A 71,274-nucleotide genomic window follows, 5' to 3' on the forward strand; every position below is an offset into this window, starting at 1 on the left:
TCTTCCAGAGCAGCACTTGGCTCCAAGGCAAGAGCCCTGGGAGCCCTGTCCATGATGCTGGTTCTCAGCCCCTCTGGGCTGTCTGTGAAAGCAGGGACGAGGGAGAGCAACATGTGTTATGCAGATTAACTTTGTGCCAGAGCAGAAAGGCCACCAAAGCAGCTGCTGTGCCACAGCTGGAGCAGAGAGCCTGCCCTGAGCGAGGCGGACCTTGCTGCCAGGCAGCAGATATCATTTGACCCTCAGAAGCTGGGTATTGCATCTCCCCCCATCATTTCAGAGAGACAAAGAGAGGAGACTGTCTCTTCCTCCTGAAAGATAAATGCCTCCAGATTGTAGCCACTCGACAGGTCCACTGAAATTCATCAGTTCTGACTTGAAATGAAAGCTGTAATAAATCTCCCCGTTGAATAGGAGATCAAAGGCAGATCATTAGAGCTCTTGGATTACCCAGTGAGAGTGCACTTCCATCAGCTGCTGTGCTGCAGGTTCCCCTGTGTCCAGAACGACCCCTTCGACAGTTGAGTTTTGACTCTAAAGAAAAGGACAATTTCCCTTGGAAGACATCTGGGCTGTGCCACTCCCTTCTGCCCACCTCTCCCCTGACTGCTCTCAGACAGCTCTGCATGGCTTGCGGCCATGTCCTTGGCAGCCACACTGGTACAAGCTGCTGCACAGCATGGAGGGGGACATTGCTCCACTACAGAAGACAGAGCAGAAGAGCTCGGCGTTGGCCCATCCCTCAGGGGAAGGTCTTCCCCACATTAGAAACCTCCTGCACCTTCTTCCAAGGGAAGAAAAATCCTCCCCAAGCTCTGAGAACTATCGCAACTCAGTTGCCCTCCTCAAGCTGCAAGGTAGAGCCCTGCAACACTTCAGTGGCACCAAGCGTCCGTATCACCCCTGGCTCTAGAAAGATGTATAAGGATGTGCTGCTTTTCCACTCCACTCTGTGCTGAGTCTCAGTGAACAGTTTGCTGACCTGTGCCCACCAGGGATAAGGAGCAATCCCTATCTGAGCCTTTCCAAACCCGTTTGTTGTTAGCAGCCTACTGTATGGGCATGGTCTTCATGGGCTGCGCAGGGAAAGCTGTCCCCCTTTCCCACATTTGTGTGGGCTAACCCCTTCTCTCTGCTTGGACCATGAGATCCCAGACTCAGCCAGTCCCCTGGGCTTCCTCCTTCCCTCATTTCAACCTCAGTAGCCATCTTCTCAGTGACACATCCAAGTTGGTATCTACTTGCGGGTACAGGGGAAGATTGTGTAGTAGGAGCAGAAGGTAAAGGGAGCTTCAGACTGCAGGTGGTGACATACATACAGCTGCTTGTCCATCCTTCCTGGCTCCTTGGTCCTGCCAGGGGTAATCTTCTCCCAGCCTAATGCTGAGCTGGTGAGATGCTGGAGGGATGCTGGAGAGCAGATACATCAGGGTCAACCCTGATTCTCTAAATGGTTTTATTCCTCTAACAGTGTTAGGCAAGTTGGTCTTTCCCAATGCCTTGGCCTGTGGACTGACTGATTTTCACCAGAACAAGCTGGCAACCATCATCTGATGTCTCTTACTCAGCACAGGTGGCACCCACCACTTTGCTGCCAGGCTCGTGGACTGCCTGCCCAGCAGTGCCTGGAGAGCTGAGAAGGACAGCTGAGGCACATGCAGAAGTGGACACAGAGGAGCAAGGTTTACCTCTGTGCAAAACATGTCGCACACGACAGAGTGAATTTCATTCCTGGAGAGATATTTTTCTTTTTCCACTGAGACCAGGTTTGCTGAGCTTAGCTCTGGAATGAGGGACCATAATAAGTCCATTAGCTTCAGAGGAGTTATCCTGAGCACACAGTTCGACCTGTGATCCCTCATTTTACAAAGGGCGAAACGCAGAGAGGATGTAGCGGTGGAAGTGAGAGATCCTTTGCCATTTTGCACACAGGAGGACTTGGCTGTGATGTGAAGATCAGTACTGAGGGTGAAAGGCGGGTTACGTGGGACTTGTTTCACTGTCTGAAACGTGCAGTCCTGGCAATTGAGCTTCTCACGTTATAGCTGCCCTTCTGTACTGCAGGATGGGGCATAGGGGGTAACTAAAGGGTGTCCAGGGACACGGGGTACCTGTGTCGGGGGTGTCCCATGATGTGGGGAGTCCTGCAGGTGGGTGCCCTGTCATATACCAAACAACACAAAGTGTCATCAGATACAGGGTACCCCTCAGCATGGGATGTCCTGAGCATGTGGGTGTTGATACAAGACACCCAGCACCCTGAAAAGAGGCACTTTGGCTTGATTTTCCCAAGGTACCAGCCTGGCTGGCTGCAGGGGAAAACCTACGACTGGGAAGGAGACAACAGCAAGGGTCCCAGCGCTGGGGCTCCGATGATGAAGAAACAACCCTGCAATTTGTAGCCGAGCTCGCAGTTTTGGAAGACCACCTCATGGCTTTTGAAGTGCAAACCAGCACAACACCCCACCCATTGACCAGCTCTACTGCCGAGAAAAGCCTACAGCTCTTTGTGCCACCTCCATCGCAGGAGGTTTCCCAGACCCCTGAGCAAAGCCCCCGCCGGACACTCATGCCGATGAAACTGCTGGGCAAGATCAAATGTGAACCATTCCCCAGGCTCCCCCCCACCTCCTCCAGCTGCCCGGATAATCCCCCAGACTGAAAGGGAACCTGAACCCTGAGTGGTTTCGTGCAACGGGAAATGGAGCTGAGCCCCTGAAACCCTCTTTGTGCCGGGATAATGGTCACGGTGCCTCACATCCCTATGCTGTCCCACTCGCCGCCAGCAGCGACTGGGAAGATGAGCTCTGGAGCTGTCACCGCTCAGAGCTCCAATCCGGCATAAACCAAACTTTTTGTTTAAGGTAGTAGTTTAAAAAAAAAAAAAAAAAAAAAAAGCAGCATATGTCTTTGATCTTGAATAAAGCTTTTATCACAGAGCCTTCAGTCCCGGTGAGCAAAGGGGATTATCTTTCTCTTGCACAAAAGTTCACCTCCTGGTGCAGGTCACGGGAGGAAGATTTCACCGGAGTGGGAGGCGTTTTCTCTGGGGCATTCACCCCAAGTCCGGCAGGCAGACGCTCCCAGGGAAAGCTTTTTATGAGCTAACCTACTGCCTCAAATCCTTTCAGATGGAAAGGGAAGGAAAAAAATCCCACCCCCGAAAGAAAGAAGCGGGTGCAAACTCCCTGACAATCGCTGCCAGCCTCATTTAGCAGGAGACACCTCAGCCCAGCAACCCGCCAGCTATCCTCACACCCAGCAAACAGCCAGGACTCAAAGAAGCCACCGGGGTCTGTGTCCTGACCCGGACCCCAGCCCGCATGCAGCCAGAGCACGGGCTGAATTTAGCCTTGTGCAGGTTATGGTCTGGATCTGGCCACCGGCTGTCTCCATGAAGCCACTCGCCATGCAGGGCAGGCTGGAGCCACAGGAGTCATCTCTTTCCCCATCCATAGGCCAATGGAAAAGGTGCTTGCTGCCCGCACCACGGCTAATTGCTCTCATTACCGACGCGCTGGGCAGCCTCCCTGCCTTCCCCTCCCCTGCCCGTACATCAGGCGGGCAGAGCCGTACAACGGGATTTATCGCCAGTGCCTGGAAGCTTCTGCCTGCTCCCAGCATCCGGCAAGAGTTGGGGGCAAGCAGCAGCACCGCCAGCATACCGCGGAGTGCCCCAGGAGGGTACGCATGCATGGCAGCGCTGCCCGAGGCGCAGCACCCACCACCGCTCTCCTGCAACGGCCGGGAGCCGCAGGGAGCCGGCCGCCTCCGTGGCCGCAGACGGGAAGGAAGGGTGTTGGGGAGGGGGGGGAGTGCCAGGTTCCCCGCTCCCGGGACATTAATCGAAGTGACAAATACGCCTTGACATCAATTATGTTGCTTTCTTGTTCAGCCAAGAAGTAATTAACTTAAGTGAAGCAATTAGGTAAACTTATCAAGTGAGGTTTGCAGTACCTTAAGCAAACAGCTAATTGGGCTGTGAAGGGAGTTGGGGATAAAAGGGGATGGGGATGACACACACCCAAAGGGGACAGGGAGGTCCCCAGGGGCTGAGGGTGCCACAGACATCGTTTCAAGGGGCAGATCCTGCAGCGGGAGCGTCTGGAGTGAAACATCCCTCCTCTCCTACATGCCTGTCGAACACCCTGCATCCAGAGCAGGTCACACTCCCCCCTCGCTGTCCCTCCTGCTTGTCTCGGGACACAGGCAAGAAGAAAAGACACAGCCCCAGGGGTCTCCTAAGAGCAGAGGTAAGAAATAAAGCGATCGATGGGGAACCCCACCGTGTACAAGAGATTCAGACACACAGGTCTCAAAAGCATTTGCTCATCATAGCAGGTCAGGCAGAAGACGGAGATGGACGTTCAGTGATGCTGGACTCCCTGCCAGAACAGCAAAGACACATCTGTGTCTCACTCCCAGCCTCCTACACCAGAGGAGCAAGAGCAAGGGTTGGGATGGTGTGCTGGGACAGATGGTCACCGCGCAGTGTCCCATGGGGAGGTGGGACAGCGGTGTGGAGAGAGGTGCTGGGCTAGGAGCCCCCCAGGCCCAGAAATGCTCCCGGAAGACCCCTGCTCCCAGGACCCATCACATTAGAAGAGACTTAAAACTCTGCAAAAGCTGCCTCAAAAAGAATGACAGAGGGTCAGAGCAGCCAAGCCATGCTCCAGCCTCCTGTCATGTGTGGAGATGGATGCCGTCCCCCCCAGGGCCAGCGCCGCCTCCTCGGGCAGCGAGTGCATCCACGCGCCGGTCTGGGTTACGGTCACTTTTCAAAGACTCTTTAAGATTTTTTACTCCATGGTGCACCTAGCCCATTTTCCTATCTTTTAAGCCAATGAACTACTAAATTTTCAGATTTAATTTCCAGATTTCAGCAGAATCCACGGCACGAGCCGCTTTTAAAGTTTGCTAAGGTGTTGAATCAAAATGCAAAACTATAAATCATTAATGCACCCCTGTGTCGCAATGAAGCTGGAATATTTTAATCACTGAATAATGAAGTCAATACTCACAAATCTCAGCTGTCATTAAAAGATCTGCATGCCTCTGTGCGCCCAGCAGGAGAGGAAATCTTGCAAGTGGACTGGATTTGCCCACCAGAGGTGCAGGCAGGAGCACTGCAGCGGCGCTGGGACACGAGGAGCTGGTTTTTGCATCCCTGTTTTGTGATGGACAGCGAGTCAGCATCCCTTGTGGTACGCGCTCCTTAAGCAGAGTGATTGATACAAGAAATAAAGTCAAGCTAACCCACTGCACGGCTCCCGGGCAGGAGTAACGGCGACCTGAGCGCATCACAGTCTGGACGAGCAAGGGCTTTTCAAAGTGAACACTACCAGGCTGCTTGCCTTGGTGCCACGAGAGTTTTCTCCAGCCCTACTGAGGACAGACTGGAGCTCACCCAGAGCAGGAATGTCCTGCATACGAGGCCAGATACCATCCTGCAGCTGGAGGGGCACTGGAGACAGCAGCATGGAGAAAATGAGAAAGGGCAGCTCTGGAAGATGGTGAGCAGAAGGCTAAAGGGCAAATTAAACCAACTCCGCAAATGCTGGGAGGTGCCTGCAGGCAGCAAGAGACGCAGTGTCCCCAGCACAGATGGAGCATGTGGCGTGGAGCCGCAGCAACAGCACGGAGGAGAGGATGGTTGGCCCTGCCGGGGGAAAGGGGGACAGGCGTCAAGCATCACCGAGTAAGACCAGCTTCCTCGAAGAAAGGAAACCCCTGGAAGGATAGCATCAGGCTGGCAAACAGCCATGGCCAGCACGGAGGCTGGGCAAAAGAGAGGTGCTGATACTTCTGCCCACCCCCAGTGAGAGCGTTCACCATGATGTGGCGGTCCCACTGCTTGTAGGACCCACCTTGTGGTGCCTTGCACTGTGACAACAAGCCTGAGGCTCAAAAACTGCACTACTGGCAGGATGGGGCTACATCCAGTCAGATGTCTGGGTACTCATGGAAACTGCAAGGTCAGGTTAACATCACAAGGACAAGAGAGCACTGTGGTCCAGGATGAAAAGACCCAAAATTTTGGTACCTCCATAGCCGGGTCAAAATCACATTCACAGTATGATATAGCTGATGGGACCTGCAGGAAGCAGAAGAGGTCAGAAATTGCCCCTTCATTTCTTTACAAAGGTAGGAGCAGTTGTAACACTGCTGCCACAGGGCCATTGCAGTGGGCACAGAGCTGCCAAATGGCCACCAACCACAGGAAACCTCCATGGCTCTGGAACGAGCAGGTCCAAGTACCATGCACCAGTCTTTCTGGATACATAGCATAACTGGGAGTCAGATATTCTTCTCTCAGGAGCCGGGTGAGACAAATTTTCCACCCTGAGTTGTCCTACTTCATCCCATCTTGGCATTAGGATTGCACTGAAGCCCATACCAAAGGTCTCTTGCCTTTAGTCTATTTTTTCTCTAGCAGGAAAATGGATGCAGTGCTCCTGAGTTTAGGGTTTGCTTGACACTGCTCTGTGCCCAGCCAAAGCCATGGACTCAATCTTTGGGGGAGAAATTGGAGAGATCTGCAAAAAAATTGCAACCACAGAATCGCAGGGTAGTTGAGGTTGGACAGGACCTCTGGAGATCACCTAGTTCATGCTCCATCCTCCCTCAAATCCTTTCCTCCCAACATCACAAAGCACTTGGAGATGCCACACTGGTGTAGATGGTTCAAGCTGTGGGGTCTAACAGCACGCAGAGGCACAGCAGGACATGCTGCCAGTGTCCTCCTATGGGTGACCATCAACAGTGCCCATCAGACATGACTTCTGCTTTAGCATGTTTGAAGCCATGACTTCACAGGTGGAGCATCTTGGAGAATACATGTCCAGAATTGTTCCACTGGACACGAGGGGCCTGGAGCAAGTCCTGCCAACCAACCCCTAAATTTCAACCTGGACGACACTCATGGGCTTTGCAGCAGTGTAACAGGGTTTGGCACTCCAACAAGGATGTCCAAAACATTTCCTTAAAAGCTGAGGAGGCTGCAGTGCTCCGAAAGGATTTCTTTCCCCATCAGGCCTCTGCAGAAGCGTTCGTGCAGGTGGCAGAGGATTTTCACCTTTGGAGCATGAGACCGGTCTCTTCTGAAGACAGGACCCTGAGAGAGCTGGACCAGCGTGGCAAATCCCGTTTACTCATCGATTTTCTTGAAGGATGCTCTGGCGGAAGCTGGGTGTATGTATTCGTGTGAGCAAGGGATATTAGAGACTCGTGCAGTGAGATTATAACCGACACCGAAGGTCGTTCTCTCCTAAACCCCTCTTTTCAGGCGTTAACAACTTAAAAAAAAAAAAAAAAAAGAATTCTTTGTGCTGGAGATGTCTCAGGCTTCATCACAGACGAAAGGGTTTTTTTGGGGAAAACTGAGACGAAATCTCCGTGGATGTGTTCTGCATTATCTGAGCTTGGGAGAAAAAAAAAAAAAAAAAAAAAAAAAAGCAAAAAAGCAGGGGGAAAGCACTCCCTGGTAATACTGTTTGTCATAATCCTCTTCTTCCATCATCCTGCCCAGCAACAGCCGCTCCGCTCTGCTACTGCTCCTCCTACGAGACCGGGTGGTGATGCAGCCTTGTGTGAGCACCCCCCTGCTCCCCCCCATCCCTGCTGGAGCCTTCTAGAGCAGAGCAGGTGGGTGGACCAGGGCACCCATGCGTGCCTGCGAGATGCCCTTCTAGATCATCCCCTGGGCAAGCAGCTGGGAAACTCTGCCCCCCCCCCCCACCACTATCTCACTGTTGCCCCCAGGGGAGAGTTTCCAGGCTGGTTACCCCATGCTCAGCACCAACGGGGCTGGTGGCAATGCCAGGGCAAGGCAGGAGGCACTCGGTCTCAGCAGACAATTCTTCTGGCCATGCTTGCGCAGGCTTGGGAGGGGAAACCCGGTCCAGGTCTGCCCAGCCCACGCAGCGCCGCATTCAGAGCACAGAGGAAGACACGCAAAAAGAGCTCACTGAAGGCAGGGAGGGAGACAGCCCAGCAGGCAGGGCCAGAAGATAATGGAGCAACCCACCACTGAGCAGAGACCTGCCCCAAACAAAGAAGACCAGAGGATGGGGATGGCTCCCCGCAGCTCAGGGAGGGAGACTCTCCTCAGCCCTCGTCACAGGGACCCCAACCCAAAAAGCTGCCGCAAGTTAAACCGCCAGGCTCCAGCCCCCAAAGGCTTGTTTGGGGTCTCCAGAGCACCAGCAGTTCAGTTTTCCCCCAAGACACCACCCGTCAGCCCCACAGCACGGTGCGGTGGGCTCAGGGCCAAGACAGCAGAGGTGCTCTGGGAGATCAGGGAGCTCTGGAGATGCCAATATCCAAAGCTTACGGGCCCAGCCAGTGCCCCCAAGGGTCAGGCATGTCCTACAGCCCCTCCTGGAGCCCACCACCAGCAAGGAGCTGCATTCATCCCCCTGACTGATCCCAGCTGCTTTCAGACTCTTTCTGCTTCCCATCGCAGGAGACAGCCCGGCTGCTTTCACGTTTAAACCAACTCCGATTAGCCCCCCCCTGAAAATTACAGGTCTGCGTAATCCCCCCTCCAGCCCAGGGGAAGCGATTGTTCCCAACCGACCTCTCCCTGCGAGCAGCCGGCGCGAGCACAGCCCCGGGAACGGGCTCGTGACACAGAAAAAGGAAATTGCGTTCGATCGTTTTGGCGAGGTGAGCCGCCAGCTCCCGGGAGGGGAGACTGGAGCTGGGGGTCCCAGCCGGGGCTGCAGAGCTTTGGCGGGGGGAGAGCCGCGGGGTAGGCTGCAGCGGCAGGAGCGCAGCAGCGGGCAGCGCGCCAGGCTGGCCCAGGGCTGCGTCCCACATCTGCACGGGGACGCGACTGACACAGGGAGGAGCGCAGGGACCCCCGTCACCCCGTGGCTTCCCAGAGCCGCTCCGAGATGCTCAAAATAATCTCTCCGGCGTTTAGCGATTCTCCGCTGAGTGCTGAATCATCCTTCTGCAACGTTTGCATTAGGCATGCAGGAGCGGTAGAGCCTTTTGCAGTGAGAAAGAGGAAGGAGGGGCCAGGTCCCGACACACAGGCGATGAGAAGCATCAGCAGTAAGGCGCACTCTGGGCTTCCTGCTCTGCCGGCGCTCCCAAGGCTAAATGGAGGAGGGGACAGAGCCTGCCAAAACTTGGCAGTCGCCTGTGCATATCCCAGAGGTACACATGCAAGGAGAGTTTGGGGACACAGCAGGGCTGATGGTTTGGTTTCTTCAGCGCAGAAGTAAGTCACTGTGAACCCCTGAAACAAGTGCTACCTGTCCTCATCCTCCACTAGAGCTGTAGGCAGACCCAACCCCAGCTGTGCAAAGCTCCTGCGATCCCACATCCAATCCCCCACCACAGCGTCCCATCAGCCCCACCAACTCCCGCTCAGCTGTATCACCCGCCACAGGGTCCCATCAGCCCCACCAACTCCCGCTCAGCTGTATCACCCGCCACAGGGTCCCATCAGCCCCACCAACTCCCGCTCAGCTGTATCACCCGCCACAGGGTCCCATCAGCCCCACCAACTCCCGCTCAGCTGTATCACCCGCCACAGGGTCCCATCAGCCCCACCAACTCCCGCTCAGCTGTATCACCCGCCACAGGGTCCCATCAGCCCCACCAACTCCCGCTCAGCTGTATCACCCGCCACAGGGTCCCATCAGCCCCACCAACTCCCGCTCAGCTGTATCACCCGCCACAGGGTCCCATCAGCCCCACCAACTCCCGCTCAGCTTTATCACCCGCCACAGGGTCCCATCAGCCCCACCAACTCCCGCTCAGCTGTATCACCCACCACAGGGTCCCATCAGCCCCACCAACTCCCGCTCAGCTGTATCACCGATAATCTGAACCAGCCCACCAAGTGAACAGCAACGCCGCCCCTCTAAAAAAGAAAAGCCCTTTCGAACCACTGAGTTAAAGTGGTTTATTTATTTAGACTTTCAGTAAAACTTTGACAGTATACTGCACTGGGGGATTTAAAATCTTGCAACCTACCCTGGTTACGCACAAGGACACCAGAACTTTTGTGTGTTTAATAGATCTACCGAGATGTGGCAGATAGCAGAGGATTATCTGGGTTAGTCGATGGGAGAGGCCGTAGGGAGCTGCAGAGGGAATTCACTGCTAACAGAGACCAGTTTCGCTGCAAAGGAAACATAGTGTTGATAAATGGAAGTTCACGCGCACCATAGGGATCATCTGACCTACTCCTGCGTATCACCAAATTCACTATCATCTATAACCACACTGGAAAAAGCCCTCTGTGTCACTGGATGGCTCAATAACAACAGCTATTAAATACTCAGAGATAAAAGAAACAACTTAAGGCTTGAGGTGCAGCGGGCTAAACAAATGTAATATTATTATGGCATTACGCATCAACTGACAGGGCGGCCCCGCTCTGACCCTCTCAACTGGAGCCTCTGGGCTGGAAAAACTAAAAGCAACACAAGGCGGATAAAGGGAACCACCCACATGTTTGTAATTGCCAAGGGCTCCTTCCAGCCACCCACCCACCTTCCAGCACAGAGCCCTCCCCGCCACTCCCGCAGAAGGCCAGAATGGGAGTTATTTACCAGCAACTGGAGACTTTCCAGATGTGCATCCACGTGCAGTCTCTCCAGACAGCAAAGCCCTGCACGGGGCTCAGCTCATCCTCACAGGCAAACTTAGGAAGTGCGGGTTAAATGAATGGACAGTGGGGCGGATTGGGAACTGGCTGACAGATAGAGCTCAGAGGGTTGTGGTTAGTGGTGCAGTCTAGTTGGAGGTCAGTAACGAGTGGTGTTCCCCATGGGCCAGTACTGGGTCCAGTCCTGTTCAATATATTCACCAATGACCTGGATGAAGAGATGGAGTGTACCCTCAGCAAGTTTGCTGATGACACAAAACTGGGAGGGGTGGCTGACACGCCGGAAGGCTGTGCCACCATACAGCGTGACCTGGACAGGCTGGAGAGTTGGGTGGAGAGAAACCTTATGAAATTCAACAAGGGCAAGTGTAGGGTACTGCACCTGGGGAGGAATAACCCCATGCATCAGTACAGGTTGGGGGCTGACCTCCTGGAGAGCAGCTCTGTGGAAAGACCTGGGAGTCCTGGTGGACAACAGGATGACCATGAGCCAGCAATGTGCCCTTGTGGCCAAGAAGGCCAATGGCATCCTGGGGTGCATCAAGAACAGTGTGGCCAGCAGGTCAGGGGAGGTCATCCTCCCCTTCTGCTCTGCCCTGGTGAGGCTGCATCTGGAGTATCGTGTCCAGTTCTGGGCTCTCTGGTTCAAGGACAGAGAACTGCTGGAGAGGTTCCAGCAAAGGGCTACAAAGTTGATAGGGGATTGGAGCATCTTTCTTATGAGGAAAGGCTAAGGTAATTGGGTCTGGAGAAGACTGAGGGGGGGATCTTATCAATGCTTATAAATACATGAAAGGACAGTGCCAGGGGGATGGGAACAGTCTTTTTTTAGTGGTGCTCAGTGATAGGACAAGAGGTAACGCACACCAACTTGAACATAGCAAGTTCCACCTAAACATGAGGAGGAACTTCTTTACTTTGTGGGTGGCAGACCACTGGTACAGGCTGCCCAGAGAGGTGGGGGAGTCTCCCACTCTGGAAGCATTCCAAACCCACCTGGACACCGTCCTGTGCAACTGCTGTAGGTGAACCTGCTCTGGAAGGGGGGTGGACTAGATGATCTCGAGGTCCCTTCCAACCCTGACCATTTTGTGATTCGGTGATACATGGCAAGCGTATGTTGAGATGCATCATCTCTGTGGGATGAGCCTTGGGGAAGATGCTCTGGGTGATGACAAAGCCCAGGTGCAGGTGAGTGAAGGGTGAACCTGAAGGGAAACCTTGTCCAGGTGAAGTACAGCGGAGCGGAGGGATGAGGGTGGGCAAGGACCGGAGCTCAACCCTTCCCTACCAAAGTGCTGGCCAAGAAAGCCAATGCCATGGAGTAAGTGGCATATGGCCTCGGCCTCCTCAGGCAGAGAAAGCCAGATTTGCATGTCAGGGAAAGCCATCATCACGCCCGTTAGCAGGTTCAGCGCAGCTGGAGGGGCACGGATTATCTCCACAGGCAGTTTGAAACCTGAGGCAGGGCTCTGCTCACCTTATTACAGCCAAGAGGAGGAGAGCAAACTCCACCTCTGTCAGGAAGCCCCCAGTGGCTGACAGACCTATGGGCTGAGATGATTTTGCATGGCACCAAGCTAAATCTAATCTATCTGGACAGACCTATTTCTTGGCAGCTACTTCATGCTCCGAGTGAACAAAAGACCCATCCCGGCCAGCCCTCCCCATCTGCAAGAGGCTCTGGGGCAGTGGGAGAAGGTCTGGGAAGCACAGAGAAGAACGCAAGCAGACAGCCTGCCCAGACCAGGCTTCCCATATGCTGCAGGGCTGTAAGGATCCCTGATCCAGGGGATGAAGGAAATATCGGACAGCAAGCTTGGCCCTGAGCTCCCTCGGAACAAGACAGGCATCGACTGTTCCCATCAGAAGTGAAAATGTCGCTGTCTGGACTGCCCTCAATGCTGGGCATCTCAAGGGTGTCCAAGAGGGGAAGGGAAATAAGGCAAATCCAAGCATTTGTGCTCCGTACAGATGGACTCTTGCTAGCACTGATGCCCTTCAGCACTTTGCCTTTGCTGGAGTACAGAGACGGGAGCGAACGCAGTCCCCTGGCACAGCGGGGCGAAGGCTGCCACCAGGTCACTCCTCAGCCACGCAGAGCAATTAGAGCTCCTGCACTCTCCTGCCATAAGGCAGATTTTCCAGCCCTTGACTTGCGCTGGTAGTTGTTGGCCGCACAGCCTCCAGTTTGTCATTTACCTGTCACACGCTGCTGCGGGTGAGCAGCTGTATGGGAAAGACATCTAGCCGCAGCAACGCTCAGAGCAGGGGGCAGCAGTAAACACCTCCCGACTGCTGCCAAAAGCAGCTACTAAAGCCCCCAAACATCACTCATGGCTCCGCGCGCCTCCAGTTACAACCAGCAGACCTCAGGATGCTTTCAGACATCCTGACCGCAGTCCTCTCCTCTCTCCGCAGGGCCAGCATCACCTCTTCCCAGACAGGCAGCCTGACATTTAGCGATGCTAAGATGCACACAGCTCGACTGCGCCCGCCTGCCAAGCAATTTGGATCCCCACCGCTCCTTATTGCTCCTCCAGCCCCTGTCTCGCCCGCACACTTTCCCGGCAAGGACTTTCTGTTTCCTTGCAGGTCACAGAAAACGTGTGCCATGATCCAGCTCATGGGTGCTTCCTGGCCCCAGTCCTGTTTGTAGAGGAGAGCTATATAGAGCGGTTGCTACACAGCACCCACGTGTCTTGTATTAAGTGGATTAAGAGCTAGCTCACTTTATCAGGTTTGCTTAAATATGATTAGAAACCTGGGCAGATTCCCTGCTTTAAGCGATCATAAATGGTGCAGGGAAGGCGAAGTGAGAGCTTCTGCTTGCGGCTTTCACGATGTGCGAAAGGCTGGCTGGAGACCCGATAAAAGGAATTACTGTTTTAACACAGGAAATTAGGAATCGTGGCGACTTACTCCAACGAGGCACCGTACCGCTGACTGCGCTGGGGGATTAGACGTATTAACCGATGCTGGAGAGGCAGCCGAGCCCCCTCCTTTAACCAGTCTACTCCTCCCCATTACAAAAGGTTCCTGAGCCCATCTCCCGGGGAAGCGCCTCTGCTCTCGCTGTCTGCAGCAAACCACCCATATTCGGGAGAGGGAATTCCCTCTGGCTGCTGAAGCGTCTTGTCTCTGGCCTACGGAACACCGCTCGGCTTTGGTTGAGCTGGAGGCCGTTGAAAACATTGCTCCCCCTTTTCCGGTGCTCGACTTCGCCGGGGGCGCGCTGGCAGCCTGCCAGACCGATAATGAAATCTGCCAAGCCATCAGCATCAGCCGGGGCGCGGGGGCTGCCAGGGCTTGCCCAGCTCACCCGGAGGGTTTTCGGACCACTGGTACCTGCTCTCCTCCTCCTCTCCCCCAGGAGAGGCTTCAAGCAACGTCAGAGCTCTCTCTGTGCTCCCGCACCTCTATCCCTCACTCCTGGGCACGGCAGCAGCATCATTGTGCCTAATCGTAGATGGGGTGGATTTAAAAAAAAAACAACAAACAAACTAAAACCAAAAACAAAGCCCGGAGCACAGAATTTGCATATAGTGTGTTAAAATAACACCTTGGGGCTGCAAAATTACCAAGCAAGGGCTGCTCACAGCCGTTGCCGTACCCAGTGGCACCCTGCCTTTTTCCAAAGTATCCTTCCGTGAACAGGGCAGACACCGGGTCAGAACGAAAGTTGTGCAGAAAACAGACATTTCCTAACAGTCACAAGCTTAATCCTGCACCCTTAATGGCACCAATTAATTCATGGAGATAGATAAATCATTAACTGATCTAACGTCCTGGGGATGTTACTCCCCAGGCTTCTGTTACAGGTGCTCTGTGCTTTTTCCAAAAGCATCTGGCCCCTGCAACAGGAGGACACAGCGAAGGGCAGGGCAGTCCCGTGCTCCAGCCTGACCTGGCAATAGCTTCTTTGCTTCCTTACAGACGATGCCACCAAGGTCAAGAGGGGCACAGGACCCCACATCACCCAAAGGGTCACTCAGCACCTGGAAGACCACCTGCAAAAATGACATTTTCAGAAACAAGGATTTTTCCTTCCGATCAATTGCTTCACATGACACTGTGCAACCACATCTTTCATTCTCCACGTTTTATTTTTACAAAGAAAAAAAATAAAAGAATATGCAGCATAACAAGAAATCACTAGTGATCAGCATCTTCAGCGTTGAGCACGCCGGACCTGGATGTGCTCTGGGAAACACATCTTCCTTACGGGTAGGACATAGGTGTTGCTAACGCTGCAATTTGTTCTGGCGTGATACTTCATTCATCAAGAGGGAACTGGAACAGGGGGATCTGAGTTATTATCTCCTCATAATGATACAGGAGATGCTTAATAGTCTCTGTACAGCTGCAGAGCTCTCACTGGGTGTATACTGCTGGCAGGACTCTGCTGAGGATATATCCACACGGGTTCTTGCCGGACACAAAGGCAGGAGAGATGGCCCTAAACAGGAGACGTGAGCTTGAACCGCACCTGATGTGTGATTTACACCATCCCCCTTCAACTGTGACAACACTCAGTCAACAGGTACCAAACCAATCAAAGTCAAAATGCATCACTGGTATGCTTTTCCCTAGCTAAGCCTTATGAGAGGGCTATAAACAAGGCAACTTCTCCCCAGACCCTGCTAAACCTTTAGTCTTCCTCCAGACTTTTTCAGGAACACAGGGAGATCAGCTTCACCTAGCCTGTGCAGGCTTTCCACAGCTCCCAGCCCCCATGGAGCCATAAAAGGGGGAACAGCTTCCATCTCCACCAGCCTGTGGGACAAAATCCACCGCTTACCTCCCAACACCTCTGCTCTCAGACCACCAGGACGTACTTGCTTGTTCTGTCATTATCCCCGTGCTCATCCTAAGCACCACGCACAGCTCTTCTGTTTCCAGGCAGGCATGAAATGGTCTCCAGCAATTCTCCCCTCTGCTCTCCTGGCCGAGGAGCGTCCCCAGCTTTTTCACCGCTTCACCTCAGTAACAGATGTATTGTACCCTCTCCACAGGTGGCCACAGACCAGTTTCAGGCTCTTCTTTAAGCAGCGATATCCAGGGATTGGAGGTGTCCTGTCCGGGGCTTGGAGTTGTCTTCCAGCTTGGCAATGACTCAAGGTCTCTCCACGCTTGCCAGCCCAGGAGCTGAGTAAGGCCTGGGAAGGCTAAGAGGAGCTTCAGCAAAGGTGCAGAGGCACCTGGCCATTAGCACTAATCCTCAAGACCTTGAGCACCATCTCCTGGTCATTCCTGAATTCAGTGGCAACTTAACCTCACGCTTCCTCCATTTCATCATCACAGCAAAGCCTGGAGGACGAGCCCCGCATGCAACCGAGGAAGAGAAAGGTGGGAGCACTTCACGAGATGTGCGACACCTCAACAGGGTCATATGCTTGCTGCCACACACTCAAAAAAAAAAATGCCATAGAGAACATTAGCTCATCAAGCCCCTCCCCTGGGGTCACCCCTTGCTGTTCACATGTTTTCTCCAAGCTCTAACAGGAACAACAAACTATCTCACTGGCATAACCACCTTGGCACTCTCCCTTGTGACCCATCTCTGCCAGGTGGCTGTGCCCAGCCAGCACAAGATGCTGCTGGAAAACTCCAATCTGTTCATCCCCTGCGCTCCCGTGGCTCTGGGCAGCGTGATAAAACGAGCACTGCTCACTGCGGGGTCTCGGGCTGCAGGATGCGGCGGGGATCACCGCTCAGTATGTAAATATCGCAGTGGCAGAGTTCAACCTTTTGGCATGAGGGAAAGGAAGATAAATGCTACCAGTCCCCTTAGAGCCACAGGAACCCTGCATCTATCTAATTGCACTTCATAATGGATTCAGCAAACCATTAATTATCAGATTATATTTTAGGAAACTGCAGATAAAAAAGCTTTATGAAATTTAGCCTTAAAGGGGCCAGTGTGCTGCAATGAAGCTGTTGCGTCGTGCTGGCACCAGAAAAGCAAGCTTTACAGTAGGTATCTGAATGCATTTTGCAAAGCAATGCCCGGTGTGCCATGGGGAACGTCTATGTGCAGTCACAGCAGCCACTGCACGCTCAGGCAGAAATACCTTCATTAGAGCCAATCCACAGCTACCAGTCACGGGGGGCCCTGGCACGCAGGCACAGCTCTTTCTCAGATGCGGCAGCTTCAGCACGTCCTCGGTGAATTAGAGGAGACGTGGGAGATCTCAGGGCTGCTTGCTCGCAAAGAGTATGCAGACACCCAGACAGACCTGCCTATGAACCTTCTTCGTAATGGACAGTCGCAGCAAAAACATGGATGGGATCAGACCTGTGCTACATAAGGCGTTACCTAAACAGCTCTGAAGCCATTTAGCACAACTCCTAAGAAGTCTCTGCTTAAGCAGAGAGGCCCAAATGTCAGCTCTGCACTGGAGGACTTTTGTAGCTGGCACAACAGGCAGCACGACGATACAGGGGAGAGCAACAGAAGAACAAAGCAGCCCTTACTCACCCTGCAGAGTAGCAGATACCTGCGAGCACATCACTGATTCAGCCATAAAAATCACCACCCCGAATTCTCGGGACAGCTGCTTCTTTGGTTTCACATACCCATACCAGCCCAGCTTTGTCCTGTGCTAGTCTCCTCCTCTCCCCTCTGTTCACAGCAGCGGGGGAACACACATGAACACAACCAATTCCCATCTTTTCCTCTGCTTCTTTATTTCTCTTGAGCCAGGAGGGATGAGTGGTCCAGCTCACCTGAGCTGGCAGCTGCTAACTGCAGGGAGACTTCCCAGGCCCTTGTGAATGTCTTCAAACCTCTTCCGTCCTTGGGCACGCTGTACTTGCTGCACACCATTTCTTTTGCAGTGTCACATACCCGGGGCTGCTTTCCCAAAGAAACCCTGAATCTCCAAGCTGGAGCAGCACGTACAGCTCCTGAATGAGTCTGGTGGATACCAGGTGCCATGCATGGGCACCCGCCACTCACCCTCACTTGGTTTCTTCACAAATTAGAGTGACTTTGTCATCAAACAAGTCCTCCATGGTCACTGCCACCAGCTCGGAGCCAGCTTGGCTCATCTGGGATTCAGGCAATGTCACAAAGACTTGAGAGCCAGCGAGGTGGGCCTCATCAAAAGAGATAATGTGCTCTGCTGCTCCTTGCTCCGATGTCTGAATGACCTGTGTGGAAGATGACCTGAGAGTCAGACACTTACAGCACCACTTTCCCCACGATCGCTTTGCTACCCACGTCTTTCTTGGCCCCGGCTCTGGTAATAACATTTAGCTTCACACCAGAGGCCTGCAATTACAACAGGCGTGAGACTAATGGGAAACACCAAACCACACACACTGATGAGGCAAAAGAAAAGACAGGAGAGTAATTTAAATATTTCTCTCCAAAAAATTGATATAATTTAGCTCCAAAAGCAGTTGTAGACAATAAATGCTCTGTGATTATGCACTGGAGGAATGCCGGCCCAGGGAATCTTGCACACTTGGCTCCCTCATCCAAGGAGCTGTTCTCCAGTGATGGCTGAGATACTGAAGAGAAAGAGTCTGGGTTCAAGCCCAGCATTTGGCTTCCAACAAAACAGCTATAGTCTCATGGGGTATGTCATCTGGGTTTTAATAGCCGCTGAGTAACCAGGCACCTCTGCACACGCTGTCAGTCCCTCCTCCTCAGCTTCTAAAAACCAGGACTGAGCTGCTTCCCCTCCAGCGAGCCTGCCTCACACTAGCACAGAAATCCCAGAGCACTGTGGGCTGGGGGGACTTCCATCCTGGACCCCTCTAAGAAGCGGGAATCAGGGAGCAGAAGGGGTCACAGGAGCCGCAGGGTGGATTTGGGAAGAATAAGAGGGTTGGAGGGGGAGGATGGATGAACAACCACGATGGCTGTGGCACAGAGCAGTTATTACCTGCACAATCTGGGCTGTGGTGGCTTGGGAGAAGACCACCTTGGGATGCTCAGCGCTGTAGTGCCCCTCCAGCTCACCCTGGGAGGGGAAGAGCTCCCCACAGAGCTCACAGGTGAAGGTACTCTCCGTCCGCTTGAAGTGCTCGGTGGTGACGTGGCTCTGCAGGGCCCCTGGGAAGCGGAAGGATGCTGAGCAGTACAAGCAGCAAAATGGCTGGGAGCCTGCGGGGAGAAGCACTGCCGTGAGCCTGGGATGCGATGGCCGTGGCAGCCCAAGGGCACAGGGAGCTGCAAATGGCCAGGAGACACAGCGCTGAAACCCACCAGGGACTCAGGACACGGCATGTGCCAGCGTCCCTTCTTCTGGCTACACCGCTGTCTGTCAAACAGTCTGTGGCTGTTCAGGAACGTTTTAGCTCTAGCGCCCCTCAGCACTGGCATTCAGAAACCAGGTTGGTGTACCTGATTGTAACTGCGGCTGTCCATTCTCCCAAACATCTCTTCTACCTGTTCCTTGGCACCATCCAACATTTGCTCCTTGCTTGCGCTTCCTCATTCAGCTACTGCAAACCCATTACCCACCCAGGGGCTCTCTCCTCTCAGACGGAGCTCTGTTTAGGTTTTCTCCTTCCTCACTCTGCAGGCTGCTGTTGGCTGCCCGCTCCAACATCTCCTGATCCATCTCCTCTCCTGCCATCCCATGCACAGCCCCAGTGACCCACCTTTCATAGTAGTCTGGTCTGCTAGTTCACGCTGCCTCACAGCCTTGCTTCAGCTTGCCCACTTGTCAAAGGGCCCTTGACATGGTCTGCGTGAGTACAAGTCCCTCTCTGATCTGTCTGGTGATAAACTCCCTTTTTCTCCAGTCTCCCACTAGCTCTGTCCTCCACAGAACCCCATGCTCAGGGTCAAGTTCCTCATTTCTCTGTGCTGATGTCTCCTCACCTGCACTAAGCTCTCTTCTCTGCTGTAACAAGCAAATCCAGATCCATCCTTGACTCCAGTGGCTCCAGAAACTTAACAAACACCCCAGTCTCACCAAAACCAGTGCTTTTCCAGTTCATCCATTCATTCTGTTTCCTCACACTCTGCTTCCTTACCACGTCCACCTCCAGTCTCCCACTTACACCTTAGACATCACTCACTGAGAGCAGCAGTCATTGCTCACAAGGTTAACATGAACAACAGCAAACGTAACAGACCTGAGTGCCTGCACTTCACATGGACCTGCAGGAGAGCCAGCGTGGGGAAGAGCTCCTTGCACATCTCGCACTCATGGAACTTCACATCTGCAAACAAGGCCAAGAACAGAAAAGCGTGTACCCAAGGTCTTCTACAAGACATCTGCACCAGAGCTCTGTTAATGTTTCAGCAACACCACATATGCATATAGACATGAGGAGCATCTTTGGAGATAAGGCAGGAAAAGGAGAGGCCAAGAGCAAATGAGCTGCAAGACACTGAGGTGGGACTTGCCAGAAAAGACTGCTACAGGATACAAAGAATCTACTGTGATTTGCAGCTAAATGAGACGTGCAGCCTTGTCCTATCAGAGTTATTACTACACCTGTCTCAGCAGTCGCCACGTGTTTTCGTTCGCTCGTGAATAAGCCGTTACCTGTGTGCTCTGCCTTGACGTGTTTTCGGTGAGCAGCAGTGCTGGAGAAGGTTTTGTCACAGGAGCTGCACTGCAGGGAGGAGAACTTGGAGGAGCGGTGATTCTGAGCTGCAAAGACATCAGGGTGGTGGGTCCGATTGTGGTACCATAACCCTGACAATTGCTGCAATGATAAGGATCAAAGCATGGTTACAATACAAAGCTGTTCCAGGGACATAATGACAGCAAGAAACCGCATGGAAACCAACAGGGTTGTGCTCAGCAGGTACAAGACCTGCTTATCCTCCCCCAGGTCAACAGCTAACGCCTCACTTCTGTTTATCCCTTGCCCCTGAAGAGCTGAACCCTGCTGAATCCTCATCCTCATCTCACTCGCTGCAGGTCTCCTTTCGGTGTGAATTTTTGTTCCCTCGTAGGAATGTACTCCCACACATAATCCCACTGAGGCATGCCATTTGCAACATGAGTATTTTTATTCCTACACTTCCTGGCAGCTAGAAACTTGGGTGAAAGCGATTCCTGAGGGTCCAGACAGGCAGGTATGTAGCCCTTTGCGGTTATGGCCCATCTCTGTCCATGGACCTGCCTTTTCCCTACAGACTCAGCCTCCTCTCTGCAATTTTTCCTCCTGCTGATCACAAACTGCTGCACTCAGTGTGAATGACCAGGAGAGACATCCTGGTGCAGGAGCCGGTAACGGCAACCACCGGCACGTGAGACCAAATCCCTGCTGCCCCAGCTCACCTGATAAGCTTTGTCACAGATCTCACAGCTAAAGGGTTTTCCTCCAACGTGGGTCACCATGTGGCGCTCCAGGAGCGATGGGGCACTGAAGACTTTAGAACAGGTAGGGCAGGGGTGGTACTCCCGGGAGTGGGCTTCATGGACGTGCTTGCGGTGCTCCTGCAGGGTGGCAAAGCTCATCCGGCACTTCTTGCAGTCATAGGGATCTTCGATGTCTGCCACCCAGAAACCAACAAACAGGTGGCAAAGAAATCAAGAAAAAAAAAAAGGAAAGAATTAAGAGGAGAATTCACAGAAGGAGGAAAGAAAAGGGAAATAAAAGTTTATTACTTCCCAGATGAAAACTAGCACGAGAGTTTTGGCTTTGCATACAGATGTTGCTGCTTCTGCTCATATACAGCTTCCCATGGTAGGTTCCCAGCAGCTCGCAGTCTGCTGGAAGACAGCCCTGCCATTTTTTGGGGGCGATAATCCTACCCACAGCATCAAATCACTAAAGAGACTTGCTTTTTCTGGGAGGGAAAAACCCCACCACGAGACATTCAGCCTGCTTGCAGGCATTAGCAACACCTGCATAAGCCTTTGCTGCCATAGATGGGTGTGCCATAACCCTGCAGAAGCCACCTTGCAGGCTGGGCTGCCCAAGCCAGGGAGGCAGTTGGCCACACTCACTGTGGAAGGTCCGGAGGTGGATGGAGAGCCCGTTGGCCTGGCGAAAGCCTTTCCCACACTCCCGGCAGACATACGGTTTGTCCCCCGTGTGGGTCCGGACGTGGCGCGACAGCTCGATGGACTGGGCGAACACAGCATCGCAGTATTGGCAGGCGTACATCTTCCCTGCAGTGACACCCAGGGTGAGAGCCTGCACCTAATGGGACAGGAGCTCCACCTGGACTACGTCTAATTTCAGAGGGAGAGGGGAGAGATCGTAAACTGGACAGGCTTCCCTTGGGTAGTCAGAGCATGTCAGTGAGAGGTCAAAAAGGTCCTAGAGGTGCTGAAGAAAACCACACAAGCCCAGGGAGTATTAAATTACTATAGATCTTAAGTATCTGGAGGTATGACACGCTTCAGGAAGTACTACACGCTGGCACGTCTCATGTTCAGAATTAACTGCCCAGCTACAACATGCTCATGCCCCAGTAGTGGAAGGGGCTGGGTGCAGGGGCGGGAGAAGCACTGGCATGAAAACCCACGTGAAATTAAGTTCGAGGGAGGGACGGGCAAAAGCAGGTTAACCAGAGGGAGGAGGACACATCACAAGAGTTATGTGAGGGGACAGAGAGGAGCTCAGGAACCCAGGAGCAAACCAAGGAAGGCAGAGAGAGATCCCTTTAACAGAGAGCAAGGCTAAAGGGAGGAGCTGCAGAAAAGGATGGGGGAGGGGCAGAGAGAGGAACCACGCAGGTGAAGAAGATCTGGGAGCAGCCTCCCAACGGATGGGGAGGTTGGGGAAGCAACCGGGAGGCAAATGGAGAAGCAGGGCAGGAAGGAGTGGATGGAGCAAGCCAAGCCAAGGGCCGGGCTCCCACAGGGAAGGCTTACCTTCAGCGTGCTTCTTCTTGGTGTGGTAGGCGAGGGCCGAGGCCTGCATGAAGGTCATCAGGCAATGCTTGCACATGAAGGGCCGGTCCCCCGTGTGCAGCCGCAGGTGGTTCTTCAGCGTGGAGTTGGCTGCAAACTTGGCCCCACACTCCTCGCAGGAGAAGGGCTTCTCGTCAAAGTGCTCCGTCAGCTTGTGGTACTGCATCCCTGGGGAGGCGAGCAGGACACCGGGGTGGCACTGGTGGGACCCAGTGCCAGCCCTGCCCAACCCTGCTGCAGAGGCACCACTCCACCCAGCCCAGAGGTCCACCAGCCTATACACAACACCAGGGGTCCACCTGTGTCCTCCAGCCACAATATCGTGAGCTGCCACAGGGAGGGCAAAGAGACTCAACTCCTCTTATTCGTCCTGCTAAACCAGCCACAGAACTGGAACAGCTTGATTATTTTTGGAGGCTTTTAAGTTTGCCAGTAGCCCCACTTTTCCTTGATGAGCCATGTGGAAAACCAATTAGGGAAGAACTAATCAGAAAACGGTTGTGCTCAGTGGGGCAGGAGAAATGAGCTGAGCTGCATTTCTCACACACAGCGCTCACAGAGCTGCAGGGAGGAGGAGGAGATTTCAGACTATCACTTTATTATATTGTCCAAACTTCTATCCAAACAACCCTGCTTCCACCCTGCTCCCACCAATCCTACCTGAGGCATGAGCAAACTCTCGGCCACAGATGTCGCACGCCACGGGGAGCCGCTTCTTCTTCTTCTTCTTGGCTGTCCCCACCACCCCGTGGACCTCTAGCTGATGCTTCTCCAGCTCCTTCTTTGTTGATTTGATTTCACTGCACTCCTTACACTGGATTTGCTTTCCTCTGGCCACTCGACAACGTTTCATGTGCACCTTCAGGCGGCAGTAGAAGTGAAAGGTCTTATCACAAGCTTTGCAGACAAAACTCTTCTTGGAAGATGCTTTTTCTTGGTGTTCCTTCAGCTCCTTGGCACTGGCTCCTCCCACCTTGTCCTCATCTTTGTCCAGAGCTTCAACTTGGGATTCACTGTTCACCTTCCACTTCCTGATCCCAGGTTTCTCCCCAGTTCCCTCAGTCAAGAGACCTACAGAAATAGCAATTCCTGTTTTGGTGGCGACCAGTAGGACTGCGCACCAGCCTCTGCCTCCCATCTCCTGAATGCTCCCACACAAACAGTTGTCCCTGCACAGCAAGAACAGACACACATCAGACACAGTGTCCCATCACAACGGTGGCACATGGTTCTGCCCAAAAGTGGTCGTGGCCATGTGTGGTACAATGCATGAAAGTGTGGTCCTTGAGTTTATCCACCCACACATAGCAGGGGCTGGATTAGATTGGCAAGAGTCAGGGCCAGATTTTCCAAAGAGCTTGTTCCTCAAACAGGAACATCAATTGCTTCCAAGCATCTGCCTCCTGCTCAGACACGTGAAGTTACGGCCGTGATTAAATGTTTGAAAATCTGAGCCTCAGGTATGATACTGTCTAAGTCTGCCATTGAGAGTGGATATCCAGCCATTAATTACAAGAAATCTCAGGAACACTTCCCAAACGCAAACTCTTTGAAAGGGAACAGATAATCTTGCTACGACCCTTTTGAGTCTTCTGGTTAAGGCCCTGAGGTATTTTAATTCGCTCATTACATTCACTTCCTGCAAAGTATAATGCTTTTCTGAGGCCCTGTAACACCATCATCTCAAAAAGCACAAGCTGTAAAATTCACCTAGGAATCTCAATCTACAGAAAAGACCCACAGGGAATGCACGTATGGAAGAAATCAAAATACAAACAGATATATTTGGCTTCTTTGCTATAATGAGAACCATGCAACTGTGTGGCCATGGAAACCAGTGCAGACTTCTTTTGCCAATGCACAGGAAATTCAGCCTGTGCTTGCAAAACTTCATTTCTGCCTTCCTCGCTATGGGGAGAGCTCAGCAAAGTGTCCTCCCTGCACAGCACTACTGCCCTGGATTTCCAATGGACTAGAAACTAGGTGACATATTCTAACAAACTTGGAAATCTTAAGATGTCAAGTTGGTGACCCATCGACCTCTGAATACATCAAGGGAGAAAAACAGACTGGAAGACTGGTTTCCCGTTTGTCCTCCTCTGTCAAGATAGAAATACACGCCTTTCACCTCTAAGGTCTCTTCCCATGTCTCTACAACTAACACCGTCAGTTCTTCTGACTCAACTGAAGAAGTACCTTTAAATGTCCCAGAAATGTTGAATGTCAAAGAGAGTCACCTTGCTGGGCAGGATGAATGTTGGCGAAAGCCAACCACATCCTGGGCTGCATCCCCAGCAGCATGCCCATCAGGGCGAGGGAGGGGATTCTTCCCCTCTGCTCCACTCTGGGGAGACCCCCCTGAAGTGCTGCTTCCAGCTCAGGGGCCCTCAACACAGGAGAGACATGGACCTGTTGGAGTGAGTCCAGAGGAGGCCACAAAGATGCTGCGAGGGCTGGAGCCCCCCTGCTGTGAGGACAGGCTGAGAGTTAGGGGTGTTCAGCCTGGAGAAGAGAAGGCTCCAGGGAGACTTTAGAGCCCCTTCCAGTGCCTAAAAGGGCTACAGGAAAGCTGGGGAGGGACTCTGGATCAGGGATGGGAGCGATGGGATGAGGGGGAACGGTTTTACACTGAAAGAGGGGAGATTTAGACGACGTATCAGGAAGAAATTCTTGCCTGTGAGGGTGGTGAGCCCCTGGCCCAGGTTGCCCAGAGAGGCTGTGGCTGCCCCATCCCTGGAGGTGTTCAAGGCCAGGTTGGACGGGGCTTGGAGCAACCTGGGCTGGTGGGAGGTGTCCCTGCCCAGGGCAGGGGGTGGAACTGGGTGGTCTTTAAGGTCCCTTCCAACCTAAACCATTCTATGATTCTATGAAAATATGAGCACTAAGGCAACTAAGGACTGGAAATGTCTAGAAGAATTGCCATGGCAGCAGGGGTGTAACAGAGGAAGTGGAGTTTGCCACAGACTCCAGTGGGCCAAGAGCTGGCTCATGGTCCTCCTGCTCCTATGCCTGTGAAAATGTTGTTCAATTACAAGGATTATAAACCTTTAGCCTAGACAACAGCACAAGACTGTAATGGTATAAAGGCAGGGCAAGCTCTCAACTTCAGTCCACCTTCATGGGGAAACGCATAAAGGGGCTCCAAGAACAGCTCTCTGTTTTCAGGGGGATGCTACTGCTCCCAGAGAACAGTTTTGAAAGAAAGCTGAAGCAGATCATGTGAAATCAACGGCTAGGTACCTGCAACCTGTAGTCCTGTAGAGTAATATACACATCCTGGATGGCAGGAGGAACCTTGCCTGATGGTGGAATACACCCTCAAAAGGCTTTCAAAGGCTACCATGAGACGGGAGAATGGGAGACACGCTAAACTGTATGACACAAAGCTGATGTGACAGTAAGGTCAGGTGTCAGGTTGCTGAACTTGCAGGTTTCTTTAATGGCAGCAAGTACCACAGGCTGGCTGCTGCCTGAACAGAAGAGGGGACACACGGCACTGCTACATCAGGGCAGCGACTCCTTTCCACTTGGCAGCCAGGATGTCTCCCAGAACCCCTCCTATGGCTGAAGACAACGTTTCATACCTCGTTAGAGCAGCATTGAGCAACAGATGTTACTCAGTCAGCTTCCATCCTTGGAGATGCAGGAAGCTGGGAAGTGAACCCAAGTGCTCTCGTGCGAAATAACACCAGACCGATGAAATGCTTGCACATCAAGTTTGAGGGGCAGGAACTTAGCATGCCTTAGCCATGCCCCTGGCTGAGCCTCCTGGCAGCAGACAGAGCCCGAGGGCAAACATACACCAGAAAGGTCCCAGACATGAATTCACGACTGGGGGGGTCCTCTGGGACTCTGGACTTTGCATCACTTTCCATTCTCTGGTGGCAAAGACATTCAGCACTGGAAGAAAAACCCTGCTGTTAATTATGGCATATTTCATACTAAGTTCTCTTTCTTTTTTGTAAGTGGCCTGCTGAGTCTGTAATCCTGGTGGCTGCTCAACTCTCCCTGCAATTCATGATAGATATTAGACTCCAGAAACAGAAGCTCTCTCGGTGTGTTACCATCCCATCTTCCACTTCTTCAGCTTAAGCCGGAAGAAAATTCCACCTATCCCTTTGCATTCTGAAGGTCATTCTGATGGTTGCTGACACCCACGGTGGCTTCTAACACAGTCTTTATAGGGGAGAATGGCGTTTTGCTCACAAACCCTAGAATTTAACAGTTCCAGGGGCTGACTCAAGCCTAAGTTAGATGCTGTTTTAAACACCAGACTACACAGAGGAAAAGCCTTTTGCTGGAGTTCTTGACACATTTCTGAGATCTGAAAGCAAGGCATACCTTGACAAACACGATCTCTCAAGAAGTGACTGTACAGAGACCTGAAAAGCAGCTGGCAAGAGAAGAGGTTATGGAGTTGGCTGGAAGAGCCAAACTTCACCCTTGCAAGCACCAGCTGCCAAGAGTGACAGTGCTCCAACTATAGAAGGGACTCAAGGAGAAGCCAACAGATTTCATATTGTACCTCCACCAAAGAAACCAACCCATTACTTTGATGATGCTGAGTTTGATTGGGGATGGAGGCAGTTTCCTCCACAAGGGATGCCTGGTGCTTTCCAAGTGCTTCAGCTTACTTAAATTAAGCATCAGATATTTTTTTTTTTTTTCAGTAGAGATGTAAGAACTGTTGCTTTCAAGTGGAAATGAAAACTGTATGCATCTCCATGCGGCACATATGTTCTTCAAAAATGTAATATCTCCTCTGTTTCAAGTGGAAGCTCCCATCCCTCAAACATGAAGCCCACAGTTATCATTCATATCTCATGCCAAGAGCCACATGGCTATTGATCCATAAAACCACCTGCAACATTTAGGGCTGGTAAGCAGTGATATCAGAGCTGAGGAGACTGGCCTAGAAATTAAGATATGGACATTCAGTGTAAAGATCTGTAGGATGCCAAAGAGGGGCTGGTAACTGGCAATCCTCCTCTGGACACTTCATACAGAATATATATTTTTGCCAAATAAATACCATTTTTCCAGGGCTCTGGTTTTTGATGTTGCTTCTTACTTGATTTAATCTCAACCTTGGCTTGAAGCCCTGCAAAGACACTTAGTAACAGCAGTCTGCTCTCTTTGATATTGGTGCCAGAGAAGCAGGCATCTGCCAGAGCAATCTAGCTGACTCCCCAAGTCCCTCGCTGGTAAGCACTGCAAGGTGTCCGGGAGCTAAGGTGAGCTGCACATTCACAGGCACGTGCAATTCTTCTTGGCTTATCTCCTCTGGAGTCAGCAAGGCATCAGCCCTGTCACATCCCGTGGTCAGAAAGGGTGAAGGGGAGCGGGGCAGGTGCCTGCAGCATTGGCAGGAGACAGAGGAGGAATGCCAGATAAGAAGGAAATGCCTTTTCTCTGGAAATTCTCATCAGAGTCACAACCGGTAAAAAAGCTGACTGGATTGGTGGTAGCTCTTGGTGGAGTTAGAAGAGAGGACCTAGACCTGAGCTGGGCATGAACACTGGATCTACAGTGTAGGACATCTCTCACGAGACCACTAAGGCCTCTGAGTCAAGAAAGGGGAGCAGAGCGTGTGCTGTCACCCTCCTAGCCCTACGGCTAGAGCAGTAATGCAGGTCCCCAGTTTCTTCTACACATGCACTGCTCCCAGTCACCCAGTCCCACCTGCCACCTCAACAACATCTCCCCATTGCTCAAGAACGCAGGCAAGTTAACGAACAGCAGCTCACCCTCTGCTCCTTCCCCGTATGCGGGGAACATTGGCTTCGCCTGTCACCATCAAACACAAAATGATGGTGAGTGTCAAAGCCAGGAGGCTTGTGTTCATTCATAAAGACCAATCGTGGTCCTGATCCAAGTTTTCAGACAAACCTTCTACCCCTAAAAAGAAGATGAGACATTAATAACAAGCTGTTTACTCTAACTACCTAGCAATCTGCTAGTATTTCCACACTGCGACATAAGATAAGCAGCTCTGGCACCAGGTCGGATTGAGCTAAACCAGCACCTGTGCTTGGATAAAAATCACACTGTGTACATCCCAGTGGACTCTGCAGCCCAAAGAATCTGGATGCACTGGGAAGCACAATGCCACAAAAATGTATGGTAAGCAAGTTACATTTGCATCCTTTTCAAGAGAACGCAAACCTGCAGTTAGCTTCCCAGCCCTCTGTTATCTTTTTCGTTAAAGCAACAAATTCTGTTAAGCATTCTTCCTTCAAATGACGGATGCAGAGACACAATTCGGCTCAGCTGGAGAGCATCCCACAGCTCAGGGCAGGGTCTCACACATGGTTATTGCTATGCATTTGTTTCTGGAGCTCACCAAACTGCTATCTGCATATGTTTCGTTCTACCTTTGCCAAACTAGTACAGTATGTAACATTCCCCTACTGCTGTGGGACCCTCCCAGGGGATCACTTGCTCTGTAAAGTGTATACATAGCAAGACCAAATGAAGACACTCTAAGAAAATTAGCTCGGAAAATGTCTGGGACTACAAACTGCACCATCACAGTCATCTTTGCACAAGACAAGTGCATTCTGACATGACCTTTTCGCAATCAGCCTGTGAAGTACCCACGCATACACAGAAAAAGTCAGGGATTTCAATACAAGTCCAAACTCATACAGATCCAACAGTACCAGGAGAGCCAAAGAAACCCCACAGGTTAAGGATAAAAAAATCTGAAAAATAACCAAATATTGATACAGATTACATAACGAAGCTGCTTAAGTGCCTACTGAGCAAGGGCTTTTGTGGAGACATGCAAACACAGTTAAGGAATACCAGTATGGGGTCAGTTACAATCTCTACAACCCTCATAACATACAAAACTCTAATCTGGTGCATTTTACCAGCAGGAGAATGCTTGGATCCAGAGGTCACCCCTGTGAATCCTCCTGCAAGTACAACACTGACATCTGGCCAGGGGTGAAATGACCTCAGGCCACCTTGACACTGAGGACCACTACCAAACCGCCCAAGACTCCCATAACTGTGTAAAAGATCACAGAAGGATGAAAGTTTGTGCTTTTCTTACCCACATGCCCCAGCTCCTGCATCACTGGCTGCAGGTCTGGAAAGGACTCATGGACACTGCACAGCAGCTGACAGATCTTGATGGCCGGGACAGACTTCTCTTGGGCTGTGCTCAGAGCCGCCTTCAAGGATGCCTCTGAACTTTCCTTCTGAGCAGAAATACTCAGTAGCTGGAGAAGTAAGAAGAAGAAAACACCACATGACAGAGATTTTGGGCTGTGAAAGGTCAGGATGGTCTGGGAATGAGGGCCCATCCGCACTATTTCATCTCTACTGCTGGGAACCTGCTTTGAGAAACCAGAAAAGAAATCCCTCTCCGTACAGGTCTTTGCCCTGCCACTGATGTATGTGCGTAAGCTGAGAGAATTTCAGGATTAAAAAAAAAAAGTTACAACAAATTAAATTCTCAGACTTTCTGGTTTTGGTATTAGCTCACTTAAAACCACTTTTCCATGGAAAAAGCAGCTCCTCTATGCCTTACAGCATTACAAGTTTACCCAACTCATAAACCTGTCTTTCATACACAACTCTCTCTGGGCTTTTCTCTCCCTTCCAAATCCAAACCTGCTTCAGACAGCCACTGCAAGGAGAATCAAGGTGAGGATCTGTGCATACCCATATGTACCTCACCCTTCCAGATCTCCAACAGCAGCTAACCAGAGCAGGAATGAACAACTGCAGACTGCTTGGTGGAAAAGGCCAGCTCATTACTAACACAGCCCATTTTCCTTGTCAAAGGGAAAACAGGCAAGGCACTCTGGACGCTACGCAATCATGGCATCCTCAGCGCATTTTCTAGGAGCGTTTCATTCTCATATGTCCAGGAACAGTCATCTCAAATGGAAACCCACTCTCCGGCAGTTCCACTTTCTCTAGAACATCAGCACCCTTGCAGAGCTGAAACAGTTCTGCTGTGTTTGAATACACACATTTTCACCAACTGAGAATCTCACTGGCAAATTCTTTTACCTAAGAAATCCTGTGGAATTTAAATAAAACACCCAACACACTCTTACTTCAGCAGAGGGGCACCTCTCTGTGGATGGCTTCCCCCACTTAAGTAATGTTCCTTGATTTCAGTGCGCACTAGGGCCTGTCCACCCTTCGAGCCCCAAACCACGCCGGCTCCAAGAGCATCCCCTCATACCTCTTTTATTGCTTCTGTGAGTCCCTCTTCCCCTGCAGCCAAGCCCTCCAGGTCCGCTCTCTGCTGGATGGCCTCTGAGATCAGCTTGCTGTGCCGCAGGATGATCTCAATGGCTGTGCTCTCGCTGGTGGCCACTGAAGAGGAAAAGAAAAAGTAAAGGTATTTAAAAAAACAAAACTCAAAGAGAACCTGAAGGCCTTAGCTTCACTTAGCTTTGTCCAGCCCACACCTGAAGCTGAGCTGTTAACAATAGGAATGACTACTTTCGGGCATAGGAAACAGTGAGCAATTACAGGCAAGCTTTGTTTATACTAATTGCAGCACTGACATCCAGCATAAAACCCTACCAGACCTTACTTCTCACTGCTTGTCCAACTTTGGATGAGAAGATCAGGTTTTCCAAAGCACACTGCTGAAAGAGACACTGACAACCTCAGAAGGCAGGCATGACTCTCCCAAGACTCAGGATTTCTTCTCTCCCCCAATTACAGACATCCCATATTGACTTTTGCAGAGAAACAGGAATTTCTAGGCACAATTTGCCTCATCTGAGGACACAGATCGGAGACATGTAAAAAGCAGCCAGATGCACTGTGTGCCAGAAGTGCTGGTTTCTCCAGGCTGAGCACGGAGGGGATGCAGGAGAGGAGTTTGGACACAGGCAGCTACCCCACAGTCATCTTACTGCAGGCAGGTGAACCCCAGCTTTGTGTCCACCGGGCCAGCACACACAGCCAGGCTCTGCACAGCCTCCCAAGACCACCAACCTGAGTACTCCTTACACCTGCATGAGATCTTGACAACTATTTTTGGGGGAAAAGCACAGTTTAAGCTTTTAAAGTAGAAAAACTCAAAGCCAGAGGCTGAGGCTCTGAGGAGGACAGGGTGGTGGCTGCACACAGACCTCTGACGAAACCCGTGCTTTGAGTCTGATGAGCCTTCAGATGGTTATTAGCACAGGGTGGTGGCCAGCTATCAAAAGGTTTGCTCATTATGAAACCTGAAGGCAGAGAGCCACAAGCAAAGAAGATGCGTTTGCAGACAAAACTAATCAACTGTTTCACCAAGGACAGAGGTGTTGAGACACATTGGAAGAAAAGAAGTTCCTGGTCAAGGAGAGGGCAAGGAGTTAGAAAGCAGCTCCTGCCAGCAGCAGGGAGGGCGTGGGAGGACACCAAGGCCATTACCTGCTTGGAAGAAAAACGCTGCGCCAGGTTGTTTCCGGATCTCCTCCATGAGCAGGTTCAGTGGTGCAGGTTCACGCACGGCCAGCAGCAGCTGCCAAACAGCAGAGACCGACAGAGACTGCTCCTCCAGGGCGGCCGACACGAGAGAGGCAAAACCACCAGCCTCACGCCTCACAACCTGCTCCATTGCCTTGGAAAGACCCACAGCGAGGCACTAACAAGGGTCCCCATCCATCTGCATCATGGTTAGCCACGATCATGGCTCCCTCCAGACCCAGCCTTCCCTTGCTCCTGCTCTGCTGAAGACCTGGCTCACAGTGCAATTCATGCAGTGAACACTTGGAAGCCCAGCTCTTAGAATCACAGAATGGTTTCGGTTGGAAGGGACCTTAAAGACCATCTAGTTCCACCCCCCTGCCCTGGGCAGGGACACCTCCCACTAGACCAGGTTGCTCCAAGCCCCGTCCAACCTGGCCTTGAACACCTCCAGGGATGGGGCAGCCACAGCTTCTCTGGGCAACCTGGGCCAGGGGCTCACCACCCTCACAGGCAAGAATTTCTTCCCAATATCTAATCTAAATCTCCCCTCTTTCAGTTTAAAACCATTCCCCATCGTCCTACAGCTTTCTTCCCTGATCAAGAGTCCCTCTCCAGCTTTCCTGTAGCCCCTTTAGGTACTGGAAGGGGCTATAAGGTCTCTCTTCACCTGAATACATCAGCCATTTCCTCAACTTGCTCCAAAGCTGAGCATCTCTCCTGAGTGCCCAAATCAGCCACTCTGCCTTGCCAACCTTCAGCTTCATATACATTACCTGCTTCACTCCCGCTAAGGGATACTAAAGAACCGTTAAATCGAGTCTTGCTGGAGGACTGCCCCAAACCAAGCCATGACAGGTAGTAAATCAAGTCCTCAGGACTCGATCGGGATTCCAGACGGGGACTACAGCTCAGTATCTCCTAGTACACATACAGGAGACTGTTTACCTCTCTCTCAGCAGGTGCCAGGCTCTGTGCAGCAGAGATGCTCTGCAGCAGCGTCTGTGTGTCTGTGAGGAGCTCCACTAAGTTTTCTCGGTATCGTCTCAACAGTTTGGCTCCATAATCCTCTGGGCTCCATTTGGCTGAATGCATGTGAAGGAAAATAAGAAGAGGTCAGCTTGCAGCATCTTCCCAAAGGGCTTCAGAGCTGAGGGGGGGGGGGGGGGGAATGAAAAAGCCAAGGCAGCCAGCTCTCCCTGGGTGACTAACACACAGCCTCAACATGACAACGCAAATCTGCTTCAAATCAAACAAAGACAACACAGAACATCCTCTGCCCGCATGCGCCTACAGAAATAGGTCTCTGGCACCCAAATGCCTTGCAAGTCTCAGTCCTGGTCTGAGCCCAGAAGAAGAAAGTCTCAGTTCTCAGCCCTGTTCAGCAGGTAAACGCATGGTCTTGTCTGTGAAGACAACACCTGAGATGTTCATCAGCCTCTTCTGATGCCCTGAAATCAAGGAGACCCCATTAATGACTCTTAATTGTAGTTTCACTGAAAGAGATCTGTAAGTGAGAGTCTTTGATCCACTCCATTGAGAAGGAGCTCCGCAACACACTCTGCCTCAGCGGTGTGACTATCAAACATTTTACAAACACCCAGATGGTCCAAGGTAATCAAGAACATAGCAGGCTGAACTGTCCTTGGTGCAAATGTTAAGGAAACACAAACCAGACTTGTGATTGCAAAGCAGCAGTAACACCCTCTTCTCTCCCTTACACCAAAAAAAAAAATGCAACTTTAACCTCATTCCTTCTTCGTCCCATATCTAATTCCAAGTTGGGTCTGCTGCGGTTTGCCCTGATGAATCTGAGAAATTATTACTCTGGAGTAACACCACAACCCTTTAAAGACATCCCAGGATCAGGACACAATGGACTAATTCAAGAAAAAGGAGCAGTGTTTATTCAGGACAATGAAGAGACTTGGGCAAAATACATTGTGTACCAAAAGTAATATATGATTGTACTTGTGGCCAGATTAGTTGATAAATAAAACTGGAAATTTCTAAACAGGTGAATCTGAAAAGGATTTTTTTCACTGTTGGAGTTACTAAATTGGAGAAGATGTATAGTTATACTTTTGTAGGAGAAACTAAAACAAAAAAAACCTGTAGTTCATCCAAAACATCTATGCATGTTTTTTGGTTGCGTGCTTAAGTCTTTCAATCATTTTGGTTCAGTATCGAATAGAAAAATCTACTATTTGCACAGCACTGCTTCGGAGAAAAGCAGCTAAATACACACAGCTTGGTGAAAAGAAAATAGTCTCTGGGACCCAGAAGACACACAGTGCCAGGTAAGATGAGAAAGCTCTCCAGGATGGTGAAGGCGGCAATGGCAGGCTGTAGGGATAATCAATGGAATATTTTGAGCTAATATGAAAAACTCCCTGGACAAAGACTTCTTGGAGTCACGAGTCTACTCCCCGGAAAAGCTAAGGAACCTCATTAAGCACTTGAGCTCCGTAGGGTTTAGGTATGACTTGAACATGCCCCACATGGATCAGGGGACGGTTTACAAATAAAAATATTTCCCCCCTCTCCCATTGAAATATTTCTGATTTTATTACACAAATTTGAGTTGTTATGAATGCACTCTCAGCTCCACTACCATACCAAGGTGAGCTCCATAACCACAGTGTGCCCTGTACCGCTGTACAAGACGCCCTCCTTTCTGTTAGCAGGACAGCACAGGACATCAAAGGCTGTCATCAGTGGCTCAAATCATTCCCTCCCTCTTTAATTCCATGATAAGAAATATTTGCGCTTATGTTTGTTCAAGCTGCAATTTGAGAAGATTCAGCTCTATGTAATTAAGGAATGCTCCTCCTTGGAATGGGTATTATCACTAGATAATTAACCATGTTGGGAGTCTGGTGTTTCAAGAAAGCAATAGTGCTTAACAAATGACAAAGCAAACTGCCTGTCGGGAATGTTTGCTACAGAGGAAATTATCAGCATTATGAGCACAGTTTTGCTTTCTATTAAACACTCATTTACATTTCACTGCATGTTAATTTAGTTTTTAATTTTTAAGTGACTTCAGAGCTGGTAAAACTTGCCTCTCTGCCTGAACTGCTCAGAGGTGTGCCTAAACCCACCCAAACTTGGAAGGCTGTCCCACCAGCCAAAAGGTGAGGACTCACAAGCCGCTGAACCACCACTGGCAGGCAACAAACAATAAATCTCCACCACAACAAAGAGAAGGGGACTAGCTGTTCAAGATAATGATGTCTAAAGGGGACACTAAGCATGGCACTCCCATCAGCACACTCTGCTCCACACAGGAGACCACAACTCAATGACCACAATGCGTAGAAACACTACCCAACAAAATGCACAGCCCACAATCTCTCTAAATCACAAGGAATTCAGGAAGACTGAAGCCAGGTGAGACATTGCCCATATTTAATTTCACAACATCTACAGCTTTGGGGAAGTTTTAGGTATTTGCTTTCAAAGCCAGCAAGTACCATGAGTTAAAGTCACCAATGGACCAGAGTTTGGTAAAGATGCCTTCACCTACGGAGAGTTTATTAAGTGTTCTATTTATTATGGAGACACATGCTGCTACTTTTAAGTGACTAAAAACCAAAAAGTAATTTGACACCGTAGAGAGCAGTCTCCTGTTTTGCAGATATGACATCCTAGTTTCACCCCTGTCAGTGTCAAACTCGAGGAAGGAGCCCAACAGGCTTCTGCCCTACACTGCTCATTTCATTGAAATCAAGGGCTTTCTTGCTGGCATAGTCCTCCTACCCCAGTGCTCCCAGACCATTTTTGTTTGCATAAAGAGGCCACCCCATTCCCTTACATAAAAGTAAGATTATAAGAGCACACTGAAGTCCAGACAAGCATCCAAACTTCCTGGCAATCCCCAGTCCCCAGCCACCTGAAGTTTAGTGTACCCATACCTTTGCCATCAGAGACGTTTGCCGTTGTCACCAAGCTGTCTAGAAGAAGGTGGAGACCAGGGAATGATGCTTTCACAGCCCCCAGAAGTTTGACCAAACTTTCCGCTTTCAGGGTTTTCTCTTCATGCACCTTCCTGAGCAGATTGTCCATGGCTTCCCTTTGAGAGCTGCCTTCGCAGCAATCCAAAACTACCTGCAACAAAGAAACAGGGAAGAACCTGTCTGTGAGAGTTTCCTACAAACTCTTCGATCTAAAGAGAGATCAGAGAAACAGGAACAGTATCACAGTACACAGTATTGCAATAAATCCACGTCCACTGCTTCCACTACTTTGATTAACTGGGAGGTGTTACAGGGTGCTAGTTACAGGAACATCTAAACACGTTCCAGGTATATGTGACATATGTCACCTTGAAAACTATGCCGGTGGGTTCTTCTACCAAGTCTAGCTCTTGGAAGTGGCTGAAAAGCAAAAAGCATTTCTTTTCAAAGGGAACAAAAAAAAAAAAAAAGACTTAAAGACAGGATTCAAAACAATATTTCATTTAATATTTTTAGCAAATACTTTCTAAATTGGCCATCTCTTTTCCCTTGTCTCCCCAATTTTTCTGCTTGTCAGCGAAAGACAGGGATGGAAACTAAAAAAAAAAAAAAAGAAAAAGACTCGTTACTTAAATAAGCATCCTATTAATTGAATGATTATTTCTATGACGAGGCCACATGAGACAATTCTTACGTAAGATGCAATCACTGTAGCTTGGAAAAGCTCTAGCATGCCACTATAATACCTACAAGACTCCTACAAGGGAAAACCAATTGACAAATACAGGTTGACCTCCTCTCTGCAAACACTGTGCTCCTAAGCGTTTGAAATGTAGGACTGGCAGAAACTCTGCAGGTCACCAGCCAGTTCCCTGCTGTCATAAGCACTACACTACGCAGTCCCATTAATAAAATCACTAAGATCTGTCCTAAAACTAGTTACATTTCTGCTCCCTTTCCCCTGGTTGGAAAGCTCTTCCACAGTCTCATTCCCCTGTTGATTCTTCTAATTTTCAGCTTAAATTTATTCATGGCCAGCGTATACCCATTTGTTCATGTGCCAACATTATCTTTTAACTTAAAAAGCCTTCTAAACTCTCTGAGGCGTTTACCCTACCCTTCCTCTCCCATTTTTTTATAAGAGCACAATCATACTCCCTCTCAGTCTTCATTTCACTTGTCTAAATAAGGCAGCTCCTCTCGTAAAACATCTCTCCACTCCCCTGATCTTACAACTGCAGATCTGTCTCTGCTTCAATACGAATTCACTATTTTTGAACAAGACTGGAACCACACACACAAGTTTCAGACAAGGTCTTAATTCTTAGTTCTCGTTACTGCATCTAAATGCACACTCTTAACTTCATACTACCACGTCATTCAATCCCCACTATTTAATTCTGCAGTCATGTAGTTCTTCTCCCTCTTGCAGATCCTCCTCTGTGTGGACAAAAGATCAGAGTTTTGCTCATCAGCAAGTTTCGTTAGGCATACTTTGATACGTGTGTGTCAATAACATTAGTGTTAATATTAAGTAAGTTCCAAGAACTCCACGGGTAACCTTGTTCCAACCTGTCAGTCCTGCCTTCAGCACGATCTGTGGCTGTGTCGCAATAAGATACAACCTTTTTTTAATATCACCGCTTCCTCGAGTTTAACAATTTCCTCACATGAAATTCAAATGCTTTGCTCAACTCTAGATCAAGGCAGAAAAAGCCATTTTTATCTCATCAAATAAAGATTCCAGGTCAGGCAGAAACAATTTACTTGAACCCCCTTTGCTGCATTTTATCCCCTTTTTTTGTTTACACATAGTGCTTCAGCTACACATGTCCTCCAACTTGTCCCAACACATATTCTTGTGCACCCACAGAGCTGGCTGCCAGGATCACTGCTTCCCTCACCCATACATCTGTCCTGGTCATCAATTGTAGAAACCACTCTCAACTTGGAAAATACAGTAATGAACCTTGTTGTCGTGCTCATAGCCATGTGTCAGCTCATCCAGCCGCCTGGGGGATGACCTTTGAGCTGTGGTTTCACTTCAACTGCAAGAAATTTCTGTTTCCATGTCTCTCCTGGACTTGTCCCTAGGCTCAGCCGTGAGTTTGAGGGTCATCTCTTCTCATTATTCTTTTTCTTTACTCAATTAGGCAAATGTTTGCTGCTTGTCTCAGTATAGGCTGTGATGCCCAGCAGCCTGAGGTGCCACAAGACCCTCATCATACCTCTAAAGTACATTTCTTCTTCTGTCAAACATTTCAGCCATTCCTTGCAGGTCCCAATACTCTCCTTCAAGTGATTCATTCACTCAAGTCTGTAATGTCTCATACAAATTCTCCTCTCTCATTGAGGGTGCAAACTTCAGACACTTCTCCTACCTTTAACATAAAAGAAACTAATCCAACAGCTCCTCCTGCTCTCTTACGAGCAGTTGATCTCATTAATTAGTTTCTCTCGTTTCCAAAAATCTGTCCTTTTATAGCCAAAACTCTGTTAGTGAACCTGTTGACATATCTTCCCATCTAATTCACACCGAGCTGACTCTGGATTGCTCAGTCTGAAGTCATCTTTCAAGAGAAAACAAAAAGGGGTACAAGAGCAGCATCTTTTTGGAAAGCTCGTGCTATAACCTACCACTGCTCCCAGGCAAGCGGCGACAAGCGCAGGAGTGATGGCCCCAGCAGTGCGGGATGCAGTGCTGACATTTTGCAACTTATTTTGACACCAACCAGGTAAGACAGTCAGAAAACAACAGGACTTCTCCATCCCCTGGTGCCGTCTAGTTAGGACTGCTCCTGCAATGGCCAGTAATCTTGCTCGTGTTGTCATTCATACCCGTCCTAGCTCTGAAACAGCTTGGTTTGAACATCAAGCTGGGTAGGCGCTGGAGCCAAAGGGGAGGGAAAGCACATAGCTCAAAATGCTCAAGTCCCCTCTAGAAGAGAGCCTGGATGGAAAGAAAGGACGGGTGTTTTTACCAGCTACTCTGATGCTCCAGATTCAGGGCTGTCCTGTGGATGGGTTGCTCTGAACTCTGCGATGACCTAAGCCATGGGACACCTCGCACAAGAGGTTATCTGCTCTTCCTTTGTATCCAAGTTTATTTCTCTTAAGTGAGAATCTGCACCCAAGCCATCCCCCCAGATCCCCCACCCTACCTCCCCACATTACAGAAACACCAATGAAGCCATGAAGTCAAGCACTCAAAAAAATAGAAACTCTAGCTAAAACATCCCCCAGAGAAACAGGGATGTACAAAGGGGCTTTGCAAGACATCATGTACTGATTTTTGAGCAAAGAAAATCAGACTCGCTCCATGCGTAGCTTGGACTGGGCACAGAAAGAACCCAGTTGCCTAGAAAAAAAGTCTGTTACACGTAAAACTCACACTTGTCTTGCTGAATAAATGTGTAGCTAATGAGGCAGTGACTGTGAGAAGAAAAAGGAAAGCCTCATCTTTGTGAACCCTTGGAGAACTAGATCCTATCTCTGCCAGCCCAGAGCTCTAGCGCAATGCTGGATGAATCAGGTAAGATGAAACCTTCAGAGGTGGCTGCTAATTCCACGTTCGTTTTCCCAGCACTGCACCTGAGACACCAGAGATCTCAACTGCACGTATGCCACAGGCCCACCATTTTAATCAATTTAGCTTCTGAAATTATTAAGCACTTTTCCACTTGCCCAGAGGGAAAAAAAATAAACAAATAAACCACGCCAGAAAAAAAGGGAAGCCCCCCAAGGTCAGTCTACACTTGGCAATTTCTGCCTTATTTTCCTGTGCCACAGCAGGGAAAAAGCTATGCACCCAGGCTCAGTGGAGTGCTCCCCAAATCTATTTGTTATTTGCTGGGAACCTGTGGGCTAAAACAAGAGCACGAAGGGATCTCATAGAGAGGAGAAGGATTTTGTATTCGGAGCAGCGTTTGGAGGCTCTGCAGCAAATGGAGCATGCAGTGACTGAAGAGGATAAAAAGAAATACTGAATAACACTAGCCCTTCACCAAATGAGGCGGGAGTCCTGCAGCATATGATGATGCAATTAAAGACTGTATCCTGTGCTCAAGAAGCAGAATTATGATGGCAGAATGGTTTTGGTTTATTGTTGGGTTGTTGGTTTGTTTTGGTTTTTTTTTTCCAACAGGAAAGGAGATAAAAAATGGCTCCATTTTAACTACCTAATTTCATGAAGACAAAAAGAGTGCAAGGAAAAGGCGCAACCTTTAAAAGAAAGGCTGTACTGCAACATAAGCAGGCATATATGAAAAATCGTAATCTCCCCACTGCTGATGCAGCTTTCGTGACCAGGAGCTCAGCTCCAGGCACCCCTGTGCAGGTCTCTGCTGACAGCCGCAATATCCCCAGCAGATGTCAAGTCCTTTGCTGCATTCACACCTTGCCTTCTCTCATGTCTCCATTCCAGACTCAGCCATGCTGCTTTTGGAGGGGAAAATTCATCAGCCACCAGTCACACCTCAGCCCATGAGGACAAGGTGGGTGACTTTGTTGGCAGCACCTTCTCTGGCCCTCCTGCACGGAGCTGTGCCCATACCCAGGGATGGTCCAGGATGGACCCTTGGTCAGGGACCGCATGGAATTGAGCAAGACATTATTGAGGGACTTACAAGCCAGGCAGAGGTTCTCAGCCCACCTGCCGTGGCTCTGGTCAGGCTCACTCAGACAGAAAGCAGACATCATTCATGTCACTGAGCACAACAGTACTTGCCGCTCGCTATAATCCTGTGTCAGGGGAACTAACTGATGTGACAAACTAGGACAGGAGGTCTGCAAGCTGTGTACAGCACGCAGCACGCTGGGGCACCCTGCAAGTTTCAGCTGCACAGACAGGATATAGGCAGCTCCTCCCAAAACACAAAGGAAAGCACGTTATACACAGTATTTTTTCCTTTATGGCTTCTACAAATCAGCACACATAATGCAATTGCGCATAGGAAAGCAACAGTCCTCCCCAACAACTGCTGCATTCAACACATCAAAAAAAAAAAAATTTAAAAGGAATCAGTCAGTGGATGTGCTACTCTTGCAGGCAACTCTGTGATAAGAGTTAAAGGAAAGAGTTAAAGCTGGGAAAGTCAGCCGAAAGGTAAGCTGAATACACGAGGACATAACAGCAAACAGGCAGCACAGAGGTGTTAGTGGTTCTGCTGAAACCAAACACCACTACAGAGCCTTCTCCAGGCTCACAGAAAGGCATTTTCAGGGCCTACGAGGAATAGCAGGTGCCTCCTCTGCTCCGCTTGCAGGGGTGGTCTGACACTGCGCCAGGCAATGTTCATCCTGCTCTTGAGATTGCCTTCACAGATCAACTTTCACTATTCCCCCAGTTCAGTGCAGAAGGATCTGAGACAACACACATGCGCAGCCCGTGCTGTGCAAAGGGGGGTGAAATTGCCAGGTGAAGCAAGCACATCACTTGGCAAACCATGCAGTAAGACGATGCCTCACACACAGACACATACACCCCCCCTCACCCACCCAGTTTTCCTTATTTCAGATTTTTTTACCCGCTTCTCTGAGGCAGTCAGGAATCCCTCTTCTGCCACCTCCAGGAACTCTACAATGGGGCTCAGCCGTGCCACACTCTGGATCAGCTCCTCCCTGCGTCCCAGCAAGCAAGCGGTCAGCGTCTCTCCCTCGTCTGTGCTCTCTGGAGGGAAAAGGATTCAGAAACACAAGAGAAGAAACAAGTCAGTCTGAAGGAACTGACAGGCTACTGAAGTGAGTGAGACTCTGTGAAAGATCTAAGTGAATAGCAAAGCTCATCCCAAGCACAAGCAGCAGAGGAAAACCACTTTACTATTCTCTTTAAACTCTATGAAAGGAAAACGTCTCATTTATCTAACAGAGCACAAAGCCATAAAGCAAGCTGGAGGTTAACACCAGGTTTGCAAGGCCACTGCTTTGTGTCAGACTCAAGTAAGAAAGGAGCTTTCAATCCTGAGGCTCAGCTGTGCTCCAACCCACGCTGGCTGCGCAGCCATCGATCCAACCCTCCAGGCAGCAATGGGGAGAGCCCCGCACTGCCTGCACCCCGCTGCTGCGGGATGGAAACACTCCAGGGTCTTGGCCTGCATGCGATAAACCTCCTGCATCCGAGTAAGGATACGGGGTTTCCGGAGACCTGCTTTGCCTGTAAGGTTGCCCACTCACTTTGCCAGAGGCTGCACCCACTTCTCTACCTGTTTGCTGCGGGGCTTCGCCAGCGCCCCCTTCCCACTCTAGCAAAGTCGCTCTCAGCTTGGGATTCACATCCTGAAACAGCTTCAGTAAAGACACGAGGGTCTGAGCATCCAGGGTCTGAGAATCCTTCACTTTGCTCAGCAGCTTCTTGAACACCGACTCTTCCCCTGCCTCTGCCAGACAGGCAACCGCAGCCTACAACACAACAGGCAAATACAGGGAAGATTTTAATAACAGAGGCAACTACCCCACACAAACCAACATAAAAAGCAGAATCCTGCAGTTTTTGTTCAGGGGAAAAAAAAATAAACAAACAAACAAAATCAAACCTCCACAGAAAACCCAGAGAGACACAAGCTGAGCTCAGTGTCAGACAAAATCCTGCACTGAACTCACGGTCTGGTCTGTGGCCACCAGCCCTGGCAAGGAGAGCAGCTCCCTGCCTCCCAGCTCTTATCTTCACAGCAAGTCCCACAAACTGGAGCTGGTTTCACCACCAAACGCATCTCTTCATTTCTTCCCTAACAGCCAAGCGGCAATAAGTCTAAGGGACCTAATAAAACATGATTTAAACACCATTACGTTGGAAGCCCAAAGCTAGGGCAGGGGATAACAGTTTCACTACAGAACAAGCAAAATCACTTGCATAGAAAGCAGAGAGCACTTTAAGTGGGACTTTCAGGAATCCCCATCCTCAAGTCACAATGGAGTCGCATCTCCTAAAGAAAGATTTGGAGAGGAGGCAGGCAAGCACCAAGTGCTGTGGGCTCTCAGCACACCTGGCAATCATGCCCGGAGCTCCAAAATCCACTCCAGTGACCCGAAACAGCAACCAGAGGCAAACATGCCTGCGCAGCTATGGAAATAAAAGGAAAAGAAATAAGCTGTAACTCTTGCTCCCATTTCCCTGGAGCCCTTTAATGCTGTAAATATTGCCCCTAAAGATACCCGCTCCCCAGCTCTCCAGGAGAGATGCCAGCCTTTCAGAGCAGGCGTCCTTTATTAGAGACTCCAGGGATGCTATAAAAGTACCTTTGAAGTGGAGAGCTTAGCCCAGCTCCAGAGAGAGCGGCCATTTTCTGCTGTCATTGTCATTTTTCTTTCTATGATAAAAAGACTGAATGCAACTGCTCGGGGCCGCACCAGGGGGATGGTGGACTTGCTTTTCCTAGCAGGTGTAAATGCTCATATATTAGGGCAGCGTGACAGCGCAATGACCTATTGCAAAGAGTATCCACAGAGGGGAAGCTGCAGGAGTCCCAGCTCTTACCCGCTAACGGCATTTTTCCTGCCGAACAGAGAGACGTGGACATGAAGGGCTCTGTTATAAAGGAAGAAAGGAGACGCCACAGACGTGCTGAAGAACAAGCTTAAAGGTATTTTTTTTAATGCAAACATTAATTTGTAATGAGACTTGATAACCAGATCATGTTTGTTCTCAAGGTTTGCATGCCCGGCCCCTTTCCAGATCAAAATGATCATGTAAAACTCAAAATATCTTGACTCCCACCATCCTGAAGGTGCTCAGCACCCTGCCAAATACATGTTTTCACTAATATGGGTGAAAAGTATCTTACATTATCGCCATATTTTCTTTTCTTTTTAATTTTTATTTCTTTAAATTAAAATCAGAACAGCGTTGCTACCCAGAGCTCCAGGTAACATCCCTTCCTCAGCACATGGTTTTGGTTAATGGAAATGAGTTTTCAGAAACTGAAAGGGTCTGCTATTTATAGTCCTTTTCTGGAAGACCTTTCCTTGGACACATTGCTCAGTGGGAGCAACAGCCTTTTAGCATTGTTTTGAAAGAGCACACAGTGCATTTTAGACTTACTTTGAAGCACTAACAATTCCCAAAGATCCTGGAAAAAAAAATGGAAAAATACTGATATTAGCTGGAATCCCAGCTTCCACTCAGTCATAATGTGCCCACGCATTACAGCCTGACCCATTAGGTTTTCACTGCCTGGGACACTTGCAAAACCATTCACAGCCAAATTGGCACAAATTAGCACACATCCAGCTTCCAGACTGGAAGAAGAGATGGGCTCTCTGAGCAGGGAACCCTGCTCACCAAGATCTGGCTTAAGCTAGAGCTGTGCCACCGAATAGGTTCAGTGTCCACTGAGAAGTTGGGTCCCAGTTGAAGGTGTCAGTTCTGGTGGCCACAACACTACTAACTCAGTAGCGTAGTACTGTTATGGTCAAACGCCACAAAACAGCCCTCACAGTTCATCTCAAACCTCCCCATGTCCACAGCAGACACAAGGCAAGCTCTGAACAGGAACCTCTGCAGGTAACGCTGCAGGAGGTAGGTCACCTATCTCTGTATCATCTCCACATCTTCCATATTTTTCCAGATTTCTTTCCTAACACAATCAGTTCCTACACTGCTGTGTCCCTTTGTCCCACCACAGGATCTCCTGCTCCGCCCCATTGACCCTTTTTGTTTCCTGCTCCTTCCAACATCCCCTGCTGCTTTGGGTGGGAAGATGCACAAGGCTTCTCCTGCTGAGCCACAACCTGCTTTTGAAACGTGCATGGGCCGAGTTAGCACTGTGTCCTCCCAGCCACACACTCATCTCCCTCCTCGACATTCCTAGTAAGCCAGTGCTTCCAAGACCTCCACCTACCTCTCCAACATTATTAAGTTTTTTTGGGGTTGAGACAGGGATGCTCAAAGAGCAGCTGGTGGCTGCCCCTGCAGGGAGCGACCCTGAGCCTGGCTTAAGCTAGAGCTGTGCCACCGAATAGGTTCAGGGCTGGGCTGAACTCAACTGGTGTGCCAACCTGAGGGATGTCCTGGGACCCGGAGAGGACCTCAACCAGATGAGCAAGTAACGCACATCCCACTCAAGCATGCGATGGCCCATAACTGAGCCTAAAGAGGAATGGGGGGAGAGAGAGAGGGCAGGTTAGCACAGCCACAAGCCCAACTGGCCACTAGCCTCTTCCCTGCAGGTAGGCAAGCAGGGTTACGGATTTTCATGCCTTATCCAATCTCCTGCCCCCACGGTGAGAGCACATCTCAGCAAAAAGCCACTTTAGTGACTATTACTGAGTCATCTCCCTCAAGCACCAGGCTTTAGAGCAAATGCGAGCACCCAAAGGGTGGTGGGGAGGGATCTGCGAGAGACAGGCTGGAAAGCCATGGGAGGTGACAGAAGCAGCTAGCTCCCTTCAGATCCCTCCCTCACAAGCCGAGGCACATTCAGTTACAAACCTCACCCCTGAATGTGGTAAATCCTGTGCCAGTACCTCAACGCCACTTCCATTCCCCAGGGAGAGCTGCACTGGCCATTCAGCAAGCTGCAAAGTCCCTGACTGCAGGAGGCTGGGCACCATGGGGAAACTTCCAGAAACATAATCATCGGTCCTCTGTGAATGCAAGCTGCTTTACTGGTTAATTTTTGATGTCTACGAGGTGAAGAAAATATAAAAAAAAAACAACACTGGAAACCTGCACAGGCAGCTGCTGCCCACAGGGTCGGTGGCACGGACAGCACAGGGACTGGGCTATACGCACCTGGACCACGGAGAAGCTCATAGGCTATGACTGCCCCACAAAGTTATCAGCTATCACTCTGCACACAATACTCAGAATAAAACTACGTTCCCATTTCTGGTTCAGAAATCTGAAGTGCTTTCTATTCCAGCCTGCATTTGTACGGGACTGATGAAGCAGACCCCTGCACCAGCAAGGCTGTGTGAAGAATGCTGACCCCTGCTTGCTCCACACAACAGGAACAAAAAGCTCAACCCAAATTTCCACACAAGTACGCCAGAACAGGGGAGAAAAAGTTCTCCAGCGGTGTCACCACAAAATAAAACCCTCACAACCTATCACTCCTAATCAGGATGCAGAAGATAACGGGAAATTTCTTTCTTCTGCCGCATCCAGAAATCCCTGCAGCTGCAAACTAAGGATGACAATAATTGGACAGGCCTATAGGCAATGGAAATGATCCACAAGCACAGTGACATTTATTCTACATGGGAGAATCAGCGCTCCCCCACTTCATCTGAACCCAGTAGTAGAGGGAACAAATGAGCTGTGCAATAATTTGAATTGAGTTTCTCTACGAGAGCATAGGAAGATAAGACTTGACACCAGCAAAGCTCTTCTACGCTTCCCCAAATTACTGCAATTTCAGTCTTGTTCTCATTTCCAAGCAGGTTTCATCCAGGCCACAACCAAATTAGATACGAATAGTTTATGTGAGATACACAGAGACTCTAAAACAAAAACAACCCAAAAATCACATCTCCCTACACAGAAAAGCAACACGTCCGCACTTTTCATCCCAGGGAGCAGAACATAACACCAAAATTAAGAAAGAAGCAACAACTCTCACAAAAGCAAGCCCTGCACCACAAACCTCCCTGGGGGAACATCCCACAGCCTAACAAACCTGCACCAGAGGCAGCAGGAAACAAGGCAGCAACACCAGAGGGGAGCAGACAGGAGCACTGCGGGGAACAAGGCACCCGTGTAGGTCAGAGCTCATGAGCAAAGGAACAGAAACACAGAGGCTACCTCCAAGGCAAAATGCCACTGAAACCAGAGGAGCTGAACACCAGGACAGCCTCAGTGTCAACAGGCAGACTTGCAAAACCCCCACAAACACACACACAAGCCCCCACGCTGCCCAGGCTTTGCTCTTCTAAACACATCCCTGCTTGCCTATAGAGATAAGCCACCCACAAAAGGCTCCCGAGCAGTAGGAGGACGTGCTCGAGGGATGGGAGATCTCCTCTGCAGCAGGGCAAGCATGCCCTGCGTAGTGCAACGAAACGGCTTTTGAGCGGCTTCCAGACCGACTTTTACTTGCCCCGAGGCACCTAAGAGACTTCAAGCAAATAACTAGCAAAATAATACAAAGAAAGGGGAGGGGGGCAGGGGGAAAGAGAGAGGGGAAAAAAAAAAAATCCATTGATGTCTACTACTGGCACAATCTCAGCCTTAATTACACATCCTGAACTGGACTTTTTGGAGCTCAACTTGCACTTTAAGCATGACTTTAAAAACACACACCACTGTGTTTCCCCCAAAGAAAACACCGGGCCGTTGTGGGGAAAAAGTGACTCTGTCTGCTGGAAACAGAGCCCCAGCTCAGTGCCGGTGGCCACAGGTCCTGCTTGTCCCAGAGGGGAACTCAGAAAGGGACAGATCTGGCTGAGCCCTTGCTTACAGCAGGCTGCAGTCTGTCCCCTCCGCTGCCCTGGGGCTGACGCTTTTCATGCTTGTCACAGCTGTGAAGTGATTTTTCAGGAAGGCTTAAAGAAAATCCATTTCTCATTTATTCAGCGTTTATTTATAGCTGCAGAAAAATCGTCCAGCTGCCGTTTTTCGGTCAGACACCCAAACCACCTCTGAGCTCCACAACCTCTCACTCGGCTCCTGCTGCAACAGCTCATTTGGGAGCACAAAGGGCCGGGCGTGGGTCTGCGAACCTCACCTGCTGGGTCTTAGAGGTGCTGAAGAAACATGAAACAACAGTTACTGCAAAACAATAGAAAATGGGGCTGTTATGCAGAGCAGAAGCAAGGCAGCACGCCCGCCTGGGCGCTTTGCTGCCCTGTGAGGCAGCGAAAGCAGGCAAGGGAAGGGATGCGGGCACGGGTGATGCCTGCTGGCATGGGTGTATGGAGCTGCCAAATCCCTTCTGGCAGTGTCCATCCACACCACACAACACCCTTCCCCAGCTCTGCTCCAATTGCCAAGGTGCAGAATAGGTAAAACCTTAAACTTGACATACTTTTCTGATCGGGGCAACAAACAAACATACAAAAACCTAACCCTTCTGAGGGCACGCAGGCACGCTGAGAGCAATGTACTCACAGGTGCTTGTCAGCCTGGCTAGGCTTGGGCTTGCTACTACAAACACAAATTAGGACCCACATCTCCCTCCTAAAGCCCAAGAGATGTTATGTTCAACACCAGGAGGGTCAGCAGCTAAGGTAATATGTGCTTCCCTCTGTGAGGGGGAAGAAAAGAAAACCGTGCTCCCCGACTCAAGGGATTTCTCCTCCCTGCTGTCATACTTCTTTTTTTATTATTGATAAATGTTTTGCCTTGGGTTTTTAAAAGCAGAACGGCACCATGGCCAAAATGTCCCATGGTCATACTGGTACCAGAGGGACCAAGTGACTTGAATCTAGACAGCTTCCCAGCCAGCAAGCGCACAGGAACCTAGAGAGCATCGCAGCCCCTCGACCTACGGAATAGCATTTCTCAGCTTCAAAAAGTCAGCTAACCACAGAGCCACCAAAGAGCCAGCAATAAAACATTCACATTCTCATTTTTCCACGTACAGTAAAGGTACGTAGGGCAGTTCATGCAGCCCAATATGAAAAACGCTCTATCAGAAACAGCCAGGGTGAGGAGAGCAAGCACAGTCCCATCTTCACTCCACAGTAGCCACAGGTTTTTTCAGAGACCCTGCGATTATGCAGCAGCGTGCAGCCAGCATGAGTGCCCACCCAGACCTGCCGCCACCATTTCCAGGCTCCGTGTCCTCCTGCACCACTGTCACACCAATACGGATGTAACCTGCTGTTTCTGGGGTGGCTTTGAGCTGGTACAACAGCTGGTATCTGGCTACCGTTGTTCAGATCCCAGAGTATTCTTCAGTATTAAGCAAGCACCAGACTCAAATATCCCCTCCAACAGTAACTTGAGCAGCATTCATCAGCAACGACTACTTTTAAAGCGGCAAATCGCCAGGAGAAGCGCCACGGGATGGCACCCGTAACCCCCCCGTAACGCTCCCCACGAGCAGCCTGCCATACGCAGAGCGCAGCAGATGCTCCACAGCAAGCCCTCGCCGAGTGCTCGGGAAGTCTATTTTGGGATCTCATATGTCAGTCGTTTACAAGTCGATACAGTTCCCAAAGCAAATGCCATAAACAGGAGGAGAGAAATCAGTGCTGCAGCTCTCCTACAATACAACGAAGATATCTTCAGGGCAGGACATATACTTCTTTACCTACGTGCACAAGCAGCTTGCTCTTACAGATGCTTCTCTCCAGGGTGTTGCTCAGGTGGGCATGTGTTGCCCTTCAAACAACGAGGTACCAGATCCCCAGTTGCCCATGAAACTATTTCCTAAACAGGGAACAAACTATTCTAGCCCTCAGCAGGGTGAAGAAAAAACTTGTATCATTTACCCAAGTAAACACACCTACCTCCTTTTGAGAGGCATCAATTTCTCTGCACTCTTCCAGTCTTTTCAGCACAGCTCGGGCATCAGAAAGGGCCTCAGAGAAAACACTTTCATACCGAAGAAAGAAATCCAGTTTACAGCTTTTTCTCTCTGCTGCTGTGTGAGAGAAACACGATGAGTTATTTGCTAATTGAAGGGATTCACAGAAAGCATGATGCGATTGAAAGGCATCAGTTTGTAACGAGCACATTGGCTATAATAGGGAAACTGTGACTCACAAATCCCTTCTAAAGATATCACGCAGCCTGGAGGGAAAACCAACAGTTTATTTAACACCAGTTATAAATGGAACATTTATTTTAAACCCAGTACAGCCTCTGTTTTCCTCCCATGCTGAACAGGAGTTTAAAGGATAAGGTAGCATTAGCAGGCAACTCTGTTCCCTTACTGTTACACAGATTGCCTTATCAACCTCATGTCCCACAGTAACGCAGATCCCACTGTACGTCAGCTGCAATCACACGCATGGGTAAGAAAAGTTTTGCTCACTACAGTTCTGGTAAAGTGGTGAGAATGAAGCAACTGAAAAGGCCAAAGGAGAGTATTGAGCAGTACCAAAGAAAGTGCGTGCAGAAAAGGGGTACATGTTGGTGCTGCTCCCCACCCAGGGCAAACTAAAAAGAACCAACAGAGAGAAAAAGATCCCCCATAAGGAGAAAGCATGAGACAATGCAGTTGCAAATAAGAGACAATGCTGTGCCCAGACCTGTAAAGTCTCACCTAAATCCCTCGCTCCTCCTTCCTCCTCTGGAAGCTCAGCATGATCCTCTTCTGCACTGCCATCCTGCTCGGCACAGGCAGGCTGATCAGGACGAGAGCCTGATCCCTCCCGGAGGGATCTGGAATCGCTCAACAAAGCATCCTGGTGAACCCAAGTGTGGTTCATGGTAAGTTCCTGGCCAGGAGGAGAAACATCTGCTTCCATTTCTGCTTCAACAGGGCCAGGAGAAGGGGAAACTCTCTGAGGGAGGAGGATATCTGTTCTTCCTTCAGCAGGTTTTTCAGACTGAGGCAGGTTACTAGCTTCAGCGTGGTTTCCAGGTGAGTCCGCTGCCTGGCTGGAGACTTCTCTCACTACCGGGTCCTGAGTTGAACAGCTGATGAGGTCCCTGAGGAGGTTTTTGCAACTAACAGCCACATCAAACATCTGCAGACTATCTGCCACCGAGATTACTTTGGTGAAATTGTGTTTCCCCAGTGGGAGTTTGCCACTATACATCATCTCCAGCAAAAGTGCAAACTCCTCAGGGGTCACCACAGAAGCATCAATGGAGATGGTGTCTGTGCTGTCCAACAAGGATTTAAAAAGCAGGCTGGCTGCAGCCAAAACCACCTTGTGTGCTCTAAAGTGAACATTCCCAATGAAGATGGTGCAATCACAGAACTGCTGCTCTTTGCAGAGAGTGTACAGCTGCTGCAGCAGCTGCTTGCTGTAACTGGGAAGCTCCATGGCACCAGAGTCTACCGGCCTCCTCTCGCTGTGGTGTCCACACTGCTTTCACAACGCCCAGCTAGCAAAAACCCAAAAGATCCTGTTAGCGCTTTGCTCAGACAGTAGCAAGACAGAAAGAAAGAATAAGCAAAAATTACTTTTCAGTTTATACCTCCTAGTAGCTTATTGTGCTGCACGTCAGTGGTTACAGCAAGAAAAGGCCGACTTCTGAACTCACAGTCCCCAAATTCAGCAACTTACCCCACTAGAGCTGAAGGGCCTCAATACTGTTCAAATATAAATACTTCAGAAAGAACTTGGAAATGAGTACTGAGTCCCAGGAGTTATAAAAAGGGAGAAGAAACTCCCTGATGTGCCCTTCAGATCAGGCACTGATGCTGAATTCAGGAGCTGGTTTCTGAAAGAGCAGAAGGGGAAGCAGTGCAAAAAGACCTGTTCAGACCATCTACCAAACACAGAGGAGAATCTGAGGTGTTGGTTTTGACCTGCAAAGCACTAAGTGGTTTGGGACCAGTTAATTTTCTCCCCACATCACTGCCAAGATCAGCAGGGGCACACAAGCATTGGAGATCACAGTCTGCTTGCAGCCCAGGGCTTTCAGCACCTCCCTTCTCAGCACACCACCGTCCTAACTCATCGATTTACAAGTCTTTTCCCCTAAGCTAGAATTTCTTGCAGAAGTCCACAGCCCTAATCCCATTTACCAGAGCCTCCCTTTTACTTTTTTTCCACTACCGTTGCAGGAGGGAGAACAGATAGGACATCTGCCAACAGAATTTTTATCAGCGGGATATCTGGAGTTTTTATCTAAACTAGACAAGATAAAGATGTTACTACCTTGTCTACACACTAGGATGCCTAACACTGGTGCTGGCAATGATGCTGAAACAAAACAGCATGAGCACTAGAGGAAGAGCACCTGGATGGACACAATTTGCATAACCTTCAACTGCTTAACATCTTTGCACCCAGCTTCCTACTCTCTTGTAGAGAACAGGAGTAATATTGTTGATCATCAGGGCGGGAGCTTTAATGAGCTGATGCTCATACACCACCTTGAAGCGCTGCGTCGCACAAAAGCAGGCTCGGAGCAACTCCCAACTTGCACCAAATCACAAGTGGCAAGCATAGCTGAGCTGGCGTCACGCTCCTGCAAGGTGCCAACCCCTCTGGAGTTCAGACTTTGTGGGAAGCAGGACCGCCTGCCCACAAGCAGGCAGGATTCCAGCTGTCCTTCTGCATAGCACTGCCTGCAGTGGCTGTGGGAAGACAGGAGGAGCCAAGAGACATCACTTCATACCAAAGCTACAGACGGCTGAGCAACTGGTTGGTGGATACCACCTGTGCATGAGAGCTCTCCTGCTCAGCCAAGAGCTCCTCCGTGTTTTAAAGATGAAGTACTATGTAACTTGCTTTTCAATCATCAGGATAAGATCACAGATGGTTTTGACATCAGCTCAAAGCAGAGGTGTCATGCTCTCCATCTGAATACCTTTGAAGGGAGAGCACGGGATAGGTGGGTCCTTTTCTGGAAGGCAGGGAAACCTAAGTAGTCGCTGATACCTGACCCTCCTGCCTCCTAGGAGCCAGAGCTTCTCCAAGCGCATCGCTACCAAAGGCTGTCTGGTCTGCAGCTCATCTTCGCTACTTTGCAAGTACCAGATCCACCCCCTCACCCGTGCACAGGGCTGGCCACCTGCACTTCCAGCCTATTAAACACGTGGGCTCTGCTACCCTCCCACGCCGCTGTAAATCACGAGTAACCAAGCTGCCATCAGCAGAGTTGCTGCTGGTCGTGGGAGAAGAGCGAGCCCCGTTTCTTTTGCCAGACTCAATGTAATAGCAGTTTTAGTCCACCCACTCCTTCCCCAGAGCTGAAGGACTTTCAGTATCTGAGATGAAATTGAGTCTGCTGGTTAAATAATAATAGCTGTGGCTCTTCCTATAAAAGGACAAGCAGGAAACATCGATGTCCTGGAAGAGATGTCTGCTCACTTTGCCATGAATAGCCTTCTGCATAAAACCTATCGCTTCCACTGTGGCAAGCTGGAAGAAGCAGCAGCACCGTCTGCTCCCTCTATTCCTGGCAAGAATATCAAAGATATATTTGTCCATGACAGCTCAAAACAGTGAAGCTCTAAAGCAGCCTAGCAGCACCTGCCCTTCTTTATTACACCAACTCAGAGGACTGGAAAATGTGTCCTGAGCAATTAGATCAGACGTATTTGTTTAAATACATTTTACATCTTTAATTATAGGAACCCAAAGATCCAGTACTGGCAAAGAGAACAGACATTTCTTAACAGGGGGTGATGGCCAAGACCATCCCCAAGGCAATTGCCCCCTACTTCGAACACGCTTCAGGCTTTTATTCAAAGCTTATGGCAGAACGGACCACCACCAGCACTCTGATTTCTCATCCGTCACTGCCTCCTAGATTTCCAGACTCAATAACTTGGGTTTGGCTAAAGCTTCTTCTCTTCCAGCAAGGTGCCCAGTCATGATAAGAACTGATTTTTAGGGGGAGGACCCTCCACTGCCATAGTTAGTCTAACTGTTAAATTACATGCCTCATTTCTTACCTGAGTTTGTCTGGCTCCATCTCCCAGCCATCTTCTAGCTAGCTTTCGGGAGATTTGGCAGGGGGACTGGGCTGGACTGGGAATCTCTCCGAGAGCAGGTAACTAATACTTCAGCAGCGATGAGTGTTTACGGAGTGCGAGCCATCTGCCTCTGCCAGCACCACTGGTAAGAAAAAGCCATTTGTTACTTTTTCAGTTTAAAGCTGCTCTCTGCATCCTCTTGGGAGCCAGGGTGACTGGAGACTTTTTATGAATTTCAAACTTAAGGTAAAACGTGGTTTAAGCATGCTGCTTCTGGGACCTCTGACACCTGAGCCTCACAAGCACTGCCCTCCTCCAAAATATCAGCTCACTTGAGTCAGAACGGGGCAACAAAGGAAACAGAGATACTTGCTCATCTTAGCTGCACAACCAACGGGCTTTGCAAAATGAATCTTTTGAGGAATATCAGGGGACATCTTAAGCCTCGTCCTGAGGTGGCTTCAGAGTTTTCGTTCCACTGACTTCCAGTGAGGCTGCAAAGTCAATCAATTTCAGCCAAATTTTCAGAAGTGCCTAAAATCCCTAAGGCTCTACTTGACCACGAGTCAATAAATATCGTCCTGTCGTCCTTAAGCCACAGTTATCATCCACAGCTGCTCTCAGGACACCCACTTCAGCAAAGAAGCCCCTTCGTCTGAACCTCACAAGTACAGGAGGTCCAGAATGGGTTTGCAGCAAACATTACCCTCCACCGCCCAGTTCCATTTCTTTCTTCCTTTTCCCGGTTATTTTTGTCCTCATACACCTCCACAGTTTGAGGGGATCATGTGTTTTTCTTTAAGCTACATTAGAACAGGAAAAGGCTATGTTGATGGCAACAATGCTTCTTCACAGAGAAGGGAACAGGAACACCCAATTCCATCTACAGAAGTGAAAAGGAGTTTCCAAATTAAATTACTTCTGTTCATTATTCATATAATTACTTCGATCTATATTCAACAGATTCAAAAGCCATCCACATCACCAGGTTCATCAAAAGATAATTGAAATTTAGGACTGAGCACTTTAGCAATTAGACACTACAGAGATAGTTGCTCTAAAGATGCACAGATGAGACCACCTCTCCCTTACAGTTACGAGGCTGCCGCACACAATCAGAAAGCCCATGACAAGGCACAGAATGAATGAATTTTAATCCCTCTGTGGCCTTCGCAAAAAGATTCTGTATGCCCCTCAATTCCATAGTTAAGGGCTTTTACAAGGTGCTGGTCAACACACCTGCTGTCATTAATAAAATAATGCCAAAAGCCACTTCCTGGATTGATTAGTAGCATCTCAGTGGCTGGCTTGAGATGCGTTCCATGCCTGAAATTTCTCCTTGGGATGCACATGGAATAGGCTTTTTTTAGCTTAAAATTAATTAAATAAATAAATAAACTAATATTGCTGCACCGCCAAGAAATTAACCACCACCATCACAGCCTTTTTAAAGGCATAAACCCACAGCCTTGTGCTCCCTCTGCTGCCAGCACAGTGCAACGCACAGAGAAAGGCAACCTGCACCCCCGCTGCAAAAGTAGAAGCAAGCCATTCCTGTGCGAGCTCTACAGAGCTAAAACAATGCAGGCAGAAAAAACAAAATGGACAGAAAGAGATAAGCAAAACGGAAGAATCCAGCTTCTCTGTCTTAAGTAAATGCCACTTTTGTAAGAGCGGATCGGAGGGTCTCACAGGAGCAGCCCAACAACCCTCCCTGCACTCTTAGCTTCCTGCTCAAGGGAGCTAAAATCCAAAGTGGTCACTGAAGTAAGCGCAGGTCCCAGCCCAGGAAGGTCCCCTGCCCCTGTGAGAGGCACTCACCCTGTCACTACCCGGTTTGCTCTTTACACAAAAGGCTTATTTCAAGAAACTCCTGTGAATCGGTAAATGCAGCAGGACAGAAAGCTGAGATTCGTTCTCTCGTGTTTCTCAGCCCCGCAGTCCCTCGGGTACGACAGCAGCCTCCAAGCAATGGCCAACTTTCTGGTTTTAGCTCTGAGGAGTTAAGGACAGTGACAGCCTTAAATCAGAATCTGAATACTTTTTGTGTGTGTTTACCAGTTTCCTGTTTTCTTGTTACTAAGATGATGACCTTACAAAGAGGGTTATGGGAAAGCCAGAAAATCACGTACTGCAATTCAATTTTCTTACCTCTCCCACCAAAAGTAATTCAGTCTTTGTAGTGTTGAAAGAGGCTGGGGGGTCATTACCTTTCTCTGGGGTGCTCCAGAGGGCCAGAGCAGGCAGCTCTCCCAGAGGATAATGTAAAATCCAGTACGAGGAGCCAGGGCACACCAATTTGTTTTTCAATCTATTTTATTTCAGTTCAGAGCATCAGTGCAGACAGATAACACAGGAAAATAAGCAACACTTTGACTAAATTCAGCACTCTGCGGTCTCTAAAGACAGCAGAATATACCGCTCAAAAAACATGCAACGCTTTGGCCATCTGTCTGCACTGATGCTCTGAATGGAAATACAATAGATTGAAAAACAAATAGGTATGCTTCAGCTCTTAACAGCAAGTTTTCCATTACCCTTCAAAGTGAGGGCTGCTGCCTATCCCTCCTGGAATAGGGCTACCCCAACGAGAGCACAAAATCATGCAGTGGGAAATGAGCACAAACCCAAAGCAACAGCCAAAGTTTGCTCCAGTCTCTGCTCATCCATGTCTCGCCATGCCCAAGAACACTGAACGTGCTAATTACATTTTGCAGGTTCCCATAACGTCCTCAAAAAAAAACAAAAGTTCAGCATCTGAACTCCTGTTTGTCAGGTAGGTTTACATCAGAGAAGATTGCATGTTGTAAGTTATTAGTGGCTTTTTTTAAAAGAAAAAACAATACTTTGACCAGTTTTTGCAATCCATTTTGCTGTCAGCAGAAGTGCAGAAGACATTTGTTACACCCAAAAGCAGACAAGGTACAATGCACCCGTAAGCTGCCTTGATCCAAAGGCCTCTTCAAGCACAAAGGGAAAAAAAAAAAAGCTTTAAAATGACATTTCTCAAGTGTGGTCAGCCCAAATGGGGACTGATTCCCTCAGACTTATTAGTAAATTACACAGAATTACTCTGAGCTGAATCAATCAAGATAGCAAGCCAGGAGGCACCTGGACTTCCACCCCATCACCTCCTCCTTCAGTCCTCCACAGCCCTGAAACTCCATTATGTCAAAAGGACCTACAACAACTCTTCAAACTTGAGTGCAGCTGCTTTAAAACACAGACAGAGAAGGATGCTACAATGTAAAAGCCTTAACAGCATTTACCCAGGAAGCCAACTTGCTTCCTCCATCTCCTAGAAGACTTCTATAACCACTGAGCTGTGGTCTGGGCAACAACAAGCACATTTTCAGCACCTTGTTTAAGCTGCATGTTGTGGCAGTTAAATCAAAATACACTGGAGAGACAAAACAGGAGTGAACAAGCAGTGCGCAGAGGCTGGGGTGGTCAGCTAGGGGAGGACCTCCATTCTGGTCCGTACTTTAACAGTCTGCTCCTGCATCACTCTGTCCTTGGACTGGGATTTGAAACCCTAATTCCTACTCAAACACAAGACATTTGGGACATCTTAACCAAAATGCTGTCGTACGTCATCTCTGTACCAGCCTTCCTTTCCACCAGAGAAGAAATTACCCCCAAGACTCACATACACGCTTGTCTCTCTCTGGGGAAGAGATGAGGTTCATTGACCCAGACCCACCTCAGCGCAATCCAACCCAACCTGGGAACGGGCTGCTACTAAAGGGAACAGCCCTGCTCCTCCTCCACAGCTCCGTGGAGCTGGTGATCACACAAGAAACTGGATCAGACTGCTGATTTATTGGCGAGGTGCAAAAATACCATTTATTCGTCTCTTGATGGTTCAGTTCAGTCTTCCAACCAATCATCTCAATGAACAGAAATAATTGGCATTCCAAAGAAAGGAGAGGAATCCGCTGCGGCAAAAGGCGTGGAAGGGCAAGATAATTCCCCTTCCATGCCTACTTTAAAAAAAAAAAAAAAAAAAAAAACAACAAAAACTTTCTGAAGAGGTTCACGGTTTCTGCCCAAGCAGGGGACACAGTTTGAAGAGGCCCTAAAGTGCATCTAATGAGAAACATCTTTGGGGGGGTCAGCGGTATGCATGTGACAGGCTTTGGCTTATGGGTAGAGCCAAAATCCCAGTGGAAGTATCTTTGCTTTTATGTGTCGGTCACAAAAGGAAAGACCCCTGCCGTGTTTCTAACAGCAGTGATGCAACCAACCAGCTCCCTTCGGCAGAAGGTACACGTGTGGTGTTTTAAATTAGAGGGACAGCAGGCCTTCACGTTTTTGCCCCCCCCATGAAGCACCTACCAAGCACCTTGATTTAACACAGCACTCCCGGGGAGGAGGGGATCCACCTCCCGGCCAGGCTACAGGTAAGGGCAGCCCGCAGGGTCCCTTCAGCCTCCTCAGGCCGCTGCCAAAGGCTTCGCGGGAGCTGGTCCCTCCCTGCGGAGGCGCCCCCATCCCCCTGCTCCTCCGGGGAGGAGGCAAACCGCCCCCACCCCGCCACGGCAAGGCCGGGGCCCAACCGGGCCGGGGTTCGGCACCGAGGCGGGGAGGCCAGGCCGGGCCGGGCCGGGCCGCAGCGGGGAAGCCCGGCGATGGGGACGGGCCCGGCGGGGGTGGGAGCTGCCCGCCGATCCCCCCCAAGGCCCAGCCCGCAGCTGAGGGACCGAGCGATATGGGCCAGACCCGGCCGCCCCCACAGCGCAGCGCGGCCCCCGGCGCGGCCGGCGCCCCGTCGCCATGGTTACCTTTATTGGGAGCGGCGCGGCGGACAGGGCGCGCGGCGGCGGCGGGAACAATAAAGCTTCAACAACAGCCGCCCTTCCCCCGCCCCCCGCAGCCGCGCTGGGCCGCCCGCCGCCATCTTGAAGCGGCAGCGGGCCGGCTCCCCCGGCACGTGACGAAGGGGCAAGCGGGGAGGAGGGAAGCCGGCGCCGGCTGGGCATGCGCAGTTCTCCGTCGTGCGCCGTCCCCGGTCCACCCCACCCCTCCTCCGCGCGCCAGTCCTGAGGGAGAGGGCGGCTATGGCCAACACGGCGGCTCCTCCCGCTGGGCCTCCCCCGCGCCCCGCTGCCTCAGGCGGCCCCGCAGCCCCCGCGGTTAATAAAACATCATTCTCCTGCGGTAGAGCCGGGGCCCGGTTCCTCGGGAGGCCGGCGGTGGTGGGGCGCGGGCCGTGGGTGAGCAGCCCGGAGGGGCGGTCGGCTGCGAGGGGTCTGGCGGGCTGAGGGGGGTGGTCCCTGGGAGGAGCTCAATCTGCTGCTGGATCACTCACCCACGGGCTGGGCGAGGGCCGGGGGGAAGCCCTGGGCCTGCTAGAGACATGGTTATGGAGGCCTGGCGGTGGGAGGGGAGTTGGGCAGAGGGAGTCCTGGCGGTGAGTCCCGATCTTCCCTCTGCTCCGTCAGCCACTTGCCCGGACACTAGCCTTTGGCTTCACAGCACACTGCTGGCATGACCGCCTGCTCCCTCCCAGCGGCCATCTCACCATTGCCGTGGTCCCCACGACCTCCCCAGCCACCCTGAGGGCAGCCGCACCAGCCCAGCTCATGGGGGCCCTGCACCAGGCTGGGGAGCCCACCTGGGCCACCAGCATGAAGCAGAGGGGTCACAGACAGTGCCAGCAGGCACCCCCGGGGTTTCTGGCTGGCCCCAGGAAATGCGAGGGGCAAAGGAGCCACCAGATGCTGAAGGCCACCATGCTTTTCATGGTCCTGTGTATGTATTCCACGTGTTAGTCTGCAGTCCTCACTGAGCCCATGTGCGGGCAACCTGCTCTCGGGGCAGAGGCAACGAGACCCCAGTTTGTATTTCTGTAAAGATGCACACTGGCATAGCGGAGGTGCTCCTTGCTCCTCCCCGGGACCTTGGTGTGTTTATGTTCCACGTCTGTCAGTAATCTCACCCACCCTGCGGGTCAGAGAGGGCCTCTGGGCACATTTCAGTTCAGCGGGCTCTGAGAGCTTCCAGATGGCCCCTGTAAGCAGGACTGCCCCTGCCATCAAACAGCCAGGCCACCAAGTGTCCCTGCTGGCCTCGCTAAGTCGCGATCGTACCCTGGCCAACAAAGATGTGATCCCTTCCCTGTGTTAGGTAGCGTAGGTGTTTCCTGCTTTCTTAACCAAACAGTTGCACAGTGCCAATGTGCACACCTCAAAGCTGCTGTTTCATCTGCCCACAGCTCTGGGAAAGCTTTGTGTGACTCATGTCATTGTGGAAGCAGAAAGATTTTGGCCACATTTTGCATGAAAAAAAAAAAAAAAAGCCGGACAGTGCAGGGAGCAGCAGATTCAGGCACTGCCATTTGTATTCCCAGGCTTGGAAGGGGACTGTCTGCTGCCATCTATTGATGGATTGAGGGGGGCACTTAATAAGACGACTCATTTACATAAACAAGTGCTAATTTCGGGATAAATGCATGGAGGTGGGGAGAATAATATCCTCGACTACGTGGGTTTGAGACCAGGCTGTGTGTGACCTGGTAGAGAGCAGCAGGCAGGCAGGGCCTGGGATTGTGGGTCCTGATGACTGTCAGGCCATCTCCACAGGGATATGGATGAAATTCTGGGGCCGGCATGTGGTCGGGCAGATCAGCTTGCAAACAAATGGGTATTAATTAGAAACCCACAATGTCATGATGAGACCCACTGTGTTCTGGGTCCTCTGGACTCTGCCAGGGAAATGCCTTTTGGCTAGGATCCTCAGCCATGAGTGGCACAGGCAGCTATTCTGGCCATTAGAATAGGAATGGCATCACAGCAGCAGGTTTGAAGGTCATTTTTGGTGGATGCAAGAGAAGCAGGACAGGACATTTTCTTGTGGAGATATGAAGAGAGGTTCCTGGGGGACCTGCCTAGTCTACGGTCCTTTGCCAGTCTCCTGCAACTAGTCGTCTGTTATAGCTGTCAATTCCCGCTCCACCAGTGCTCCTATTTATGTGCTGAAGAGTTCCCTGTGAAAAAGTGCTGGACCCAGATCTGGTTATTTTTATCCCCAGGCTGATGATGATCAAAGCAAGTTGATGCTGAAGCCCTGAGAAGTCACTAGTGTCTGTTGTTCTGTGGCTGCTGACAGCAGCTGACCTGAAGATGATGACCAGGCTGTGTCAGATGAAAAACCTGCTCCCCATCTGCCGCAGGGAGAGGCTGGCACCTGCCAAGGAGCATCGGTGAGATGAAGGGCAAGCAAGGTCTGCCTGTCACACTGGAATGACCATCCTCATCACTGTCGGACCTGCTTGCTGGCAGAGTCATCTCATGCTTTCTGAGGCAGTGATGAACTACAGCAGAGTAGCTATGTCTTGCAGTAGGTGCCTTCTCCACAGCAGCAAAACCTTTCCTGCAAAGTCTGTGAAGAGCCCAGATGTCTCTGGTACCTTGAGAATTGGCCCTTGGAGAAGGAACTTGCAACTCCGGCACTAAAGGAGGTCTAGAGGGGCGTGAGGTTTTGGCTCCGTGTTTGTGAGCCTGCCCGTATTGTGTCTGCTCTGGCTTTGTGTAGTGGTACTTCCAGGAAACACCTGCAGCAGGTGCCTGTGAAAGCAGCTTTTCACCAGGATGAGAGAGAGGAGAAAGCTGAATGACCACCACTACCCAAATCAAGGCAGTACAGCAAAAGGTGACAAAAGGGTGGCTCTTTGCTCAAACCAGCTCTGGACCTGAAATTGCTGTTTGCTTGGCAGTGTCTGTGATCCAAGGTGGACTGATGGGATGATGGCAGCCTGTGGAGAGAGCAGCTTTGAGATGGTGGCTGGTGGTGTATGGAGATCTCAGGGCAGTAGCATGATGAGAATTGATCAAAGAGAACAACAAAGATGCCTTCAGAGAAGCCAGGCAGGCTTTCCTCCAAGGGCTGAAGATAAGGTGGTCAGATGGGATGGCCCCATGATACTCTAGCAACAGGGATTAAAAACAGATTCAGAAGTTCCCTTCCCTGTCTGCCTGTTTCTGTCCCCTCTGCTGCTGCTCAATGGGTTTTGGGGCCACATGGTCTAAATCAAACCAATGCCATGATCTGGGCTGAGTAGCTTCCCCAAATAAGGAAAAGGGTGAGGAAACAGGGGACAAGAATAGTATCTCAATATACCTTTGTCAATTCCCATCGCAGTAACACCCTGTTGTCCCTTGGAAACGTCTTAATTCTTATACAGCAACTACTGGTGAGTGGAGGTGTACCATCTGAGTATTTTCTTTCCCTGAACTATAGGACCATAGGATAAAGTTCCTCCAGGGAACCTGAAGGGGAAGACCTGAGCAGTGAGCTGGTTTTGAGTTCAGTGTCATGCTAGGGTTCACTTGTGTGTCACACAAAAGAGCCCAGATGAGCATGTACAGTGTCCCCAGCTCCTGCTGGCTGGCTGGGAGCAGGCAGAGGTCCCACAGATCCAAACAGGCTTTATCTCGTTCCCCAAAAGAGCCCCTCTTGCTGAGACACAGCACACTGAAGGAGTGAGGACTGCCCTGCCTCGCTGTGCCAAAAACTGTCTCCACACAGCTTGGAAAGCTCACAGCAGGGAGTCAGATGGGGTGAAACGCAATCTCCCCTCCGAAGCTGGGACACTAAGACTCAGTCCTCTCCTCTCCAGAGGAGGTCACATCTTCCAGAGGATGGGTCCAGGAGGTCTGGCTGGGTGGGATCACTCCAGTGGTCAAATCCAAACCACACAGTTTTCACAAGCTTTGGACGTGTGCATCTTTTCCAGGCAACACAGACCACAGATCCACTTTGGGTACTCTTGGAGCATCTCTTGGTGACAGCGGGGCTGTCACAAGTTGCAGATGTGCCCACGCAGGGGAACAGAAATAAGACAGGGGGGTGCAACCGTTTTGGCTTAGCACAGGCAGGGAATGCAGTGGGCCAAGCTCAAGGTCATGCAACCACGTCTTTCTGCTCCTAGTTCATAATCTCTCCTCTGCACCACAGCTTGGGTGGTATCAAGCTCCATCCCTAGCTTGCGGCTTCTACTTTGAGCACTTGAGGGCAGTGTTGGAGTTTGGAAAGAGGCAGATCTCTGGGATGAAAGATTGTTTCGTGTCATACCATGCAGAGGCACGCCGGTTAGCAAGGACTCGCTTCCACAGGAAACCTTGCTGTTCATAGGGGTTTATAAATTCGGTGTGAACACCCCATTTCAGGCAAAACCTTTCACAGAAAATATCAAGTGATGGAGACTTCTTTTATCTTCCTTTTTCTGTAAGCATTTCTCCCTTCTATCTTTTTAACCCCAAAGCTTCTCTCTTGAGGGTCTGATTTCAGGGAGGGGGGTGGGCTGCACAATCAGTTCTTGAGGGGAAGCAGTGAGTTTGATCACATGGAAATACACTTCACCTACACAGATACTCTAAGTTTCCAAAGTGCTGTTGATGCAAGGACTTGCAGCCTGTCCGTGTGTGAACACAAATCTCATCGCTCATGGTGTCGGCCTCCAAGGTAGCCAGCGGCGCAGGCTGTGCTGCGGGGTCAACACTACAACGGCTCAGAAGGACTGCACACAGCACTCTGCCGGGAAGCTGTGCCAGAATAATTATTTACATGTGCTGGCATAAAGTAATTACTAATGGAGCGGAACACCATGCACAACCCCTCCAAGCTGTCCCAGAGGAGACACTGGGAGTTACCAAGCAAAGTGCACTCTCCGTGTACCAGACTCCAGATTTCCTCCCACCCCAGTCTTTCCCCCTCCTCCCAGGGGAGCAGCTGCTTCGCAGCAGAGGAGTCTCTGTCCCTCTTTTGCCCCATCCTCTTGCCTTTGCCAGCACGTTCCAGGGTTGTACTCAGAGGCTGTAAGTTGCCCTGTTATTCAAGCTAGGTTGCCCTCGAAACTGAGTCTAATTGAGGTCTTTTGGGGAAGGGGACATTCACATGAAGAAGCAGGGACTGTAAATGGGTTTGGAGTATTTCACTGCTGTGTTTCTCCGGCCAAACTGAATTTTAATTTAAGAGGTGGCCCACTGGCACCCATGCTGACTTCCTAACGCCCTCTTGCAGTTTCTGGTTCACCAGCTTCCTTGGCTTTTGGCTTCATTGCTTTTTATTGCAATGATTCCCAAGGGAGGCCATCTCCTTGGTATTTGCCATTCCTGCTCCTTTATGTGTGGTATGTGGGGAACGTTGTCTTGTGTCCAGGTTCCCACAGGATGCCAGACTGTGTCCACTCTGTTGCCGAGTGTGGTGGCCCAGTGTCTGAGCAGCGCGTGTCGAGAACATCAGGCTTTCCAAAGTGCATCTTCAGTGCATCTTCACCTTCTCCATCAGGTTTCTGACTTGAATGGCCTCTAGAAAGTCCAGTTGCCAGGCTCTGTGGTTGCTATTGCAGCAATTGCGTATCTGTGATCCGTTACTAAATGTGATCAGGTTTCTTCCAGTCTTTTCACAGACAGGTTGGAGTTTCAGGAGGCTGCAGAGATTCCTTTCAGGATGGTGCATAGCACTTGTCTTCAGCTTCAATATCCAACCCTGGCACCACTCCAGGCATGCCTTCATCCTCTACTCAGCATGCCTGGGCATCTGTCCATGATGTCAGCTCTTCAGTCCCTCGGTATTAGTGCCTGGTCTGTTTTAAGCAAAATCCCACCCTAAATGTGGCCCAGAACTCACCCCTCACCTGCTGGTAGGAGGTGCTGGTATCTGTCACATTGATTTTCTGTGATCTCACCAACCTTGCTATACAAATTATTGTCCTGTCTCAGTACCCGCTTCTGTTGGGATCTCTGTAACATCCCTTGAGCCTTTCCTTCCAGCCATGCCGGTGCTGTTACAAGCTAAAAGACTGCAGATCCATCTGCGTGTGTGGTGCATGGTAAGCCCAGCTCAACTCACTGGAACTTTTTTTTGTCAGAGCTGATCTCCAAAGCTCTTCAGCAGGGACTTGCTGGGAACTGGGAACTGGGAACTGCTCTGTGTATGCACTGCAGTGAGCAGGTGGGTTCATCCCCTTCCAGAGGACATGGTCAGCAGCTCCTTTTCTGTCTGAGCACAACCTCCTTCCTGTCCATAGATGCTCCATGAGCAAAGCAGCAAGCTTCTGGCTTGGCAGGATCCCTGCTCCTGGATCTGCAAGCTGCAGACTGCACTGGGCGTTAAGCACAGAGCAGTTCCTCCACTGCTGCCCAGAGCCACGCATTTTTCTGTCCACTCTATTCCCATTGTACATTGCTCTCAGCGAGCGTGTCTTCAACTCTAGCAGCTACCACTCGTTATCGATCAATTCTCATAACTGTTAGTCTTGTGACATTTCTCCTGTGTTAGATCTGCTTCTCTCAGCATCTCCCCTACATGTTCTGCTTTACTACTTCAGCGGGGCCATGCTGATGCAGAGTTCCTTGTACCAGAATCAAGTATCTATTTCTTCTCCTGTGTCTTGGCTTTAGGTAAAAAACAGTATCTCCGTACTCTCATTTTTTCTGGTGACAGCACCTATCAACACCTCTCTCAGCTGTTGTAGTGCTTCAGACACCATTCCTGGGCTGAAGAGTCTGTTCTTCCAGAAATTGTATCCCCATTTAGATAATAAAGGGTTTTCCTTTCATTTTCCTGTCTTTACTCCCAGTGGCCAGCTCTGCACACAGCCTGTTTTTCCTTCCGTGCATGTGCTCGGGTTTGTCTGCGATCCAGCATCCCTGGTGGTCCGGGTCCCTCCGTGTTGTCCGTTTGCTCCGTTTCTAGGTGCTGATTTGTTTTCCTATTAATCTCGCTCCCTCCCTTGCTGCAACTCTCCCTAGACTGACCGCTGCCAACATGTTTCATGTATCATGTGCTGCGTAATAACACAAGGGGAAGGGGACTCCATGCCTGTAACCCGGTTCTCCGAGCTATTTCCAGAGGTGGCAGGTGCTGGCAGGGCTCCAGCCGTGCGCTAGCCTGCTGACTTAGCTGCTCTCCCTCCAAACTGCCCCCCGTGGCACATGTCCCTCTGCACGTCCCAACCCAGTTGCTGCATGGACCATGTTCCTGCTGGGGCAGAGAACTCCTGACAGTCCCCTTTTTGGCCCTCAGGGCACGCAGGCAGCTGCACACCAGTGCCTGCTGCTGGTTGGGAGCGGAAAGCGTGTTCGGCTTTCCCATCACTGTGATCTGCTTTATCTGCTGGAGGAGACTCCTGCAGATGGTGGCAAGGTAGTGCCACAGTTTGGCTCATGGGCTCCTTTCCAGGCAGCAGGTCTGAGCTGCAGAACAAACAAGGACTTGATGTTCTCCATCACTCAGCCCCACAGGTAAATCTGTGCCCTGTGCACCTGCCGGGGAAGCATCCTGCTTTTAGGCCTCCATCACAGAGGAGTAGTTCCCCAAACACTTCCAAAGGGTCCTTTCTCATGGACTGGGACCTGTTCTGTGGTATCACCAATGAAAGCCAAGTAGGAGACGTCCTGATGGCTGGCATCTAGCAAGGTGGGACCTATCCCTAGCTGATGCAGGCAGAGCAACCTGCAGCCCATATGCCATCCTGGGGGTATCCCAGTCCAAATAGCAGGCAGGACCTTTTGGGAAGCAGTGTTGCAGAGGAGGCTTTTTTATCAGGGAAAATCCATTTATGGAGTTGCTGGTAATCATCTCTCCATCCTCATGCCACAGCTTGTTGTCCCTGCCATCTGCTGACGCATTTGTTTGTGCTAAAGATTGAGCTGTGGAGATGACTTGGGGGTTAAATATAACCCCCATCTGCTTTCTACAGCCCTCCACAGTCAGCTGGATGGGAACAGTGGAGGGGATGGCAAGGCGTGCGAGGAAGGAGAGCAATTATTAAAATCATCTTTGTCACCCAAGAAAACATGGTGTGTTGAGAGGGGGCAGGTGGACTGGCAGCCATTCTGGTAGGAAGAGAGCCATCCTGATCAGGGCTGGGCAGGTACTGGGTTTGCTGGCTGATTTGTGGCCTGGAAAATTGCAAACCAGAAAATTGCAAACCAGAAAATGCAGTTCACGGAGAACCAAAATGGTTATTTCTTTGCAGTTTTCCTTATTGGTCCAAACGTTGGTTGTGTCCATGAAAGCTGAGGCACTGACTCCACACAGGCAGGACGGGCTCCTGGGAGGGGGAAAGCTGATCTGAATTCTGGGCACAGGAGGACAGGGACAATCTCCTGTGTCCAGGGCATGCCCCACACTCCCTCTGCTATCATGGAGGAGCCCCCAGCCCGTTCTGACGTGGGAAAGCAGCTTACCACTGGCCAAACTTACTTGGCAACTTCAACCCAACTGGGTTGGCACTGGCACCGAATTTCCTCAAAAAGTCATTACATTTTCACGTAGGAGGAGAATTCAGCCTCCATGTGAGCTGCTCCTGCCCAGCAGCCTCCCTGCCCAGCCCAGATCTCCTCCGCCAGCCCCAGCCTGTCCTGCTCCCCTGGGGAACAGCAAAACTGACTGATGCTATGAATGCACGCGGACCTGGCTTGGGCTGCAGCAACCCTGACCAACAGCTCCCGTATAAATCACCGGGTCACGGAAGTCACGGCATTTATAAATATTGATCCTGCCTTTGGGGAAGCTCACCATTTCGGAGAGGGAGGTTTTTCTAAATAGCATTAAGTAGAGATGCTGGAGTTATTTTTGGCTCGATCAACAGCGTGGATCCGTGCAGCTGCCCTGAGCACACCAGCCTGGTCCCACTCCTTGCCCCTCACTCCCCTGGCGCTCGGTGCCTCGGGGATGGAACTTTACTTCAGTGTCTCTCTAGGCATGGCAGACCTGGAAAAGGTCTCTCTGTCACAGGGTTCTTTGCAAGGGAAGTGTTTTATTCCTCTGTTTCAGCTCTCTCTCCACACAGGGACAGGTTGTGCACAGCCACCCACCCACCCCTCCAGAGCTGGCTCAGGGCAGCGGTAACAGGGCACCGGCTGTAGGATGTGCTCTGTCCTGATGTGTGGTACCCAGCAACAGTCACCCTCTGGGAAAAACACCACCCGCACCTCCGCTGTGCTTCCCAGACATCTGCACCATCTGGAAAATGGAGGGGAGACTCATAAGTAGGCTGACAAAAGGTTTCCAGGGCCTTGCAAAGCTGCAGAGGGTTCCTTGGGTGGGTTATGTGACTGAGATAGCGTTTCTAATCCAGCCTGTGAATGCTAAGGGCTGCCCTTCCGAGGTGTTTTACTCCAGCTGCAAAGGATGAAGGATGGCACATGCTCTGGTGGGCTGGGACACTGTTCTTGTGTGTGGACACATCTGGGAAAAACCAGAGACCTTGATCTAGCCTGATGTCCTGGGATGGGGAACCTCCAGAAAAAGAAAGTGGTTCAGTCATGATAAGTGGTTTCAAATTCAATCACACCATCCAAACTCCCCAGCCCTGAAGATGAGGGCTCTCATTTGGAGCCAGAGGCATATCCTACCATGGTCCTGCCAGGGTGCTGGACCCTAAGGAACGTGTGATCCCTCAGGAGGCAGTGCTGGACATCTTCCCTGTAGCAACAATTGCTTAAATGTTTGTGTGGATAAGACTGCCCTGGCTGGGACATAGTACAGATAAGACAGGTAACCAAAGCAGGTTAGCAGCAGCAACCAGAACCCATGCTTGTCGGTCTAGGTGGCTTGGGGAGGGAGCTGTGAACCAGGAGTCCTCCTCTCTATAGAAGTTCAGAGACCTTTTGCTGTTTGCCCTGACCTGGCAGCTGTGGACGATTCTTCCTGAGAATGGCCTCCTACAGAGGAGGGCGGGTATGGGGACACCAGACCAGGTGGATGGTGAGCATTTGGTCATCCTCCCAGGAGAGCCCCTAGCCTGGTCAGGCCCAAGGACAGCCCATCTTCTCCATCTTAGTGGGGTCTGGTGGGGATTTTGACCAATAAACTGCAAGGAAGGCAGGAGCAGGCACAGGCACGGGAGGCTCTGGGGACAAGAAGTGTCTCAGAGATCCCTATCGCTTAACTCAAACCAGTTAGATGTGAGCCAGCCTGCCCTCCCTTCCCAACACAGTGGGTTTGCTGCTCCAGCAGTGCCGTTAGCATGCACTGGGAGCAAAGCTGGGCTGAGGAGCCCCCATTCCTGGGACCACTAAGGACAACTGAAGGGCCAGTCCTGCTCTCCCTCACCCAGGGTGGATCCTCTTCTTGCACCCAAAGGGAAGAGCTGATTCTTGCACCTCTCAGCCAGCACAGGGACCTGTCAGAGGGACACCTTCCTGGAGGACTGTGCATCTCTCTGGGGATGAGAGATCTCTGGTGAGATGGGCTTTGCAGCGTAGGGTGCACTGGAAATCATAAGGCAAGATGAGCCACTCTTACCAGGCAGCCACAGCAAGCTCTGAGCTGGCACATGCTCGTTCTGGTCTCTCCTTTCCTCCTGAGCTCTGCATTTCACAGCCCCTTGTACCACCTGGGCAAGGCTCTGCATCCCTTCCCAAGGAAGGAGGCAAATTGCTCTGTACGTCCCCACATGCCCCATTCCGGAGAGGAAAGCAGAAAGGCTGGTCTGCAGCACCGGGCAGCGCCAGCCAGGTGGTCCACTGATGATGCACACGGCCAGCTGGGAGCAGAGGACACATCGGGCAGGTCCTTGGGTGGCCGCAGGGCTGGAGCCCTGGGCTGAGGCCATGCAGCTGCAGATGGGTACGCTCAGACAGCTCTTGCCCCAGGCAACCTCCTCCTGGAGGCTACCACTGGAGGCTGGAGTTGGCCTCCTGGGCTCCCCTGCCCTGCCCCTGTGAGCAGGTAGCAATAGCTGCCTGCAAGGGCTCTGCTCTGCCCACGCTGCAGCCAAACCGTGAGCCCATTTGTCGTTTCTCAGCCACTTTGCTGACTCTCGGTAAAGCTGCTGCTCTCCTGCCGCAGGGTTGAGAGCATCCCTGCCACAGGGAGAGGATCCCCGTGGGTGGGTGGGGGGGCTTACGGGTTACCAAAACAGAGGAACTTGGGGCAATGGAAATTCAGCCTTGGAGTGAGTCAGATGGGTGAGTCAGCGGGTCCCAAAGCGCAGAGCGCAACATCCAGCCTTGTGCAGGGAGATGTCAATGTCCCACTGGTGCTGCTCAGGGTCTGCATGGGGACAGCTGAGGGCAGGTCTGCATCTACCCAGGTGGCATGCAGAGGTCTCAGAGCAGTGGAGCAGGGCAGGTGGGTACCTCCTTTCCCACCGCCCTCTGCTCCCTGGCATCTGTGGCCACGGCAAAGGGACTCTGCGCGAGTCATGACCCTGGTCAGCAGGAGACCTCCTTCCCTGGGAGGAGAGGGTCCCCAGGTCCGCTCTTGCCTGCTATGGTGCAGCACGCAGGAGAGAGCAGCACCTGACTGGGGGAGTCCTTTCACTGCCATCCCTGTGCCATGGTCCCTGCTCCCTGGAGTGCTTCCTCTCTGCTGCTTGCACACCTGGTTTTCCGCAGGGAGCAGACACCTGAATGGTGGTGCTACTCCATGCTGCCCCGTGGCTTCCTGCAAGTACTGGGCTGATTGCAATGGACAGGAGCCTGATGCTACCAGGATCCTCACTGGAAAGCTGCCACCATCAGGGTCAAGAGCCAAGTGCAAGCTCTACCTGGTCTTTCCGAGGGTGGGGATATACAAGTATGGGGCCAGGAAGTAGCAGGAGGTGAGGGATGAACGTAGAGTTGAGGAGATGCTTAGCTTGATGCTGTGCTCAAGATGAACTTACCCGATTCAATTGTGTGTGAGGTGTATGCTTTTGGAGAAGGTGAAGCTGATGAAACATGGCAGAGAGTTGGTTTTTATTCATTCACTCATCAGTGAGCATTTCAGGAGACCAGAAAATTTACAAATAAATGTCCATCTTCTCTGTCCCGAAGCCCTTCTAATGGCCTCATGGACTGTTGCAACCACACAAACTGCATGCTGGTATACCAGAGCTCTGTCCTTCAACCCTGACTCTGGAAAAGCAACTTCCTCTGATGCAGCTCAACCTTTGCAGTGAGCCTTGAGAAGAGACTCTTAAACACAGCTGTGCTTCAGCAGAGCAAAGGCTTGGGATCTCCAGACAGCTCTGGAACAGGGTGGGACACATCGACCATCCTCCTGCAAATGCTCCAGGACCACTGTTAAATAAATCCATGTTTCTGATAAGCCACAGAGGACATCATCCTGTGAGATTTTTTATCTCAATCTGAGGTTGTCTTCACAATTTTGCTGTTCCTCAGCCTGAGGTTAAACCACAACAGCCTTTTCTTTTTGCAGAGTAGGAAATCCTGGGATTTTGTGTAGCTGTAGGTCACTTATGTCTTCAACTACCAGTACAGGTTGCTGGAGCAAGGGCAATACCCTATGAAGAAACTCTGAATCCAGAAGGACTATAGCCAACATCACAAACAAGGCATTTGATATTTTTAGGATATATTTCCAAGCAGCTGAGTGTTCACTCACTACAATTACAGCCTCTAGAGAAGATCTGCCAGATTTCTCCCGAAGTAAACAGAGGATAGAAACAAACCTGGAGGCTTTAACTTTCATATAGGAAGGGCAATTCAATTAAAAATTAAAATGAGCAAGGGGCTGGAGTAATTGTCTTGTGAAGAGGCACTGAAAAGCTTGGGATTCATCATTTTGGAGAGGAGAAAGCTGGGAGGGATGTGACTGAAGTTTACAAAATTCCCAAGGTGGTGAATCAGGTGCATATGAAATCAAACCCCGAGGATAAGAACCAGGGCAGTCAGTGGGGCTGATAGGATATTGCTCTGAAACAGAGAAAAGGAAAGATTTCTTCATGCGGTGAGTAAAACCCGAGGAATTTACTGCCACAAGAGGCTGTGGAGGGAGATGCTGTCAACATGGTCAGAAAGGGATTAGACCAGCTAATGGACAGCAGGTCCATAAGGCAATATCAGAAGGAACAGGCAGGGATGTGCCTTCTACTGTCCCAAGCCCCGTGACTGTGGGTGGTAAAGTATGAGGTGCTTAGGCTGCAGAAGGCTCACCTGAAACAGCATCTCCCATTGCCCCTGCTAGAAGCAGGCAGA

The 71,274-nt window shown here is 50.5% G+C and overlaps 1 protein-coding gene across 1 annotated transcript; it reads right to left on the minus strand.

The window, feature by feature from the left end:
- Positions 1-17,300: 17,300 nt before the first annotated feature.
- Positions 17,301-53,476, minus strand: ZBTB40 (zinc finger and BTB domain containing 40). Its single transcript, XM_082493543.1, has 18 exons — positions 53,318-53,476; positions 50,003-50,793; positions 49,245-49,378; positions 42,056-42,251; positions 41,381-41,523; positions 35,814-36,006; positions 32,845-32,981; positions 31,861-32,050; positions 30,674-30,807; positions 29,528-29,696; positions 23,128-23,538; positions 22,429-22,635; positions 21,556-21,720; positions 20,884-21,098; positions 20,140-20,302; positions 19,724-19,810; positions 18,523-18,743; positions 17,301-17,782 (listed from the first exon to the last, which is right to left on the minus strand). Exons 2-18 carry the CDS (start codon positions 50,730-50,732, stop codon positions 17,591-17,593), a joined length of 3,687 nt encoding a protein of 1,228 aa, XP_082349669.1. The 5' UTR covers positions 50,733-50,793; positions 53,318-53,476; the 3' UTR covers positions 17,301-17,590.
- Positions 53,477-71,274: the final 17,798 nt, after the last annotated feature.

The sequence above is a fragment of the Vanellus vanellus genome, assembly GCF_965231255.1.
Source record: "Vanellus vanellus genome assembly, chromosome: 20".
Classification (NCBI taxonomy): domain Eukaryota; kingdom Metazoa; phylum Chordata; class Aves; order Charadriiformes; family Charadriidae; genus Vanellus; species Vanellus vanellus.

Coding starts and splice junctions, on each gene's coding strand:
- ZBTB40 (XM_082493543.1), bottom strand. CDS start 50,732: ATGGAGCTTCCCAGTTACAGCAAGCAGCTGCTGCAGCAGCTGTACACT. Junction 32,982..35,813: donor AAACGTCTCTGATGGCAAAG/GTATGGGTACAC, acceptor ACATGCATTCAG/CCAAATGGAGCCCAGAGGAT. Junction 17,783..18,522: donor CCACAGCCCAGATTGTGCAG/GTAATAACTGCT, acceptor TCTTCCACACAG/GTCATTCAGACATCGGAGCA.